General features: G+C 39.5%; 1 protein-coding gene across 1 annotated transcript; it reads right to left on the bottom strand.

Annotated features, from left to right (window-relative positions):
- Positions 20,350-65,845, bottom strand: LOC109835167 (60S acidic ribosomal protein P0-3-like). Its single transcript, XM_020403155.1, has 8 exons — positions 65,803-65,845; positions 65,337-65,695; positions 65,172-65,266; positions 21,788-21,845; positions 20,895-21,019; positions 20,763-20,807; positions 20,587-20,668; positions 20,350-20,415 (listed from the first exon to the last, which is right to left on the bottom strand). Exons 1-8 carry the CDS (start codon positions 65,843-65,845, stop codon positions 20,350-20,352), a joined length of 873 nt encoding a protein of 290 aa, XP_020258744.1.

Here is a 72,089-nt window from a genome sequence, read left to right as displayed (position 1 = left end):
TGCCTTAGTATTCATTTCATATATCCTATATGGTATTTTGATATGGGGAGCATTCCCTATTTCTATTATTATTGTTATACTCACCATGCTTATAGGTAGGGGGAGCTTTCGCTCTCTTTATTCTTTTGTTTTCCTCTTTTTGATGTTTTCAAGGGGGAGAAATATTTTGAGTGTGTATATTTTCTTATTTTTTATGCATGATAATCATAATTTATATATTCATTTTGTATCATGCATATCTTTTTTTGGAAATTGTTTGTCATCATAAAAAAGGAGGACATTATTGGTATTTTTGTTTTGATGATGTTTAATAAACAATTTACTATTAATATTGTTTATCTAGTGTTTATTTATTTTTTTATATTTATTGTAGACAAACAATAAGTTGGAGGTTGGATGGATTATGCCACAACGATCATATCAAATAGAGGTTAGCGGAAATATCGCTATGAAGCAATGCAATTTAAGTTAAAGATCTAAGATCAAGCTTCATCCATAAATTTACCAAGCCGAGCTCATTGAAGACCGTTATCTAGCTTGGGTATATAGTTTATAGTGTTTATAGTATAGGTTTATACTTGTGTGTTAGTACTTTAAGCTCAATCATATACACATACATTTTATTAGTTTCTATGTATATATATATATATATATATATATATATATATACACAAACATTTTAGTTTTTGGTTTTCATATTTATATAAATATGAAATTACACATTTTATATTTATTGTTTTGTTTTGGTTTAGCTTATAGATATGAAACAATAGTTATATTCATATACACTTTCACATGTTTCATATTCTATTGCTTTTGGAAAAACAAATGTGTTTTGTATAATATATACATTTTTATGAAAATAATATACTCTTATTTATGGACTTAACAATCACTATATACATCTTTTATTAAGTCTATAAAATTATTTTATAAAGTTTCAAAATATCGTTTAATCAAAACATCAAATTTCAAGTATGTTCATTTTCATGTTTTGGATTATTTTAAAAAATGATGAGATTTATCAAATGGGAAGTGCTTTTTGAAAATCAGTTTTTTTAACGTGTTCATTTTCATGTTTACAATCATTTCCCAAAGTTTTATATTTTTCTGAATTTATTTGCTATTTCTAAAGTCATGTTAAAAATCAGCATTTCTGTTTTAAACTTGAGTATCTGAAATATCCGTCCGCGGTAGACCGGAGTAATCGTGATGGTCGACCACCAAACGTCCAGAGACTTTGCTCTGTTTTTCAGCCTTTCGTGGTCGACCGGCAACGACGCTGTGGTCGACCGTCGATATTACCGTTGCACAGTAACGACTAGTTTCCAGTTTTGTTTTCTTATGGGTTTTTGGTCATTTTCTTTGGGGTTTTGCTGTTGTATTGTGATGTTATAAATACCCCTCAGCATTTATCTCTCCCACCAACCAAGAGAAAAGTTTTAAAGAGTTTTACAAAGTTTGTTTAAGGGTTCTAAAAGTTAGTTTAAGAGTTTGTTTGTGAAGAGATTTTCACAAGAGCTTGAGGAGATCATCTTTTGGTGTTTGAGCATTCAACTCTTCTCCCTCTCTCTCTTGTCACCATAGAGAAGTTTTTCTAAACTCATTCTAGCTATTTATTGTTTTGATTATAATTTCCATAAGCTAGATTTATATTGAGTTTAGATTTGTTTTATTTATTAAATCTCATTGTTACTCACACACACTTGAGCTTTTAGTATTTTTATACATTGTATTATTAGGGTTGTGAGAGTTGTAACAATTGAGTGTGAGCCTACATAGATTTTTCATCCATTGTAGAGAACAAATTTTTTGTATTTTTGCTTAATTTGTGAGATCACTTTGTAATACACTTGTACACCGATAGGAGTGTGTGGTGAGAGACGGGATCATCCCAAGAGGAGTGGGGTAGGTGGTAATGCCTAGAGGTAAGTTGTAATTCATAACACTTGAGGGAGACAAGGGCTATAGATCAACACTTAGAGGGTGTAGAGTATGATTGCAAGAGTGTGAGATTGTAAAGTTTTCAGTGAATTAGAAAACCGAGTGTGAGGTGTAAACGTTATTCGGGTGAGCGTAGAAAACCTGTTGTGATAGTAGAGATCTCCTCGAGGTGAGGAGCGGAGACGTATGTGTTCGCGGTGAAAATTGCCTTCATTGAATTCATTGTTATCTCAAGTAATTGCTTTTTGGTTACAAAAGATCCGGTCTTTTTTAGATCCGGTTACAACGAAATCAAAGAAAAAGAAAAAGATTACAACTTTCCTTTCGAACGAATCACGAACTCCTGTTTTGCGGTCGCTCGCTTGTGTGGGTTCTTTGCCAACGCCGGGGTTAATCCGTGGACCACCGCGCGTTCTAGATCCGGTCGGATCTACACGATTTGACGGGTATTATTTTGCGAAGGAAATAATAGCCGGGGGGGATTAATTCACCAAGGAAATAATCGCCCTTAGTTCTCGGGATCAAAGGCCAAGCTTTAATCCAGAGTATAATCTCGTGTAGATCTCAGATCTGATCTTTCTCTCTCTCGAACTCCTGCCTTTTATGACGTGGATGCTCGCCGAGAACCAGATCTGAATGTTCAAGTCCTCAAGTCTTCAAAACTCCAAGCTCAATTCTCAATTCGGCAGAGTTTCGGCTCTCAAAGTTCCAACCTTTGAAAATGAAAATCCGATTCCTGATTTGGCAGTAAATCCACTTCTGAGTTCGAGTCCGAAACTGATCTTGATTCGATCGTGATTCGTCCGAGTCCGCTCTTGTTTGAATGACTCGTTGATTCCCCGAACTGTTGGCTTGATCCCACGCGCGAATGGATGTATTCCGTTGTTTGCATGCGATTCGTTAACCTCGTCGCCTCGTTGGTTCGTCGGTTTGTGCTGAGTTGTGCTAAGGGATCTATAAGCAATTTTATACGCCTACAGATACCCCCTCCAAAATATTTCAGCCTCGTTCTTTTATAGAAGAGTCTGGAATACTTTGGATATGATTGTCCCCTCCTTCGGGGTATTTGGAGTGGCTTCTATTCTTAATTCCTTCAATCCTTCAGGCTATCCGGTGCTTTGTCGAATATCTGTAAGGTTTTTGGTGCTGCATTTATTGTCTGACCGTTGTCGGAATTTCGAATTTGAAGTCGATTCCTGATTTTATGATCTTTAGCTCATGTTTGTTGGTTCAACATAGAACCGACTCTCGAATGTTGGCGTTGAGTCTTTATTTGTGATGCGTTGTCCGGCGTAGTGTTGTTGAGTTATCCTTAAGAACATTTAAAAAAATATATTCTCCAGGAACTTCTCAACCAAAAATAGGGAACAGTTTATACTCATATACCTTATTGGAGTAATTTCTGTGCCCGAATGAGCTGAACCGGCCTGATAATGAGCTGAACCGGCTTGATAATGAGTTGAACCGGCTTGATAATGAGCCCAAAAAGGCAGTAATTAGGCTCAAAAAATATTCTGATTCTTCCGAATATGTGGGAGAGGCAAGAATAAACCAAGGACTGAACCCTCGGTCGATTTGAAGTTGTTTCGATGCTCGATCCAGCTTCAATTTGAATTCTGGTTCAAACCAGGTCTGGTCCGGTTCAACTTGGTCTGGTCCGGTTCAACTAGGCTTGGTTCAACATTATAAAAAGGGGTTCTTTTTTCTTCTTCCTCCTCTAGGGCCCCCCCCCCCCCACTTACCTCTTTTTCGCTTTTCTCTTCCCTCGAGCATCTTTTCTCCCTCAAAACTTCATAGTTGCATCAGATCTAGTCTTCCTTTGGATCTTTGACTGAAGAATCCCTCAAAAATCTTTATATAGAAATTCCTCTCAGGCCCCTCGAGCACGTGGTCTGAGCCTCTTTCAAGATTTAATTTTTGTCGGATCTTCGAGCTTTCCTTCGGGTAAATCCTCCACAATTTTAGCATATTTCATGCTTAATTCAATTTATGAATTTGTGGGATCGCATGCGAGGGTTAGGATTAAGATTTGGCACCTCGAGCTCACCTTTCAGGGGGGGAGAATTGCAAAAAAGAGGAACTTTTTCCTGGATCTGATCCCTTAATTTATTTTGCAGGTCTCTATGTCTCGTATTGTGAGAGGTCAATCCTCTACCGCGTCGGCTGATGGCGTGCCTCCCTCTTATGCTGGTGAGCTATTTTTGGAAATTTACAAATTAGTCTATTTTTTCTTAGAAATTTACAAATTGGTCCTTTTTATCCCCATTTTGTTCTCCTTGGTGAGGCAATCGGGAAGAGCCTTGATTCTCCTTGGTGAGGATCGACGCTTTAAAGATGGGTTTTGCTTGGTCAAAACCATATCTCATAATAAATAAAGGGGCGTTTTGTCGCTGCATTGTGCCTTATAAGGCAGGGATATATTGTCGATATACCCTATCTTATAAACGCACAATGTGGCCAAAGATATGTTTTTGATATATCCTATCTTATAAGTGCATAATGTGGCCAAATCGTCTCACCCTTTATAAGGCAGTGAGTCTATCTTATCCATTCGTAGGATGAGTTCAACTTCCTTTTATAATTGAGACTAACAAATGTTTAACTGTTTGTTTCCAGTGGGATATCCTTCTGGAGCGTTCTCATCTCACGCAGTGTACGGGCGTCGCGGCGAGTATTATTCGACTTCTGACGATTTTTCCCCTATTCCAGTTACTCCTCAGTTTGCTTCGGGCACGTCGAGAGAGGTTGCCCAAGTGGTGAAGGAAGGTGGACATCGAGCTCTTCGACAGTTGATTACAGATGCGCCTTTCGTGAAGGACGCCAGTTCTATTCAGCCTCTCAAGAAGACCGACTTTTTATTTGGCGACTCTGCCAAAGATCCGGATGCAGTGTTTATTGACGCCGAGCAGTGGCTTCATAAAACTGGCGGTGGTTTCATATATTTGCCGAAGATTCCTCGGCATCATTCGTTGACTGAGCTCAGGCGTCAGGCTGTGACACGGGAGATGTCGTGGCGCTTGACGGAGGAGCATGAGAGCGTTCACTGCGGCTACATCACTCATCAGGCAGCTCCTGGTTCGAGCAGGAGTCATATCACTGGATTGCATCCTGGAGTATTGGGGTTAGATGCACCGCCACGTAACGAGCTTCTTGCCGCTGCTTCTACTTTGAAGAATCGCCTCGCTGCTTTAGGACGGGAGATGCCTGCGACACGTCACAGATTTTATGGTTGGGTCCATTCTTTGGACAAGCTTTGGTGGACTCGCATGACGAAGTACGTCTTGAGCCGATGGAGCGAGGAGTTGCACGCTTGTGGTCTGTATGCAGCCGTTCGTGCCACCATGTATGGTTTGCCTGTTAGCGCGAAGCATTTCTTCGCTTTGTGCGAGCTCTATAACCCGGATTCGAACACTTTTCTGACCCGGCAAGGGGAGTTGGGCTTGGCCCTCCATGAGATGCACAGGATTTCTGGTTAGCCCATGGGATAGATGCTATATCAGGAATATTTTCCCTCCAACCAAGAATTAAGTCAGCTGAAGGATCGCATGCCCGACCGCTACGAGACTTTATGGGACCTCACATGTCACTATCATATCGCTTTGGCGCAGTCTGAGCCTTTAGCGAAGAGGCCTAAATCCCATGTGAGCTAGCGAAGAGGACTAAGTCATACGTGAGTCTGAAGCAGTTTGCATGTTATTTGTTCAGAAATCTAGAGAGCAATTCTGGCGAGGCTATTTGTGAGTTGGCACCACTCATTCCTTCAGGGGTTAATAGTTTACTGAAGAAGATTGACTCCCATTCCTATACCATTAGCAGTCCTGAGAGTGGCTTTTCTGCAGGGACCAAATTTAAATCATTCTTGTGGCATGCGACCGCGCCGATTCGACCGATGACCCTTCTCGCTGGTTACCTCGCTATCTGGTTAAAGAAATGTGTGGTCCCATATCAGTCCAGTGATATCTTGCCATTGGAGGTGCTCTACCCAGCGGTTCAGCTTGTTGCTTCTTCCGGTGATGGTGGCTAACATTCATCGAGGGCTTCGACAGATTTCTAGTGCTTTTACACGGAAGGAAAGTGAATCACCGGCTCAGATTCCTACTATTAAGGTGGAGCTTCCGTACACTTATTTGATGGCTTGGTTCGTCCTTCATCGTTCTGATATGATATCGGTACCGAATGCCACAGACCCCTCCGTTCCCCTGTTACAGTTGCTTGAGAACGGCAAGTGGGAGGGGCGAGGATTCCCTAACATCAGACAGCAGCTATAGGTCCACAAGTGTTGGGCATTTTCCACTTGCTTTCCGTAGTTCTCCGGCCGATACGGCGAGTGTCTGATTGATGAGGAAAAGCCGAGGAAGGTATCGAACTCATTTAGACGTCGGCTGCTTTAACTGGCTGGTGAACATCAGGCCGGGTTATCTGACTTTCCGGGTGAGGAATCAGTGTTTCATAGAGCCATACCTACCCTGCCGGTTCGCTCGCCAGTTTGGCTATGATCAGCTTTATGTCGGGAATCCACGACAGCAGCTTCGGACCCACGGCGGTTTGGTGGACGGTCTTCGTGCATGGTTGTGGACCGTGACGGGATGTACTGGTGCTAAGTTCAGTCTCCCGAGTACTGAGCGGCAGTTGAACCTCACATTCTTAAGCTGCAAGTGGTTGTTAGCGACTAATAAAACTGTCCACGTGAAGCCGATTGCAGAGCTAGAGGCTGAGGAGGCTTCTCAGGCTGATTCTCGTATGATTTGGGAAAATGCTCGGTCACAAAGGGTACGGCACAAGACTCGTCGGATTGACGAAAAGGGAAAGAAGATCTTTAATTCTGCTGATGAGGCTTCAGGTGGAGATTTTGAAGATCACGAGGACTGTCTTGAACGAGGTCAATTTCTTACTTTTTCCTTTTATCTTCCAGAATTATTAAACCTAACAATGGTTTGATGTTTCAAGGACCACAGCTGACCAAGATGAAGAATTCTGTCCTTCTTCCCAGACGAGACCTTCGATTGTTGCTCCTGCCGCTAGGCGGAAGAGATTAGCCCGCAAGCCGCGTGCAGTTTCGGGAGGTAACATCTACCCTATAGACCAACCTCTTGATCATTCAGAACTTTGACTCATGCTTTTCCATCTCTATATAGGAGAGCATGGGGAGAGAGAGATGAGTCCTGATCCTGTTTTTCATGATTTTACGTCTTTTGGTGAGCCCGACTCACCGCACCAGGTAGAAAGGCCTGCAGAAGCTGGTGACATTAGGGAGACCGTCAATGTAGGACCCGGTTCGATGAATCCAGGTACATCTACCATTAACAATACACAAAGGAGTTGAATGATTTGGAATTTGTGCATTCCCTAATTGTCTCTATGCTTCTTGCTCTTTTAGATAATTTGCAGGAGGCAAACGTGGATCTTGGGAATAGAGAGGCTGACGCACCTATAAGAGGTAACTCATTTCTATTGGTTGTAGTCTCTTTATTCTTCTTTCGTACTTATATTCTCTTGTGTCAGATTTCTCGACTGATGATTTTGACGAGGAAGGCTTGCTTGTGGACACTCCTATGCTCCACTTTATGTATGGCTCTCCTCAAATTGATGACCAGTTGTCTGGAGATGTATTTCCTGAGTCTACGCTCCCTAAGAATCCCGAGGATGGTTTTTCCGAAGGTACGTAGCTCTTCTCAAGTTAATTATAGGATTAGCCAATTTCTGACTACTGCAACTATAATGTGATGCATTTGAAAATTCTATTTTGTATTTGACAGGAGCTTTTGTCGAGACTGATCCTGTTGAGCCGGCTGTGGGACCAACTACACCAGTTGATACACCCCCAGCCGTTACACCTCCACCACCCCTAGTGACTCAAGGGGAAGAAGGTATAGATTGGGCAACTGAGAAATGTCATTTATTTCCTCTTTTAAGGCTTTTGACGGTCTTTTTTGCGTAGGGCTTTCTTCTCGGCTTCATGTCCTTGTGAGGGAGTTATTATCAGACGATGACCCTGAGAAGATCATCATTTGCATAGAAGTCCGCTCTTTCTTCTCCTTCGTGAATGCTATGATTGGCAAGCTCTTCCACGGCGGATTTTTCCTTCATCAGTTTAAACCTTTCCTGGATTCTAAGATAAATTCGATAAGGGATGCAGGATACCCGGATCTGGCGAAGGCTATCGTTGATGATCTTGATTGCCTAGAGCATAAGCTTCGGATGTTTCGCGAGCTCCGGGATGCAGGTGCCACTTCATTCATTGCTGCCGAGTTTGATACTCGCTTACAGACATGGCGCGATACTCGGATTTTTGCTGAGCTTGAGATTCAGGTGCAACGAGATCGAGTGGACCGAGTTGAGGCCCACCTTGCTGCTAGATCATCTTCACTCACTGAGCTTGACTCTTCTATTACCTCTTGTGAGACCCAGATAGACCAGCTCCGAAGAGAGCTCCGTGAGAAAGAGGAGACTTTGAGTATTCTTCAGATGACGAAGATACAGGATCAGCAAGCCCACACTGCTTTATCTGAGGAGTTGAAATCTTTGAAGCAGAAGCTGACCGAGACGGAGGAGGTTGCTGCGAAGACTTTAGCCACCAACGAGGAGTCCATCAGAGCTGAGCTGAGGCAAGCTTATGATGAGAAGCTGTCTAAGCTTAATGATTGACCATAATTCTTTTAGGATTTTTGGCAAACCCTCAGCCATCAACGGATTTGATTAGCCTTTACTGACTACCGTTTGAGTCGGGCTAGCATGCGAATTATCTAAATCCGTTCCGCATATAACGTTGTGCTAAGAGAGTAAATTCTCTGAGACTTTGTGCTATGATATTGAATACATAGACTTCGCCATTGTTACGGGAATAGGCTACCCGGCGACACGTGTTAGGTGTTGACTCTAGGATTTTTGGCTAACCCCCAGCCTTTAACGGATTTGATTAGCCTTTACCGACTACCGTTTGAGTCGGGCTAGCATGCGGATTGTCTAGATCCGTTCCGCATGTAACGTTGTGCTGAGAGAGTGAATTCTCTCAGGCTTTGCTGCTACGACTTCGAATACGTAGACTTCACCATTGTTATGGGAATAGGCTACCCAGCAACGTGTATTAGACGCTGACTTATCCCTATTTAGGCTTCGGGATAAAATACCCCAGAATCGAACTCTGGTGTCTTTTTTTTCACGGAAGACTAAACGGCATATCCTTTCTTAGGATTCAGGACGAAATTCCCCATGCGTGTAAGGCATGGATTCTGGTGTTATTAATAACAACCTGCCACAATGTTGAATATGCGGACAGGTGTTCTTTTTAATGGTTAAGAACTAACCGGCAGCGCGGGTTAGACGAAGACTTATCCCTACTTAGGTTTCGGGATAGAATACCCCAGAATCGAACTCTGGTGTCTTTTTGTACGGAAAAATACTAAACCGGCAGCGCGTGTTAGGCGCAGACTTATCCCTGCTTAGGATTCGGGATAAACTTCCTAGGATGAATCCTATATTGACAAATTTTGGAAAAGATCGGTACGGGAAAGGAAGAATTTTATATTCTATTTCCCGGTCTTCTTTTAGGGTGAAGGCGAACCCAACAGACAAGGAAGGAAGAATTTTATATTCTATTCCCTGATTCTGGAAAGGAAGAATTTTATATTCTATTTCCAGCGAAGAAGAAACTAGAAGTGGGGTGTCCACTCCGAGAATCTGGGAAGATGAGTTTTTTGTTTATCGAAATGAAATTTCAACTTCGGTTATAACCATGAGAAGGCTTAACCAAAGAGAAAAGAATGGAGTTCTTTCGTTTATCGAAAGGGGACTCCGAAATAAAAGTGGACTTCTTGTTCATGGAAAGAGTCAAGAGAGCCAGAAAGATATTTTTTTGGTGGACTCACTGTCAATAGAAATTGATCGGTGAGGGATTTTGGTGGTGAAAAAGATTTTGGGTTATCCTCTAGAATATTAAGTGTAATATTCTTCAAGGAACTTCCCGGTAAATGAGTTATTCTGAATGTACTAGGCGTAGTACTTTTTCAGGAACTTCCCATTTATTGGCATTAATTGCCTGGCGCCCTCTTGAGTAATCAGGCGATATGCGCCGTTTGAGTAGACTGTGTCTATCACAAACGGTCCTTCCCACTTGGGTTCGAATTTACCTTTCTTCTTGGAGTTGAGAATTATCGGTCGGCGAACAGCGAGGACCAGATCTTCTTCCTTGAAGCTTCTCTGTCGGACTCTTTTGTTAAAAGCCCTAGATATTCTGGCTTGATAGAACTCAATGTGTTGTTGAGCTTCCAAGCGCTTTTCATCCAACCTCTCGAGTTCTTCGAGACGTTTTTGATGGTGTTCTTCTGTCGTCATCTCGGTTGCGAGAGCGATCCGAAGGGATGGGATTTGAATCTCCAACGGTAGCACAGCTTCACATCCGTATACCAACGAATACGGGGTGGCCCCTGTAGGTGTGCGTATGGTGGTGCGATAAGCCCAAAGTGCTTCACCGAGTTTATCTATATGACATGATGTTTGATGAAATTAATGACGTTGTTTGTCTTTACTTCTCTAAGCGGAATTGCTTCAGCCCACTTTGAAAAGTAATCCGTGATGGCGAGGATGAATCGATCACCTTTGACTGAAGGGGGGAAAATAGGACCGACAATGTCCATACCCCATGTCTCGAACGGCCAAGACGTGGTTGACGTGTGTAAACGCTCTGGTGGTTGGTGCATATAATTTGCATGTGTTTGACAAGCATGACACTCTCGGGCGTATTCGATTGCGTCACGAACCATTGTTGGCCAAAAATATCCCATTCTCCTGATGCGATCATACAGTTTGGGACCAGGCTGATGCGCACCACATTCTCCTTCGTGTGCTTCCTTAAGAACTTCATTTGCTTCTCTGTTCGAAAGACATCGGAGTAAAAGACCATCGTACCCTCTACGGTATAATGTATGGGTCTCGGTATTATAGAAGAATCTTGGTGCTCTTCGGCGGATTGATTCTCTTTCTTTTACATCCTCTGGCAAAATACCATACTGTATGTAGTCAATGATGGGAAAACGCCAATCTCGGGACTCAGACCCAATTTGAGTTGAATTCACCTCCTTGGCGTTTATGTTTCCATCGTCTTCCTCTTCAATATCCATATCGTATATGGGTATGCAGAGCTGATGCGTCCTTACTGTGACTAACAGCTCAGTTTCAGGAGGCTGCGCAAGTGATACTGCTAGTGCTGCCAGTGCATCCGCATAAGCGTTCTGGAGATGGGGGATGTATTCAATATAGAATTCTTCAAAAGAATCTGCCATTTTAATGGCCTCCTGGTGGTACGGGATCAGGGCTTGGTTCCTGACTTCATACTCTCCACGGACTTGGTTGACTATCAATTGAGAATCCCCAAAAGCTTCGAGATATTCGACCCCCAGCTCCTTGGCGAAACTGAGTCCCATAAGAAGCGCGTTGTACTCGGCTACGTTATTGGAGCACGGACTAGTCAATGAATAAGCTCGAGGCATCACATGCTTCCCCGGGGAGATTAGGACAACCCCAACCCCGGAGGAAACTGTAGAACCTCCCGGGGTTATTACCCTATTAACTGCCCTCGAAGCACCATCGAAATATAATTGCCATACTTATTGGTGCGACGTAGTATTAACCTCGTGGGTTTCGTCCGGCAAGTCATCATATACTTCTGCCGTATCTGTGGTCGGATTTGCCAAGTGCAAATCGTATTGGGACAAGAGAAGGCCCCTTTCCCCTAACCGCCAATTCATAGAGGCCGGTTGCATCATAAATACCCGTACTGGGTTAACATTGGAAATGACGTAAATCGTCTGTCCAACCAAGTAATGCCGCATTTTTTGCATATCGAATACCAATGCGAGGCACTCTTTCTCGATCATCGGATATCGAGACTCGGCGCCTATCAAGGTCCGACTTAGGTAATAAACTGCCTGTTCGTGACCGTTATCGTCGTCTTGTGCCAGTAAAGCACTTATCGAGTGGTTCATCGCCTCGATGTAAATCAAGATTGGTTTACCCGATTTCGGTGATGTAAATCAAGAACGGTTTACCCGATTTCGGTGCAACGAGAACAGGAGGATTCGCCAGATACATTTTGATATCTTCGAATGCTTTTTGGCAGGCGTCGTCCCAGATGAATGACACCCCTTTCTTGTTTAGTTTAGAAAATGGTTGGCACTTCCCAGAAAGATTTGAGATGAAACGCCGGATATAAGCTAAACGCCCTTGCAATCCTCTGAGCTCTCTTAGATTTCTAGGAGGTTGCAGTTCATGTATCGCCTTCACCTTATCAGGATCGATATGTATACCCTTAGTGGTGACGACGAACCCAAGAAATTTTCCGCTGGACATTCCAAGAAATGATTTAGTGGGGTTCATCTTCAACTGATGACTCCTCATGAGATCGAACATTGTCTTCAAATCCTTGATGTGATCTTCCTTGTTGCGGCTTTTCACAACCAAATCATCAACGTAACATTCGACTGTTTTCCTGAGATGTTCTTGGAAAATCTTAGTCATCGCTCGCTGGTATGTGGCACCGGCATTCTTCAGGCCGAAAGGCATCACCGTATAGCAGAAAACGCCGAGGGGTGTTCTAAACGCCGTATGCTTCTCATCCTCTGGATGCATCTTGATCTGGTTATATCCCGAAAATCCATCCATGAAGGACATCCTCTCAAATCCACATGTATTGTCGATAATGACATCCGTGATCGGGAGAGGGAAATCGTCTTTCGGACATGCTTCATTCAGGTTCCTGAAGTCGATGCAAATCCTGATTTTGCCATTCTTCTTCATGACGGGAACGATGTTGGCTAACCAGTCTGGATGTTGTTCCTCTCGGATAAATCCTGATTCGATCAACTTCTTAACCTCTGCCTCAATGGCTTCCATAATCTGCGGACGAAACCGTCTTTGCTGTTGCTTGACAGGTTTGGCATCCGGCTTGATATCGAGGCGGTGCATTGCGACATTGGGGTCGAGCCCTGGCATGTCTTCATAATTCCATGCGAAGACGTCGATATATTCCCTGATGAGAGCAATCAATTCCTCCTTCTCATCTGGGGGAAGACTGTCGCTGATGAATATAGGCTTTGGGTTAGCTTCATCACCCATGTTAATCTGGACTATTTTATCTTCAGTGGGTGGTTCTCTTTGCTCGAACCTATCGCCATACTGCATATTCAGATGGTGAACCCACGGGTCTTCCCATGTTGGCATTTGATCGTCGTCTTCCATGGTGGATGGATCAGCTGTAGTCATGTTCGCCATTAGGGTTTTGAAAACTTCTCCCAGACTTGTATCGGAGTCCCACTCTGAAGCATCGGGGAATACGGGGACCTCGATCGAAGTATAGACCTTCTCCGAGTGTGAAATCATATCCCTGCTTTTCCATGAGCTTGCGCGCTTCCGGGCTATACTTAGATAAATGCCGACCAGGTTTGTCATCATCTTCATCTTCGCTTAAGAAATAGTCTGGTAATGGGGAGATTTTTCCTTTACCGTATATCACTTCTTTTGCGCCTTTTATTTTGTTCGTGACGACCATGGTTGTTCCGAAAGAATGCTGGAGGCGTTCCTTTGTTATATAGGATGATCGAAGCGGCATATACAAATCAGGATTATCATACAATTCTTTTATCACATCATCAAGAGACAGGGAGTACTCTAAATCGTTATTTATTTCATTATTGGCAAGTTGTCAGTTACAACTGCCCTCTGACGTTTGGTTATTTATTTCATTATTGGCAAGTTGCCAGTTACAACTGCCCTCTGACGTTTGTTCATCGTCAAGGTTGATTACAAAGGGTACAATGTCGTTTAAAACATAACCTCCATTGTAATCAAATCCGGCTTCGGTATCAGCTTCTTCTCCGCTGTCCGTGCCATGGGCCGATGATTCAGTATCGGATTCGTTACCATAAAGGAGGGAATCAGTGAAATAATTCTCATACCCTTTGAATGGTTGCTTATCCGCGACCACCGTCCTAACCTTATTATCAGTGTCGACATACTTTAAACACTGATGGAGTGTGGAGGGAATTATAACATTACTATGGATCCAAGGCCGACCCAATAGTAAGTTATATGAAGTTTCAGCATCGATCACATAACATGTGACTTCTGTCTTCAAATCTCCCATTTGACACTTTACCCGGATCTTACCCAAGGGTCTTGACCCGCTAGTGTTGAATCCATAGATAACAGTGCCCGTGGATCCACTTGGATTCGGTTGACTTTGCTGGAGCCGATGTACCCGATGAAGTATAGCGGTCGATCGTGGTTCGAATTTTTCATCTGCATGTCCTCTTTTGTGAAAGTAATGCAAGGAAGGTTTTTAGTCGCTATGTTGCACTATTGACTCAGCGGTTCTGGCTGTTCAGGCACCGGCTTGATTTGAGTCAGAAACACCTCTGAATTGGCCAAAGCTTCTTGCAAGGCCTCCCTGGTTTCCTTGGACAACCGCAGCAACTTATACAGCGTTATCCGTGCTGGAATATTGGCTAATTGAGCCATTATATCGAAGACTTGCGGAGTTTTCGAGCTTTCCGGTTTGTCTCTTCCAATCAGGCGACTGAAACGAGACTGCTTCGGATTCTGCACCTCCTGGGGATTCTTCTCTTTCGGTTTATTCACCGACTGTCGTCGAGCCTCTTCGTCCGGTGTAGGACTTGTAATCACCCCCATCTCCGTGAGAGTTTTGGCTGGTCCCCGTTTATTCACCCCCTGCTCACTAGGTGGTGGATAATTGTAGTGATACTCATTTCCGCTTCGGGTCGCAAAAACTTCTTGTTCTTCTTCGGAGAGCGGGAAAGTAGGAGCTTCATCTCTATCCTCCTCGAAGATTGCGGAAGTAGCATTGCAGGACTTGCCTTTGCCATTTCTTCTCGAGGAAGTCGCCCACTGTTCGTCTTCAATGAGATCAGGATGAACCCATAGGATTTCGCCGTTTGGGGCTGTGTGTGGCACAAGTCCTTTTTGGCGCTGTCCATGTGGGTCATCGTTCACTGTCTTCATCCCTACTTTGGTGATGCGTTCCGGTTTGAACCATGTTGTGGGCACCGATCCAAAGATGATTGAAACCGCGTTTGCTCCAACATTCTTGGACGGCTTCGGGGTTATGACACCTATATCAATTAGCGCCTGGATCTTGTCCTTGAGGTGGTAGCACGACTTGGTAGGGTGATGGACCGCTCTATGGTATGCGCAATACTTCAGATCCGTCACTTTGTTAGCCCCTTCTTGATCCACAATCGCCGGGAGCTGGATTTTGTTATTCTCCAACAGGTACATAAAGATACCGGGAACTTCGTCATCCTTGAAGGAGTACACTTTGGGAAATCTTGGCTCTGAAGACTTCTGCTTCTGAGGCCGTTGTTGCCATTGTGACTACGATTGTTGTGGCGCTCGTTGCTGCTGCTGCTGTTGCTGAGGTTGCAATTGAAAGGTTTGATTAGCATCAACTGCCTTAGCATGTGCCTTATCTTTCCCCCGTGGGACGAAATTCTGTGCTGGAGCATTTGTCGCCTGCTGGCCTCTCTCCGCCTTCTTTCTTCTGAGGAATCGCTCGGCTTGCTCTCCTTGGACCTTCAGATCCTTCCATGTCTTAGACGGTGCTGTCCCCATTGCTTCCAACACGTCCAGTGCAAGGTTGTTGTGGCAAGTCTGGAGGATGAATTCCTCGGTGATCGGGTCCCGACAGTTCATCGCCTTGTTCCGGAACCTCTTGACGAAGGTGTCAACCAATTCCCCGTCTTTCTGTTTCTCATCAAGCAACGACCTGATGGATATCTCTGTGTCGTCGTTGAAGAAGTTGGCGAGGAATTTGGTCTCTATGTCGTCCCAGCTATTTATGCTTCCTGGCTTGAGGCGGCGATACCAATCGAAAGCGGCTCCACGAAGAGTGCCAACGAAGGACCGTACCATCAGAGGCTCATTACCAGAGATAACCCCCAGGTGTGATTTGAAGTAAATCAAATGTTGAGTGGGGGAACCCATCCCATTAAACGGCGTGAAGTTAATTAAGTTGAACTTCGCCGGATATGGGATTGATTCCCACTCTCTTGGGTATGGACAAGGAATGCCTGTTTTCTTCATCTCTTGAGCGGAAATCAACGTATTGATTTTGCTCTCGAGATTTTTAATCTTCAAGTTTTCACCTGTTTTCGCTAGCATTCTCATTACCACCCCCTGCATTGACGGGAGGATTATTGGTATTATGCGTCTCATTCACATTTGTGTCCTCATCTTCTAGATTAACCGGGTTACGACGACTTGGCTCACCTTGCTGGTTCGTCAATGCTTGGATTTGTTGGTCATGCATTTCTCTCATGTTTTGCATGGCCATCTGCATTTCGAACCTGAAGGTTTCTTATTGCTTAGCTAAGGTGTCTTCAAGCATTTTGGCCACTTGCTCCGCACTTATCATAAGTGTCTCGCGGGGTTGTCCCTCGCTGGATACCGTATTATCTGATGCAACCGCGGAGCCAGCATAAGATTCTTCATCTTCTGAAGGGAGTCTTGTCCGAACCCTACCATAAGTTGCTCGCTTGATGGTTCCGGACTGCAGACGGGTCATCCGCTGGGGTACTTCCGGAATCAACTCGGGATTGTCCTGTGTCGATGTCCCTTTGCTGGTCATATTCGTGGTGACCCTCGGAAATTCTTCATCTTCAACCACCGTTCTTCTTCGTCGGAAACGCCTAGGCCTTGGTTTTGGCGTTTCGGTACTAAGTCTTTCGAAAACCGAAACTCTTTCGGGGACCGCCTTGATGCAATCGCACTCAGACAATACTGCCCGAATGAGTTTGGAACAGGGGCATTGAGTTTCCTGTTCTCGGGGACTCCTCTTCCTGGTTTTACTCGTACCCCCAACACGATAGTACAATTCGTCTGCTTGACCTATCGTGTGTTGGCATGACTTCTCAGGTATAACATTATCGTCATCAGACGGTAATGTTTCCTTCTGAGGGTGAACTGCCTTCTTTGGGCTTTCGAAAGTCACGCGCCTCGAAGCATGCCTTTTTGGGCGTGAGTTCTCGGCGGGCTCCTGGACTTCAATGCGCAAGTTGGTGCGCATGACTGCCCTGGTCTCTTTGTCATGTTGGAGGTGGCGGCGACCCCCAGCATGTTGTGTCGTCCGGGGCTTCTTCATCGGGCCTAAACGATCTTGAACAGGAGCTTTGCCTCTCTCGTCGGGAATCGGACCGAGGCGCTCCAAGACTGACTTTTTCCTTCGGGATGATTCTGCATGATCTCCCGGAGAAACTATTGGGATTACCGGCGACTTTGGTTGATTCACCGGAGGTTGAACTTTGGCTGGAGGCTGTTTCGGCCTCCACACTTGGCGGGTTGATGGCGGCTTCTTGGCCACTCTTTCTTTCTTCAATTTCGTCGGCGGCTTAGAGGAGCCGCCATTCTTCAATTGTTGAGGCTGTTTGCCTCTCCTGTTCTTCAGATCCGCGTTGTAGCGGACCCCGTCTGTAGACTCCATTGCCTTAGCGAGTTGCCGCGCAAGGCGTTGACGTTGCCTCTAGCGGGCTCTCTTCGAGAGAGTCACAATGCCTTCAACCGTAGAGGCGTCGGCGAGAACAGGTTTGACCTCGTTGGAGGTCGGTGGAACTTCACCCGATGTGACTTTGGCATCAGCTGGGGTGAGAGCTTCGTTGGCGTTCTGAACTTCTTCAAACCAACGAGCTTTTCTCCTGGAGGAGAACTTCTTGGACTTGCGGGGGGAGGTAGATCCAGACGAGGATGAAAGGTACTCCTCGAACTTGGCCTGGTCGAATTCATACTCGACCTCCTCCTCGACCGGGATTGAGATCCGCGGCTGCGACGTGACGATCTCGGCAGCGAGATCGGTGGCTCCCACTGTGGTCGCCAGATTGTTCACGGTGAAAATTGCCTTCATTGAATTCATTGTTATCTCAAGTAATTGCTTTTTGGTTACAAAAGATCTGGTCTTTTTTAGATCCGGTTACAACGAAATCAAAGAAAAAGAAAAAGATTACAACTTTCCTTTCGAACGAATCACGAGCTCCTGTTTTGCGGTCGTTCGCTTGTGTGGGTTCTTTGCCGACGCCGGGGTTAATCTGTGGACCACCGCGCGATCTAGATCCGGTAGGATCTACACGATTTGATGGGTATTATTTCGCGAAGGAAATAATAGCCGGGGGGGATTAATTCACCAAGGAAATAATCGCCCTTAGTTCTCGGGATCAAAGGCCAAGCTTTGATCCGGAGTATGATCTCGTGTAGATCTCAGATCTGATCTTTCTCTCTCTCGAACTCCTACCTTTTGTGACGTGGATGCTCGCCGAGAACCAGATCTGAATGTTCAAGTCCTCAAGTCTTCAAAACTCCAAGCTCAATTCTCAATTCGGCAGAGTTTCGGCTCTCAAAGTTCCAACCTTTGAAAATGAACCAAGGGGGGCCTATTTATAGGCTCTCTGAACTGGGCCCGCGCACAGAACTGGGCCGGCCACCTATAGGTGGCCAGCTCTGGGCCGAGCCACCCATAGGCGTGGTTTTCCGTCGTTTTCCGTCTTCGGTTCAGTCCGTGATCTGGTTCTGTGGTTGATTTATCCGACTTGAATCGTTGACCTGATTTGGCAGTAAATCCGATTCCTGATTTGGCAGTAAATCCACTTCTGAGTTCGAGTCCGAAACTGATCTTGATTCGATCGTGATTCGTCCGAGTCTACCCTTGGATGGATGACTCGTTGACTCCTCAACCCGTTAGCTTGATTCCGTACGCGAGTGGATCTATTCCGTTGTTTGCGTGCGATTCGTTAACCTCGTCGCCTCGTTGGTTCGTCGGTTTGTGCTGAGCTGTGCTAAGGGATCTATAAGCAATTTTATACGCCTACAGTAGGTCGTGGGGACCAAACTCCGTGATCATATCACTTATTTGAGTTTGCATTCGCGCTCTTATTTTTGTGTTCATCTTATATCATCTTTGTCAATTGCTCATTGTTTATATTTCCACTATATTGTTTATATTTTATTTCACCCTTGTGTTAGTTTCATATCCTTGCATATGTCTCTTGTTGTATCTCATTGCTAGGATATATTTGTTAATAAGTTTTTAATTGGTATTTAAATCAGATTAGCTAAGCATAAACCCTATTCCCCCCCCCCTCTAGGGTTCTTTCCTAGTGGCATTAGGGTCTAACAAACTTGTCAGGTGTTATAAGTCGACTTAAAAACATGCACAGACACTGTTCATGCTAAAAAACTGATGTGCCTTTAAAATAGCAAATAAATTCTAAAAATTATAAAACTTTGGGAAATATTTATAAACATGATAATAAAGATGTTAAAAAATGAATTTTTGAATTTATGCTTCCCATTTGTAAAATATCATCGTTTCGCAAAACTTGGTCAAAACATGAAAACATGAAACACTACAAGAAATTACATCTTTAACGAAGGGATTTCCCTTCGTTAAAGAGCTGAAAACCTTCGTTATTGTATGCTAACGACGGGGAAAAAATCCCTTCGTCACCCGTTGTTGAAGCCCTCTTCACTAAAGGGTCACGAAGGGATATACTACCCGTCGTTATAGAGTCTATAACGACGGAACATATTACCATCGTTAATATTTACGACGGTAATTATCACCGTCGTTACCATCAGTGACGGGATTTTTTCCCGTCATTACCATCAGTGACGGGATATTTTCCCGTCATTATCATTAGTTATGGGGATATTTTCCCGTCGTTGAAGACTAATTAATGACGGTTGGATACCGTCGTAAAAGTCCTCATAATGGGTAATTAGTAACCCATCAACGACGGTGCTTTCCCTTCGTTGATGAACAAAATACGGTTTATAAAACCGTCATTGTAGACTACAAATTTCTAATATACATTAATAATATTTTTTCCATTCATAGGCAACTATCATATTATTCTCAACCTGACACTAAGATTCACAACACAAATATATTAAAAATACCCAATAATGAATAAAAAGGAAAATAAAATTCTATTCATTAATAACATCAATAAATAAAATTCCACCATCCTCAAATATTCAATACTAATAACAAGAGTTAATATCCTAATTGTTCTAAAGAAAAATACATGAAACTATCTACAACAAATTAAAATACAAGTTTGGGGAAGACACATTCTTTCATCTCTCATCATCGTCAAAAGAAGACTCGAGCTACCCCCTCTCCTAATCTTGCATGAATAGCCTGAAACTTTTAAAAAAATCACATAATTAAAAAAATATCAACTAAACAAATATTATCTTAATTATTAAGTAAAAATCATATTTTTTAGTGCAAGTAGTCAATCATAAAAAAGCTTTTCCAATCAGGACATTGCTTTACAAAATGTACAAAATGGGAGATGAACCTTCGAAAACTTCTTGTCTTTTCTAGATTCAAGAGACGGGGGAGCATTATTCAAGGTCATGAGAAAGACCTGCAAAATAATTTTTTTCAGAGAAGGCATCACTGAAAACATGCTGCATAACAGAAAGTAACATTCTTGCATAGCTTTCCAGATATTCATATTTTAGGTGAAAATCAATGAACCAAAGTCATTAGCTAATTGTACCAAAATCCTCTTGCCTTTTGGAACTAAGTTCAAATGCAAATGGAAAACACAAGGAAGAAAACTCAGATTACTATAATACCTTTATAGGCGGTCGAGAGGAAAAAGGAGCATGCCCATGAGCAAGCTCCAATGTCGTAATTCCAAAAGACCAGATATCCACCCTGCAGTTTGTTACGAAATATTCTGTGAGATCTGGGATCTACAAAATGAACTAAACTAAACAAGATAAACAACGAAAGAAGTCACAAAACCTACTTGAAATCATAACCATATCGTTGCTCCATCACTTCAGGTGCCATCCTAGAAAAAGAAGATTAAAAAAATCAGATGTCACTATCTGCAAAACTAGTAATATGTAACCATGCTAAAAATTTTCAAAGGACGCACCAGCAAGGAGTTCCAACTAAGGTATTCCATGTACGCTGCCTATCACCCGAATCAAAAAGGCAAGCGGAAACACCAAAATCTCCGAGCTTCACTCCTCCATGTGTATCAACTAAGATATTACCAGCCTACAAAATATATTAAAGTTAGAAAGCTGTCTGCATCATTAATAAGGTAAAATGGAATTAAAACCTAAGATGATGAAATACAGTCAGAGTCAGCATAAGACGATCTAGAGGAAAGGAAGTAAGAATACCAATTTTCTTACTTTTAGTACAAGACTCATTCTAGGTCTCAAGCAAATAGCAATTGGAATAAAATGATTCCAGCTAAAAGAAGTAATCGCTTCAAGGGTATTACATGATAATCAATAAAAGAGCACTAATAGAATATGATGAGAGAAGTGGATATGAAATTAAGACAAATTATATAATATATATGTTTGAGAATCAGGGTTTTGGTGCCAAAAAATGTATTATAGTAGAACACAAAATCCATCAAAGAAACAAGCACATGTTACTCTGCCTAGAACCACAGATGTGACATTTCAAGTGGAACAAATTCATACAAATCATCATTAAAACTTGAACATGTTTTACTGCTTGACAACCAGTTAGAGACACCCTAATGAATGGCAATTTATAATACTAGCTTCATGGCTTCAAAAAATAAAGGATGAGCATAGGTTATTAATTTGTCAAATAATTTTGTGCCTAAACACAGCAAATATAAACAATATCACAGACATGTATAAATACAGACAATTATGTTCACACTTACATTTTCTCTTGTCCTTAGGCTTCCTCCCGAAACTGTTTTTATTCTGCCAAGCAACCCTCCATCAGAATAAGCCATTAGAATCAAAATTCACATGAAGATGCAAAATGATCAATTACCTTTGCATTGTTGAGCCTCGGTAGCAGCTCCTTATCAATGCGATTGTCTTCTGGTGCCCTACACAAAGCTCAAGATACACTATAAGTTCTAAAACAAACTAAAAGAAATTAATCTAATGAAGATGACTGCAATATGCGACAAGAAAGTACTTTTTGCTCACAACTTTTTTTGCTAGCTTCCTGTGTGGTTTAAACTTAATAGAAATATTTGAATAACATAGTTTAGTGTAATGATATGTTGATTTAATTTTAAAATTTTTATATAACCAATATATTTAATGTAATTATGCATTTTAGAAGCTTTATAACAATATTTATTTGATAATATTTATATAGATATTTCCACCGTATATCAAGAAAGATTTTTGACATCGATATTTACGGTCAAGAAAAAAACAGAAACAAAACTGCAACCACAAAGAAGTAAATATCTTCATTGCTAATTACCATCAGATAACTTGTCCAATTAAAGATAATTGCAAAGTGAAAATTATGTCAAGTAATGAACACAGACTATTTTACTATCTACAAAAATGCAAATTCTAAGAAGAATAAACCTCTTGATATTGGGAAAACAGCTAAGAGATTTACAAAGTAGAATGCTAAAATAGTAATTAGGTGAATAACAAATACAATTTGCATGCAAAAATTTTATGAGGTCTGGTTATAAATGGAGAGTAAATTTACAGACCAAACTTTTTAAATACAGTTGAAAAGATCCATACAAAGTTAATTTATTAGACAGCAGAGTCTTAAATCTGTCACTCATGAACATATTAACTTAAAGAGATATTTCTATGTATATAACGCAACAAGTCTCGAAGCAAAGGGGGGAGAAATGTTTCATAATTTTGTCACTTAAGCACCAAATCCTCATTGGTGATTTAACTAATGAATTTACATTCCTGAGTTAATTTTCTTACTTCTTTCTACTTTAAAACAGAGTGCTTCTAATTTCTTCTCCCCCTAAAGCAACCACTGACTAGAAGACCTTTTTATATCGTCGTCCATTTTGGTGGTTAGGACCTGATAATTGTTCTGTATAAACTAGTTTTTTTAACCATTCAATCAAAAAAGGATGTGAGCCCTTCCCAAGTCTTGCTTAATTAAACTCAAGGAAAAATGAATTTATAGGAGACAGTAAACCATGCAAATCACATATATTATTCTAGCTAATAGACTATTCAAACTTGAAAAAAAAAGCATAATTACATTGCACAAATCCTGGTCGTTTAGCACTTGCATTATAAAAGTCACCCCTTTATTCAATGGAAACTTCTAAACAATCCACAAACTATAAAAGTCAAAGAAAATATCACAAATATCAACCTTTTATGATGCCCAGATTACTTCTATTTAACTATGAAGATGACTGCAATATTTCTATTTAACTATGTTATCACCTGCTAACTATATCTTTCAATTCTCCTTCGAAGTCTCATCAAGCATCTTATGTACTACTAATTTCAGCAGCAAACGGATGTAAAATAGCAGAATCACAAGGACGAACTGAGAGGATAAGGAGAACCATTGAACTGAGCTTAGAAACAAGGTGGCTTTTGGAATCAAATGCATAAGCAGAATACATCTGAAAATACCCCAATTAGGGTTAGGGTTTTGAGGTAGAGGACTTACAAGTCAGGCGTCAAGCGAAAATGAGGAGCAGGAGAGGCAGCGAGGTCTGATTTGGGGAGGAAGAACTACGATTTTTTAGGGGCACTCGGCGGCAAACTGCAGGGTCGACGACGGTGGCGAACTGTAAGGCTCGATAACGACAGAGACCTCTAACGACGGCGGCGACCTCCGACGGTAGCGGCGAGTTCAGAGTTGGTTGGTGGTGGGGGGGGAGATGAATTGAAGGTGCACGGGCGATTGGGGTTTTTTGATGAGAGAGAGAGAGAACGAGGTTTTGGGTGGATTGCGTTGGTTTTTTCTTTTGATTTTCACGAAAATAATTAGGGGGGCGTTGGTTTTTTCTTTTGATTTTCACGAAAATAATTGGGGGCGGGGAGTTCCCTCTGTTGTGTGTATATGCAAAAACAAATTGTTAGGCTAATTTCAGTCCTATTATGGTTAGGAGTGTCATCAATTAAGATAATAGATCCCCTTCATATTTAAAGAGACCCAATAACGACGGTATTAGGATCAAATTAATGAAGGGACTTGAAATCCGTTATCACATCTCACGTCATTCTTTTAATATTTGTAATCACTCGACGAAGGATTTAAAACCCGTCGTTATTATATACACATTAATGACGGTCAACTGGTCCCTTTACCAATTTTGGTCGTTAAATACCGGATTTCTTGTAGTGAAACACTTGTTTTTGATAATTTAAATTAAACAATATTTTGACACATTATAAAATATTTTTATAGACTTGATAAAAGATGTAAAATATTGTTATGAAGTTTACAAACTAAAAATTCAATATTATGCAAAAATAAAGTTTTGCACAATATATGCATTTGACAAAATGATAAATATGAAACATATAAATGTGTATTTATTTCATATCTATATTACTAAAATTTATCCATATAAAAACAAACATGTATGTATATAAACATAAATATATTTGTTTGTAAAAACGTTGTTTGTGTATAAAACCTAAAACCAAAAAGTGTACATATATATAGATAGAAACTAATAAAAATTGTGTATATCATATTGAGCTTAGAGTATTAAACACACATAATACAAAATCTAAACTATTTACCAAAGCAATCTTGATCTTCAATGAGCTTGTCTTGGTAAACATGTGGATGAAGCTTGAACTTGGATCTTGTCTTTAATTGCAATGCTTCACTCCGATATTCAATCCAACCTCTGATTCATTGTTTGTCTAGAATGAATAAGAAAACACAAACACTAGACAAACAATATTAGTCGTAAATTGTTTGTTAAAACATCATCAAAACAAAAGGCCAACATTACCTTGTCTATGACACCTCTTATGTTTTAGATAAATTTCCAAAATCTATAAGTTCTCTTAAATTAGTCCTTTTATATTAAAAGCAATTAAATTAGTATTAGGTCAACTACATTCCATTAATCTTGCATACTTTGTCCTCAAATTTTATATACATTTCTCTCAAAACATTTCTCTTTGCCTCCTTCTCTACTGGCTATTTGTTGAAATGTCTTTAATACAATTCATTGCAGATATCAGACGTAGCTATTTAGAATGTACGAGAAAAACTACCAAAATCAATTTAGTTAATTATTGTAATTCACATCTTTTTACCTCGGAGGGAATTATTTATTAGAATCTATAAACTTGAATAAATTATTTAAAATATAAAAGATTTGGGGACTTACTTGACAACATGTGTATTTTTAGGGGAGTTTATTTAGGATTATTTATATCTTGATCTCCTATTGTTTGTTGTATTTGTTAGCTATGTTATTAAAAAAAGGAAATTTTGCCTTTGTGAATAGTCCCACATTGGAAAATGAAATAAATAGTTTGTGGTTTATAATGGTTCTCCTCTTATTGGGCTTTGAATAGTGTTTTGGATTTTGTATTATTTGGGCTTTGCCTAACACACACACACGCGCGCACGCCACGCCACGACGCGTGCCACGCCACGCCGCACACGCATGTTTTTGTTTTCTCTGGCTTTATTTTGCACATTTTTCACGTGTGTAACTACTGCGGGTTTATTGCGTAACGGTTAATATTATGGTGAATTTTACCGAACTTATTGCTGGATTTTATAATGGCTCTCTAAAACCCTATATAAGAAGCCGTTCTCATTCTTGAAATACACACAACAAGTCTCTTCTTTCTCGTCTCTCCTCTGATTTCAAAAGCGATTTTCGTCTATATTTTGGTGATATTTTCGGGCAACCTTCTTCATCTGAGCAGAAGCTCTGTACTCTCTTTCGAGTTTAGAAGTCGGTCGATTACGGGGGGTTTTGTAGTTAGTGGAGAGAGAATCATCGGCGCTAGGACGATAGGCATGTCCTTAATCTTCTAAGGTAATGTTTACACGACTGCTCTCAATCAAGCCAGACTTTCTGATTCTGTTTTACATTCAGATTTATTTGTTAATTTGCATGCTATAACTTAATAATATTTGATTTATATCAAACAATCTAGAAGATTAATAGTTTATAGCTCTTGTTTTTAATTTGAAATAAAGTTATTGTTTACCCGAAAAAACAGTTTCTGTTCATTAAAAAACAGAATGACTGTTCATTAAAATAAGTTTTTCTTGTTCATTAAAATTTTTACTGTTCATCAAAAAATAATAAATTTTTATTGTTTATCCAAATTTATAATTGTAGTAATTAGTTGTTAATTATTGCTTAAATAATTATAGTTAATTGTCTTATTCATAATTAATTGTTAACTTGTTATAAATATTTTCCAAAATAAAATTACTTGATTTTATGTTAGGAAATTAATTCAAAGAAAAAAGTATATATATATATATATATATATATATATATATATATATANATCACTCAACAAAGGCCCCTTGATTTAACACCAAAGCCCAAAGCCAAAAGCAAAAGAATGAAGCCCATGAAGCCAAATAATTTCTTTTAATATTTAATGAAGCATTGAAGCCCAAAATGTCAAGAAAATATCCAAAAGTCCAAGCCCAAAATCCCAAGAAAAATAAATATACCATCAAGGAACAAATGAAAAATGTTTTGTGAAAAAAGAAACAAATCATGCAATCTGGATATCTTGGTAATGTTTGGTATTTTGTCCATATCTCTCTCGTATCAACTCGGAATTGGCTGAATAAACATTCTCTAGAAAGCTAAGAACGAGATCTATAACTTTTGTATTTATGACATCTCTGAAATCGGAACATATCATGGACAAATATTCGTATAATAAAGCACGATCTGAATTTCTGTGCTGAAGAAGTAATTATGGGAAGAATTTGAAGGTTAATAAAGAATATAGCTCAAGATCTCTTCTTTCAGTAAAAAAACCATTGAATTAATGAAGAAAACAAGCAAAATGCCCAAGAATTCAAGCCCAAAAGCTCAAAGGCTAAAAATGATTCCTTAGGGCTTAAGTCTTCATCCAAGGACTCTCATTCATTGTTGTTTACTATAAATAGGGGTAGAGAGTAAGGGGTTGAGGGTGTAAAAATTTTTGTAACTCCATTTGGAGAGGATGGCTACTCTTAATTGAGAAGACTTTCCAAAATTATAACTTTTGTTGTAATTAATAATAATAATTTTTTCACCACTTTAAATTTTTCTCTTCTTCTCTTTGTTGGATGATGAAGATGAGCATGAAGATGGAGATTAATTTGAATGTTTGTTTTTCTTATTTCTCTTTTATTGCTTATTAGTTTAGATTTATTTTCATGTTTATAGTTAGATTTTATTTTCTTGTTAAATAGCCAAGAGGCTAGAACCCTCTTTCCTTAGATTTATTTCATGCTTATAGATTAGATTTATTTCATGCTTATAGAGTAGATTTATTTTTTTGTATTTAATTCTTATAATTTATTTTGTAGTTTAGATTTTATAATTTATTTTGTAGTTAGATTTTAATTTCTTGTACTATTCACCTTGAGGGTAGAACCCTCTTGGGTTTAGTTTTTTTTATTTGTTTATTTTCATTTTATTTGATTCGCCTTTAGGCTAGAACCCTCTAGGGAATCACTATTTTCTAAGAAGTGGGTTCAATTTTAGATTACTCATATCTATAATTGAATCCACCATCTTTAATTTCTTGCATTTTCTTTTATTCTTGAATTTTATTTCTTTTTATTCTTGATTTTTATTTGTTTCTTGATTTTTCCTTCTTGCCTTATTGATCACATTCATTCTTTATCACATCCACTCTCACTTACATTTTGCACCTATTTACACACCATTTTTACTCTCTCAATCTCTTCACAATCACATTCACTCATCACTCCTAATTGTCACGCACACAACATAAGAACCGATTTTATATTTTCTCTTACAAAACACCTTCCTCGTGGGATCGATATCTTTATACTATAACTTGGCACGGTTGTACACTTGCAACATTTTTGGTACATGTTTATGCCGCATCAAGTTTTTGGCGCCGTTGCCAGGGAGGGTGCTTAAATAGGTTTTAATTATTTTGGTTCTTTAACTTGTGTGTTTATTGTGAAGGAAACTCTTGGAGCTTGAAGATCACGGATTAGAGAACTAGGATTTAAAAATTTGCTTTCGGGTAAGTCTTCTTTCTAGCGTTTTTAATTCCACTCTTTTTAGTTAGCTTCACAATTAGAGACAATTAGGGTTTTAAAAAAAGATTTTATTTTTGTTGACCATAATAAAATCCATCTTTCACTTTGACATTTACTAACAAGATAATAAATTCAAATAATTTCCCCCTTCTCATTTGTTTTATTGTTAACCCTAATTAAAAAAAGATTTTTTCTTTTCCATCCTTTTTAGTTACTTTTAATTCATAGGGTTGTATTTCATATTGTTAGTAGGAATTCACCAAGTGATTTAAGCATCTTGATTTGGCACACACTTAAAAAATATTTTTAAGGGCAAAACCCCATAATCAAGATAAGGTGAGGGATTTCATCACCCTTTCCTTAGCTCAAAAATCACTAATTCCTCACTACACTACCCAAGCCTAATAAAACTCATTAGACGTTGGCCCTAAGGACTCAAGCTCAATAAGGAACATGAAATCCTGAAGTGAACCGGTTTAAGTTTTCTCAGATTAGTTGGTGTCTAAGGCAAGGTTTAGGGGTTGTGTAAAGCACTCCGTAAGGAAAGAGATACTTAATTGATCTTTGATTACCCTCTAGTACTATTCATACCTGGCTAACTACCTGGGTAAAACTTTAATCTTTTCACTATAGGAGTTTTTGGTTAGGAGCTGGTCTAGTTGAGTTAGGCTAACCCTAGAATTAGAGTGATTGAAAAGTGATTGCTTTGATTTGTTTTAGTTAGGATTTTTCTTCTCATAAAAAAAACTAATTTTCTTTATTGAAAAGTGATTGCTTTGATTTGTTTTAGTTAGGATTTTTCTTCTCATAAAAAAAACTAATTTTCTTTCTTTCTTTAAAAAAAATTATAAAAATAAGTTGTTTTGGTGTATGCAAACTTGGGTTAGGGATAATTCTCATCGTTTAATCCGTGTTGAACCAATCCAAGAAATGACAAGTCAACCCGTTCTTCAGGATATGTGTTCCCCCACCAGAAATGCAATTCCATCTTGCAAAAGGCTCCCCGAAGCAAATGGAGAAAATTTTGAGCTTAGACCGCATTACATAAACATGCTTCCCAAATTCCTTGGAAATGAAACCGAAGATGCATATATTTTTATTTTGGAATTTGAGGAAGTGTGTATTATGATTAAAATGAGAGAATTAACCGAAGATGCGATTAAGCTTAGATTTATTCCATTTGCTCTTAAGGACAAAGCTAAAAAATGGTTGGATGAATTTGTCACCGTTTTTCTTAAGAAAATTTTCCCTATTCACAAAACGGTAAAGCTAAGGAACATCATTCAAAACTTTAAAATTATCCCGGGAGAGCCATTTTGGAAATATTTCGACCGATTCAAAGATCTTTTAATCCAATGTCCTCATCATGTTCTAGAAAAATGGCGATTGTGCCAAGTCATATATGAAGGATTGGACTATTCTTCAAAAACATCTTTAGAATCGATGTGTCAGGGAGATTTTATGAGAAAAAACACAGATGAAGTGTAAGACCCCGTTGATTTTGATAATTCATACATGTGGATATTAGTGAAACGCAATATCCAATATGTGAAAAATATCTTCATGGCATGGTTGTGCATGAAATCTAGCATTTTTGAGCTTATGAGAATGTATATATGCATTAGTTATGAGGTTGAGTTTGCAAATTTGCAAATCATAAGCATCAGAGTCGAAGAACTCAGTTTTCAGCTCATGAGTCGACCCATGACTGTCATGAGTCGACTCATGATATCATCTCCCTTTGTCATAAGCCTCTGCTGAGTCGACTCATAATCTTATGAGTCGACCCATGAGTCATGAGTCGACTCACGACTGAGCATGAGTCGACTCATCAAGGGTTTTCTGGTTTTTTCTGGGTCGGGTTTGTTTGGGTTTCGGGTCGGGTTTTAACTGTTTATATATATGCTCCTCTACCCAAAAACACTTCATTTTCATCAGTTCTCCCCAGAAACCCTAGTCCCCCTCTCTCCTCTCTCAAACCCTAGGTATTCTTGGTGATTTTGGGACGTTTTAAAGGATTTTTCAGCAGTTTCTTTTGGATTTCAGCGAAGGGAATCGTTCTTCATCACATCTGAGGTGAGTAACATCTCGCCCAATCTCTCTCCCATGCTTTTATGAATTTATTAATGTTTTTCATGAGTTTTATTGAGCCTAAGACATATTTTCAAATATAAAACGATGTTCTTATTAGTGTAAATGCTAAAGATCGTATGTTTTAGATTTTTACCACCAACAAGTTTTTGATGAAAACCCAGATCTGGGAATTTATTTAAAGAAATGAAAATATGAGTTTTATTTTGATTAAATGCTCTTTTTCATGTTTAGGGGTTAAATGTTAGGTTTAACATGCAAGTAATAATTTCTCATGCTATGTATGAATTCTTTCACTGCCTCAAAGTTTAGAATTGATAGTTAGGGAGGCGTAGATTAGTATAGTGGAAGTATGGATCGAGATGGACGAGTTGTAGTTGTGATATATGCAGATTTCAGCCCGTAAGTCGACTCACGACTCATCACGAGTCGACTCATCAGGTTGAGTCGACCCATGGCTGTCATGAGTCGACTCACGAAGTCTAGTTGTGTTGCCTTTTTATTTCTGCTGAGTCGACTCGTCAGTATATGAATCGACCCATAAGTCATGAGTCGACTCATAACTAACCATGAGTCGATTCACGAAGTCATTTCTTGTTATCATATGTTTTCTGCTGAGTCGACTCGTAACAGATCATGAGTCGACCCATGAGACATGAGTTGACTCATAACTGAGCACGAGTCGACTCATCGAAGTCTTTCTTGTCTTATTTGTGTTTCTGTTAAATCACCTGCTGTGTATATATATATATATATAGACTGTGTTCATATGTTCGAGGGCACTATTTATCATTCTTGAATATGAGAAGTTGCCTTGTTTATCGGGTATTAAATTGTAGTGGTTATATTTTCATTCATTTAGTCCTCGTGTTGGACATTCGTCTTACCCAGTCCTCGTGTTGGACATGCATTACTGATTAGTCCTCGTGTTGGACATTCTTTTCATTTAGTCCTCGTGTTGGACATCCACTTTACTTAGTCCTAGTGTTGGACATTCGTCTTACCCAGTCCTCGTGTTGGACATGCATTACTGATTAGTCCTCGTGTTGGACATTCTTTTCATTTAGTCCTCGTGTTGGACATCCACTTTACTTAGTCCTCGTGTTGGACATTCATTTCACCCAGTCTTCGTATTGGACATGCATTTCTGTTTAGTCCTCGTGTTGGACACTCTTTCCATTTAGTCCTCGTGCTGGACATTCATATGATATATATACAGTCTACGTGTTGGACACTTAATCGTTTTCAGACATGACACTTATTGTGGCCATGACATGATTACACTTATCGGTAGAGATGGGTTTGTATTCGTTTCCTTTATTGTTTCTTGTATTAGATCTCGGGTTTAGTATTTAGGGATTTACAATTTGAGATACAAGGTATATACATGAGGGTTTCCTTGTTTGGATTATTTCGCTCGACGTACCTATGCTCGTGTTGTAATTTCCTAAGTGCCAAAACCCATTGTTGTTAGGATAAATGATTTATATTATTATGTATTAACTATATTTTCATATACAACGAGCCCTATCCCTTGGGGTTGGTTGTGATGTTGCTCGCTAGCGCTTTGACGCTCGTTGTCCCTCCCCCTTTCAGGTAACGAGCCAGGAGCCCAGAGAGTCGCAGGTTAATGGCGATGTACTTTAGCTCAGACGTCTATTTAGTTATATTTTCTTTTGAACTCCACTGTAGATTTTTTTTTTTGTGTAGCCATGTGAGAGTTTTATTCTAGAAGTTGTAAAGGCTATGTGCCTTATTTCCTCTTGTCAGACATTTTGTACTTGAGACTTGTTGAGAACTCCAGTTCATTTATTTCAGACATTTACTTGTATTCTAGTATATTAGATGATGAAATATTAATTTGATCTCTATTATTTCATCAGTTGACTCTTGTATAATCTATTACTTGCTTTGTACTACACCTGTTGTTAATTCCACTGGAGAGATAGTAATTGTGATGGTGAAACATGTTATTGCACGGTGTGGTGCATGGCAGGTTTGACATTTCTGGTTTCACCTCGGACTGCAGCCTTGTATGAACCCAGGGGCGTCACATATGGTATTAGAGCTCTAGTTCCAGTATCCTTAGGATCATCCTGTATCGAGTCATGGAGCTAGGTTAGAGTTTCTTAAGATTCATGTGTAGAGTCCGCTAAGGATTTCCTAGTATGAGTGAGGACGATATATGCGTATATCTCAAAATTTGGAGAAATTTTTTTTTTATGACAACTATTTTTTCTTAAAGTATATGTGTGAATACTATGTGATGTGAAAATCATATTGTGATGAACTATGTATGTACGTCTACTTTGACTCATGAACCTTATTTTTCTTATGATCAGAGAGATGGCAGGACGTGGGAGACCCCGTACTCGAAGGGCCGTTCAGGCAGAGCCCCGGCAGGCCCCACCTGAGCCACATCAGATGCTACCTGAGCCGCAGCAGGCTCCCCAGTACCTTATTGATCTTATGGCTCCCTTAGTCGCTAGGATAACAGCCATCGAGGAGCTTGTGGCGAATCATATTGCACCACCACCATCAGTAGCTGAAACCGCCATTTCTCAAGAAAATGGGACGCCTAAGTTTCAGAAGAACAAGGAAGGGCACCCCGGAGATAAGGGTAAGAATAAGAGACCTTGGTCTGGAGCTCAGTAGCAGCAGAGCCCTCATAAGAAGGGATCCCAACAGGATCAGAAAGAACAGCAGTAGCAACAGCGCAAGTTCCGGGGAACTTGTTTTAACTGTCGTAAGGTCGGACATAAGGCATTAGAGTGTTGCAGTGCACCAACAAGAACTCAGAAGGGAAATGGTCCGAATCAGCAGTAGCAGAAGACTAAGGGGTAGGTTCTAGCAGTTCAGAAGGTTCCCCAGGGACAGATTGTCCCATATTCTCCAGCACCAGCGGCAGAGCAGTCTTCATTCATCGGCAGAGCATATGCAGTAGTTCCGCATGATAATGGAGCAAGCAGATCAGTTGTGGAGAGTACGTCCCTCATAAATCCTTTTCCCGCCTGTATTCGTTTCGATTCGGGAGTTTCGTGTTCTTTCACTTCATACGCTTTTATGACTAGACTCCAAATCGTAGCTCAGCCTCTAGACATTACATTATTGGTTTTCCATCCCTTTAGGTGGGGTATCGCTTCTGGAGAGCGTTTGTAGGATGTGTATTATTAGTCTAGGTGAGTCAGAGCTTGTCATAGATTTGATAGTGTTGCATGTGTCTGAGTTCGATGTCATTCTTGGTATGGATTGGTTGTCGTCCTACCATATTAGTATCGACTGTTTTGCGAAGATAGTCAGATTGCGAGCGTCCGATGGGTCCGAGATGATTGTGACCACTTCTCAGGGCAATCGCTTTGCGGAGTCATTTCTGGTGTTCATCGACGAGGTGATGCTGCGGGATCAGAGTTCTGACTTGTTAGAGACTCAAGTTGTCTCGGATTATCAGGATGTCTTTCAGGACATACCTGAGTTACCTCCTGTGAGAGAGGTTGAGTTTTGTATTGAGTTGCAGCCGGGCACAGCCCCGATATCCCGTGCACCCTATCGTATGACACCAGCTAAGATGAGAGAGCTTCAGACCCAGTTGGACGAGTTGTTAGCTCAGGGTTTTATTCGTCGGAGTCATTCTCCGTGGGGCGTGCCGGTCCTCTTCGTGAAGAAGAAGGACGGCAGCATGAGATTGTGTGTTGATTATAGATAGTTGAACAGGTCACTATCCAGATTTAATAGGATTTATGACCTGTTCGATCAGCTGCACGGAGCGCAACATTTCTCGAAGATTAATCTTCGTTTTGGATTTATTATGGTTGCGAGTTCGAGAGATGGATTTTCCCAACGTCGTGTCTTCCTGATTCGATATGAATCTTTTGAGTTTCTGGTCACACAATTTGGGTTGACCAATGCACCCGCTGTATTCGCGTATTTTATGAACTGGGTTTTCCGTCCCTTTATGGATCAGTTCGTGATAGTTTTATTGATGATATTCATATTTATTCGAGATCGGAGGCAGATCACGAGCGGCATCTACGGTTATCTTTGAAGACTCTACAGGAGCGTCAGTTATATGACAAGTTCAGCAAGTATGAATTTTGGTTTTCAGAAGTTAGATTTCTAGGCCATGTCACCAGCAGAGAAGGCATACCAGTGGATCCGGCTAAAGTTGTAGCAGTTCTTGATTGGGAGCCGCCAACGACGGAGATAGGGATTCGTAGCTTTTCGGGTTTGGCCGGCTATTATTGGAAGCTTATCCAGGATATTCGTCATCTACACAGATGCATCATTGGCAGGATTAGGAGGTGTCCTTATGCAGACTTAGAGAGTAGTAGCTTATATTTCACGGTAGTTGAGAGTGCATGAGCAGAACTATCCCACTCATGACTTGGAGCTAGCAGCAGTGGTATTTGCACTGAAGTCATGGAGGCACTACTTGTATGGAGTGCAGTTCGAGCTATTCACAGACCACCAGAGTCTGAAATATCTTTTCTCTCAGAAGGAACTCAACTAGAGGCAGCGGAGGTGGAGTGCGTTTATCAAGGACTACGAGTTTGCGATTCAGTATCACCCGGGGAAGGCGAACGTCGTAGCGGATGCTTTGAGTAGGAAGCGTCGACATCAGATTGCGGCTTTGAGGTGCTCATTGCACCGAGACCTTCTCGCTCTTAGCCAGTTTGATTTTAGACCTGAGTTTGGTGGCACTAGTGTATTTTTGGGAGCTATATCAGTGGAACCAACTTGGAGCGGCAGAGTTGTTAGAGCTCAGTTAGAGGATTCTTGGATTCAAATCCGTAAGGAGGAGATTTCCAAAGAGCCTAAGGCCGATTGGACCATTGGAGCAGATAGAGGTCTACGGATGAAGGGTAGATTGATTATGCCAGCCAGTGCAGAGCTGAAGAGGGAGTTGTTTGATGAGGCACACCGTACTCGATACACAGTACATCCAGGGACCACAAATATGTACAAGGACCTGAAGAGGCACTTTTGGTAGAGTGGTATGCGCAGGGAGATTTCAGAGTATGTGGCAAAGTGTTTTACCTGCCAGCAGGTAAAGGCGGAGCACCAGAGACCAGCAGGTACACTTCAGACGTTACCTATCCCAGAATGAAAGTGGGCAGACATTTCTATGGACTTTATTGTAGGGTTGCCCAAGTCGAAGAAGGGGAACGATTCAATTTGGGTCATTGTGGACCGGTTGACGAAGTCAGCACATTTTATCCCAGCAAGAACTACTTATACAGCTGAGGCGTATGCGAGGATCTTCATTCGGGAGATAGTTCGATTGCACGGGATTTCGGATACGATTGTGTCGGACCGAGGATCGGTTTTCACCTCACATTTTTAGAGGAGTTTTCAGGACTCTTTTAGCAGCAAGCTGTCTTATAGCAGTGTATTCCACCCATAGACAGATGGTCAGACGGAGAGGGTGAACCAAGTGTTGGAGGACATATTGCGAGTATGTGTCATTGATTTCCAAGGTAGCTGGGAGGATCATATCCCACTGATAGAGTTCGCTTATAACAACAGTTATCAAGCGACTATCGGTATGACTCCGTATGAGGCACTGTACGGGAGACCCTGTAGATCACCAATATGTTGGGCAGAGCCGAGGATAGTTTGATGCTTGGACCAGAACTTGTGAGGCAAACTACCGAGAAGGTAGCGTTGATCAGGGAGCGAATTCTAGCCGCTCAGAGTCGGCAGAAGAGTTATGCAGATAAGAGGCGAAGACCCCTCGAGTTTCAGGTTGGGGATTTGGTTATGCTGAAGGTATCGCTTATGAAAGGCGTACAGCGATTCGGGAGGCGAGGGAAGCTTGCGCCGAGATACGTTGGACCCTATCAGATTTTTGGAGAGCATTGGAGCTGCGTCATACAGACTAGACCTTCCAGCACCGATGTCTAGTATGCACAATGTATTTCATGTTTTTATGCTTAGGAAGCACTTTTATGATGTAGAGCAATAGCGAATGATGAACGCACTGAAGATGTAGCTGTATAATGGTTTGGCCACGATTGAAATCCAAGTTTGAGAGGTTTCTTGGGAGTGCGAGGAGGACATGTGACGCTACTACCCACACTTGTTTGAGCAAGTAAATTAATTAAATTTATTTATGATGAGAATTCTTACTTGTATATATATATATATATATATTGATACTTATATTTAACACTAGAATGAGGGTATTTTCACTTAATTCTTAATCTTACGGAACACATGGTATATACATGGGGGGTTCCTTGTTTGGATTTTTCATCCGACGTACTAGTTCCATTTGATTAAGGGTTGAGTGGGAATATAGTCATCCTGGATTGCTAGTTCCGTTAGATTAGGGGTTAGGTAAGAATATTATCATTTTAGATCGTTAAGTATGAATATCGCTATATGCTTAACTAGTGTTTAGTATTGCGAAATGTGTATGTGTGTGGGTTGGATTAGACCCTTGTCATGCTTTTCAAGTATCTTTAAGAGTTAGATATGATTTCCTGAATTTCGAGGACGAAATTCTTTTAAGGGGGGAAGAATGTAAGACCCCGTTGATTTTGATAATTCATATATGTGGATATTAGTGAAACATAATATTCAATATGTGATTAATATCTTCATGGCATGGTTGTGCATGAAATCTAGCATTTTTGAGCTTATGAGAATGTATATATGCATTAGTTATGAAGTTGAGTTTTCAAATTTGCAATTCATAAGCATCAGAGTCGAAGAACTCAGTTTTCAGCTCATGAGTTGACCCATGACTGTCATGAGTCGACTCATGATATCATCTCCCTTTGTCATAAGCCTCTGCTGAGTCGACTCATAATCTTATGAGTCGACCCATGAGTCATGAGTCGACTCACGACTGAGCTTGAGTCGACTCATCGAGGGTTTTCTGGTTTTTCTGGGTCGGGTTTGTTTGGGTTTCGGGTCGGGTTTTAACTGTTTATATATATGCTCCTCTATCCGAAAACACTTCATTTCATCAGTTCTCCCCAGAAACCCTAGTCCCCCTCTCTCCTCTCTCAAACCCTAGGTGTTCTTGGTGATTTTGGGACGTTTCAAAGGATTTTTCAGCAGTTTCTTTTGGATTTCAGCGAAGGGAATCGTTCTTCATCACATCTGAGGCGAGTAACATCTCGCCCAATCTCTCTCCCATGCTTTTATGAATTTATAAACATTTTTCATGAGTTTTATTGAGCCTAAGACATATTTTCAAATATAAAACGATGTTCTTATTAGTGTAAATGCTAAAGATCGTATGTTTTAGATTTTCAAACTCCCACCAACAAGTTTTTGATGAAAACCCAGATCTGGGAATTTATTTAAAGAAATGAAAATATGAGTTTTATTTTGATTAAATGCTCTTTTTCATGTTTAGGGGTTAAATGTTAGGTTTAACATGCAAGTAATCATTTCTCATGCTATGTATGAATTCTTTCACTGCCTCATAGTTTAGAATTGATAGTTAGGGAGGCGTAGATCAGTATAGTGGAGGTATGGATCGAGATGGACGAGTTGTAGTTGTGATATATGCAGATTTCAGCCCGTAAGTCGACTCACGACTCATCACGAGTCGACTCATCAGGTTGAGTTGACCCATGACTGTCATGAGTCGACTCACGAAGTCTAGTTGTGTTGCCTTTTTACTTCTGCTGAGTCGACTCGTCAGTATACGAGTCGACCCATAAGTCATGAGTCGACTCATAACTAACCATGAGTCGACTCACGAAGTCATTTCCTGTTATCATATGTTTTCTGCTGAGTCGACTCGTAACAGATCATGAGTCGACCCATGAGACATGAGTTGACTCATAACTGAGCACGAGTCGACTCATCGAAGTCTTTCTTGTCTTATTTGTGTTTCTGTTAAATCACCTGCTGTGTATATATATATATAGACTGCGTTCATATGTTCGAGGGTACTGTTTATCATTCTTGAATATGAGAATTTGCCTTGTTTATCGGGTATTAAATTGTAGTGTTTATATTTTCATTCATTTAGTCCTCGTGTTGGACATCCTTTTCATTTAGTCCTCGTGTTGGACATCCACTTTACTTAGTCCTCGTGTTGGACATTCATCTTACCCAGACCTCGTGTTGGACATGCATTACTGATTAGTCCTCGTGTTGGACATTCTTTTCATTTAGTCCTCGTGTTGGACATCCACTTTACTTAGTCCTCGTGTTGGACATTCATCTCACCCAGTCCTCGTGTTGGACATGCATTACTGATTAGTCCTCGTGTTGGACATTCTTTTCATTTAGTCCTCGTGTTGGACATCCACTTTACTTAGTCCTCGTGTTGGACATTCATCTCACCCAGTCCTCGTAAAGGTATATACATGAGGGTTTCTTTGTTTGGATTATTTCGCTCGACGTACCTATGCTCGTGTTGTAATTTCCTAAGTGCCAAAACCCATTGTTGTTAGGATAAATGATTTATATTATTATGTATTAACTGTATTTTCATATACAACGAGCCCTATCCCTTGGGGTTGGTTGTGATGTTGCTCGCTAGCGCTTTGACGCTCGTTGTCCCTCCCCCTTTTAGGTAACGAGCCAGGAGCCCGGAGAGTCGCAGGTTGATGGCGATGTACTTTAGCTCAGTCGTCTATTTAGTTATATTTTCTTTTGAACTCCACTGTAGATTTTTTTTTGTGTAGCCATGTGAGAGTTTTATTCTAGAAGTTGTAAAGGCTGTGTGCCTTATTTCCTCTTGTCAGACATTTTGTACTTGAGACTTGTTGAGAACTCCAGTTCATTTATTTCAGACATTTACTTGTATTCCAGTATATTAGATGATGAAATATTAATTTGATCTCTATTATTTCATCAGTTGACTCTTGTATAATATATTACTTGCTTTGTACTACACCTGTTGTTGATTCCACTAGAGAGATAGTAATTGTGATGGTAAAACATGTTATTGCACGGTGTGGTGCATGGCAGGTTTGACATTTCTGGTTTCACCTCGGACTGCAGCCTTGTGTGAACCCAGGGGCGTCACATGAAGCTTGGGAATTTCTAGAGAGTTTATCCGAGAAAACAATGCAGTGGGAACACTATGATGATATGGTTTCATCAGTCCTCAATTCTAAGTCTAGTGGTCCTTTCTTGGAGTCAAACATTGCTTTTGAAGCGAAGATGGCGATGATTCTGTGGAGGTTAGAAGCTTTAGAAGTTAAAGAACGAGCTCCAGCTCAAATCAATCATGTTTTTGCCCAAGGATGTCATAATTGTCAGTCTCCTACCCACGTTTCAGAGGAATGCCCTCTCCTAGGAAATAATCAGCCATTAGGACAGATGAACGTTGTATTCCAGCGTCCTAGAAATGATCCATTTTCTCCAACCTACAATCCAGGTTGGAGAAATCATCCCAACTTTGTATGGAATCAAGGAAATTCTCCCGGAACTCAAAACTTCACTCCCGCTTCAATCCAATAATTTCCTAGGGGAAACACAGTTCCTTTCAATCCATAATTTCAACAACCCAATCTGCCGTATCAAACTCAGTCTCCTCTTCATCAAACTGTAATTCAGACTCCTCACAATCCAGATCAGGATAAACGTCTCAATGTCTTGGAAAGGGGTTTAGAAACTCACAATCCAGATCAGGATAAACGTCTCAATGTCTTGGAAAGGGGTTTAGAAACCATAATTAAGGCCTCCACTCAAACCACGAATATGTTGACTCAAACATCTAGCACGCTGAATTCCTTCATGCAATCAACCGGACAAATGCTCAACTCCAACAATCAAGCTATAGCTAGATTAGAATCCCAACTTGGTCAACTAGCTAGTGCCGTGAGTGAAAGAGAAAAAGAAAAATTTCCGAGTCAACCCGTGGTCAACCCTAAGGACACAGGATGCAGTTCATACTATGAAGCTCAAGTGAATGCAATCCATTCACTTCGGTCAGGTAGACAGGTCGATAATTAAGTGAGAACACTCCCCCAAGTCAAACTTTTGATCCAGTACAAATTCCTTCTCCTTCTCCTTCTGATGAATATATTCAACAATCACCCTCCTCGGATGACCAAGAACCTGAACCGGAACCTGAGCCTGCTTTTGATAGGTTTAGACCAGTTGCTCCTTTTCCAGATAGACTCAGGCTTCGGAAACACTCCCCTCAAGAGGAGAAGATCCTAGAAACATTCAAGCAGGTTAAGGTCAATATTCCTCTCTTAGATGTAATTGAACAAATTCCATCTTATGCTAATTTTTAAAAAGAATTATGCACTAAGAAGAGGAGAATAAATGTTCCAAAGAAAGTTTTTTTAGCCGCCAATATCAGTGAAATGCTATCAAATCCCATACCTTTGAAACGTAAAGATCCAGGTTCCCCCATCATTTTATGTATCATTGGTAATACTCACATTGATAAAGCGTTTTTAGACTTAGGGGCCAGTGTCAATTTGCTTCCATATTTAGTCTACCAGCAATTAGGTCTAGGTGTACTGAACCCAACCAAATGCACCTTACAGTTGGCTGATAGATCTGTTAAGGTCCCTATGGGTGAGTTAGAGGATGTTCTCATTAAGGTTAGAGATTTTATTTTTTCCAGTAGATTTTATAGTCTTAGAAACACAGTCTGTTTCTAATCCCAAAGGACAGACACCTGTCATCTTAGGACGACCTTTCTTAGCCACTTCTAATGCTCTCATCAACTGTAGAACTGGTCAAATGAAGCTGTTCTTTGGGAATTTGACTGCTGATCTCAACATTTTTAATCCAGGGGACCAGTAAAATAATCAACCTCTAGAAATAAATTACATTCAGGAAAGATCAGAAGAAGAAGAAGAAGAAGAAAAAGAAAAAGAGTCTGATTTAAGTTTTGAGGAAATTTTTGATGAAGAGTTAGAGTTTTTAGAAGAAGCAGATCAGGTCCTTGAGAATAATGAAACTGTATTAAACATTTGCTACTTTGAATTAAATTTTGAAGAACTCTTTCTTGATGAACTAAGATTCTTAGAGAATAATCAACAACCAAATTTTTAGAACTCTACAGAAGAATTGGTTGTTAGAAAACAAAACTTCACAGTATAAGAGTCTGAGTTCATTAAGAAATACAAAATACATGACACCAATAATGTCTACCTTACTTTGTTGCAAGAATTATTGAACATCCCGAAATGCTTAGAATTTCACATTATTGATTATATCATTCTGAATTTATTTAAAATCGGGGGAAGAATTTTCAACAATAAGGTAGGATTCAATGTAGAATACGAGCTCTTCGTGTTGAACACTTCATTCTAGATTATTTGTTTTGTTTATTTCAGAATAATAAAAATAATTTATTCTTCTCTCGTTCGAGAGTTTCTTATTCAGTTGAAAAAAAGAGAAAAAAAAGAAAAAAAAAGAAAAGAATAAAAAAAAGAGAAAGAAGAATAAATTTTTGATTTCATCCTCCTCAGACCAAAGGTAATTGCAGATTTTTATCAGCTGATCAAATGTAAGTACTTCCCTTCTTATCTACTTTACTTTGTGCATCATAGAGTTTGCATTGAGGACAATGCAAAATTTAGGTGTGGGGGTGGGAATTAGTTATTTTTTTTCTCTTTATTTTACATTTTGCATTTTTGTCATTTTTTTCCTTTTCCTTAAAAAATTATAAAAATATCGTCACTTGCCAAATTGATAGAGTTATGTAATAATTGATTTATTTGATAAATTTTAAAAAATCTCTAGTTTGTTATTTACTCAAGTTTACCTTTTATGATAACTCTAAATAAATTTCTTAAGAAATAATTTTCAAAGTAGTATACTTTACTTAAGCCTTAACTTGGAAAAATAATGGAATGTATGCATGCTTAGCTTAAAGTTAAAAATAATTTTTCAAAGTGTCTTGACTTACATATTTTTCAGAATATATATACATATACATTAAAAAAAATATTTACAAAAGAAGAGTGCGAAAAATGGGCACCAAAAGAAAAAAAAACTCTTAAATTCAAGGTGATTCCATCTTATAAAGCCTAAGTTGACCGAGTAATTAATCCCAATGAGTATTTCCATACTTAATGACCTAAGCCCAATTGGGTTGGGATCCATTGGCCCAAAACTCGTTAAATGGTCGCTTAGAAAGCCCGTTAAAGTAGAAAAAAATCACCAAGGAAGAAAGAGTTAAAAAAAACTAATAAATGTTTTATATATATAGGTATATTTGTATATATGGTCTTGGAAAATATTTTAGATCAAGCAACTTGAATATTATTTTAAACAAAGAGTTAGCATGTTCTTTTCAAAACTTTTAAATTAAATTTCGAAGTTTGGCTTGGTTTTGTATTGCTACAATAAGAAGATTTTCTAGGAAATATACCTTAGAGTTATATATAAAAATATTTTCTTGAGTAATAACTAGCTTCAATTATCAAGTAAATTTAGTTATTTAGTAAATTCTTTAATTTGGCAAGTTGACCGAATTTTGTAGGTATATTCACTGCAAACCCTCACGAGACTACAACTCGTCCACTAGGGTAACCTAGGGGTTTAAAGGCTTGTTGTATGCGCTAAATACAACCGTGATTCCTGCGAAAGTGAGTTAGATTTTATTTTATTTTATTTTCTTTGCTAGAGGACTAGCAAAAGTTTAGGTGTAGGAGTATTTGATAATCATATTTTATTACAATTTTATACCCTTATTATCTATTTGATATGAATAAATATACCATTAATAATTGTTTTTATCTTTAATTGTAGGTTAATGAAGAATAAATCTCAAACTCTTATCACTCAACAAAGGCCCCTTGATTTAACACCAAAGCCCAAAGCCAAAAGCAAAAGAATGAAAAACTCTTATCACTCAACAAAGGCCCCTTGATTTAACACCAAAGCCCAAAGCCAAAAGCAAAAGAATGAAGCCCATGAAGCGGCCCCTTGATTTAACACCAAAGCCCAAAGCCAAAAGCAAAAGAATGAAGCCCATGAAGCCAAATAATTTTTTTCAATATTTAATGAAGCATTAAAGCCCAAAATGTCAAGAAAATATCCAAAAGTCTAAGCCCAAAAGCCCAAGAAAAATAAATATACCATCAAGGAACAAATGAAGAAGTTTTGTGAAAAAAGAAACAAATCATGCAATCTGGATATCTTGGTAATGTTTGGGATTTTGGCCATATCTCTCTCGTATCAACTCGGAATTGGGTGAATAAATATTCTCTGGAAAGCTAAGAACGAGATCTATAACTTTTATATTTATGACATCTCTAAAATCGGAACATATCATGGACAAATATTCATACAAAGAAGCATGATCTGAATTTCTGTGCTGGAGAAGTAATTATGGGAAGAATTTGAAGGTTAATAAAGAATAAAGCTCAAGATCTCTTCTTTCAGCAAAAGCCCATTGAATTAATGAAGAAAACAAGCAAAATGCCTAAGAATTCAAGCCCAAAAGCTCAAAGGCTAAAAATAATTCCTTAGGACTTAAGTCTTCATCCAAAGGCTCTCATTCATTGTTGTTTACTATAAATAGGAGTAGAGAGTGAGGGTTGAGGGTGTAAAAGTTTTTGTAACTCCATTTGGAGAGAAGAGCTACTCTTAATTGAGAAAGCCTTCTAAAATTATAACTTTTGTTGCAATTAATAATAATAATTTTTTCACCACTTTAAATTTTTCTCTTCTTCTCTTTGTTGGATGATGAAGATGAAGATGAAGATGAAGATGGAGATTAATTTGAAGGTTTGTTTTTCTTATTTCTCTTTTATTGCTTATTAGTTTTCATGCTTATAGTTAGATTTTATTTTCTTGTTAAATAACCACGAGGCTAGAACCCTCTTGCCTTAGATTTATTTCATGCTTATAGATTAGATTTATTTCATGCTTATAGAGTAGATTTATTTTTTTGCATTTAATTCTTGTAATTTATTTTGTAGTTTAGATTTTATAATTTATTTTGTAGTTAGATTTTAATTTCTTGCACTATTCACCTTGAGGCTAGAACCCTCTTGGGTTTAGTTTTTCTTTTTGTTTATTTTTATTTTGTTTGATTCGTCTTTAGGCTAGAACCCTCTAGGGAATCACTATTTTCTAAGAAGTGAGTTCAATTTTAGATTACTCATATCTATAATTGAATCCACCATCTTTAATTTCTTGCATTTTCTTTTATTCTTGAATTTTATTTCTTTTCATTCTTGATTTTTATTTGTTTCTTGATTTTTCCTTCTTGCCTTATTAATCACATTCATTCTTTATCACGTCAACTCTTACTTACATTTTGCGCCAATTACACACCATTTTCACTCTCTCAATCTCTTCACAATTACATTCACTCATCACTCCTAATTGTCACGCACACAACATAAGAACCGATTTTATATTTTCTCCTACAAAACACCTTCCTCGTGGGATCGATATCTTAAATACTATAACTTGACACGGTTGTGCACTTGCAACCTTTTTGGTACATGTTTATGCCGCATCAAGTTTTTGGCGCCGTTGCCGGGGAAGGTGCTTAAGTAGGTTTTAATTATTTTGGTTCTTTAACTTGTGTGTTTATTGTGAAAGAACTACTTGGAGATTAAAGATCAAGAATTGGAGATTGAGGAATTAGATATTCGCTTGTGGTAAGTCTTCTTCCTTATATTTTCAATTCCACACCTTTAGTTAGTTTCTCACAATTAGTGACAATTAGGATCTTAAAAAAAAAAGATTTTATTTCCGTTGACCATAATAAAATTCACCCTCCACTTTGACATTTACTAACAAGATAATAAATTCAAACAAATCCCCCCTTCTCATTTGTTTGATTGTTAACCCTAATTAAAAAAAAAAGATTTTTCTTTTCCATCCTTTTTAGTTGCTTTTAATTCATAGGGTTGCATTTCATATAGTGTAGGAATTCACCAAGTGATTTGAGCATCTTGATTTGACACACACTTAAAAATATTTTTAAGGGCAAAACCCCATAATCAAGATAAGGTGAGGGATTTCATCACCCTTTCCTTAGCCCAAAAATCACTAATTCCTCACTACACCACCCAAGCCTAATAAAACTCATTAGACGTTGGCCCCTAAGGATTCGAGCTCAATAAGGAACAAGAAATCCTTAAGTGAACCGGTTTAAGTTTTCTCAGATTAGTTGGTGTCTAAGGCAAGAATTCTTGATTAGATTGTTCTGCTCTGTTCATCTTGCATCTTATCCTTTAAAGTCATAATTTCCCAAGTAACTAGTCCAGTGGTATTGACAAAACTCTTTCATCCCGATCAGATTCAAAAATACCTAGACTAGTTAACTTAAATCGGACATATGGCTAATCCTAATCATTCCAAGAGTGTCAAACCTGAGAAATTCACCAGTGTTAATTATAAACAGTGGGCTATTAAAAGTACCCTAGAGGGGGGTAAATAAGGTATTTGCTAATCTAATCCGATACTAATGTCAATTAAAAACTTATTAACAAATTATCCTAGCAAGTATGATATTCAACAAGATATATGCAAGGATATGTAATAAAGGGCAAATAAACATGGAATGATATAAACAAGATAGTAGACAAATGAGCAATGCAAACACAAGAAAATGATCACGGAGTTTGGTCTTTCCGACCTACGTCTCTGCTCCCCACTCCCGGGGAAAATCCACTATCACAAATGGGTTTTCAACGTTCACTCAAAAATATTTACACCTCACAATTTGGTTTTCTACACTCACCGATAAACGTTTATAACTCACACTTGTAACTACACAGATACCACCTCAAGTGTCGGTCTCTCACTTGTTACCTTCCTCAAGTGTTCAAAATTACCACCTCTCTCTAGGTTTTACTACTGACCCCACTCCTCTTGGAACCTACCACATCTCTCACCTCTACACTCCTCTTGGTGTACTTGTGTAATACAAAGTGATTCTCAAAATAAAGGCTCAAATACAATTGTTTGTTCTCTACAATAGATGAGAACTTAATGTAAGCTCACACTCTAAGTAACACTTATCACAACCCAAATTATACAATGTGTAAAATAATAGAAGCTCAATAGGTTGTGTGTAAACAAAGAGTATAATGAAAATCAAACTCAAGTTAATCTAGCAAATAAGTATATGAGAATCAAAATGAAAATAAGCTAGATTAAAAAGTTAGAAAATTTTCTCTAAACAAAGATGGATGAAGAATTGAGGTTGAACTACTCAAAGATGAAATTGAAATCCTCCTCTTTGTGAAACTCTCTTCACATAAATGAACACACCAAAACTTTTCTTTAAAACCCTTAAACAAACTTTGCAAACTAGTATTAAACACTTCTTAGGTGGTTGGAGTTTTTAATGCAATGGGGTATATATAGGGTAGAAGAACCCACCCCAAAAAATCAGCAAAAACCCATAAAAACATTAAAAAAACACAAAATCTGGAAACTAGCCGTTATTGTGCAACGACTATATTATGAGTCGACTTATGACAGGCATGAGTCGACTCATGTGTGCATGAGTCGACTCATAGGTTTATCAGTCGACTCAGCAGATAAAACTGCTAATTGTGAAACAATTCATGAGTCGACTCATAAGTTTATCAGTCGACTCATCAGATAAAATTGCTAACTATGCAATAGTTCATGAGTCAACTCACAAGTTTATCAGTCGACTCATCAGATAAAATTGCTAACTGTACAATAGTTCTTGAGTCGACTCAACATTTTAGTGAGTCAACTCAAAACATGCACAGAGCCTGTTTTGTGCAGAAAAACTGATTTTCAAACACCTTTAAAAAATAGCAAATAAATTCTAAAAAATATAAAACTTTAGAAAATGATTGTAAACATGATAATAAACATGTTACAAAAAATATTTTTGGAATTGCACCTCCAAAATAAAAAATCTCTTCATTTTGTAAAAAGGTCCAAAACATGAAAACTAAATAAGACATGTTTTGGACAAAATGTTTTAAACAAACTTTCAAAACTTTGTAAAGTGATTCTATAGGCTTGATAAAAGATATAAACTATAGTTATTAAGTCTATAAACCAAAAACATAATATTTTTTAAAATACAATAGAATATGAAATATATGAATATGTATATAAATGTATATTTGTTTCATATCTATATAACTAAACTAAAATAACTTATCCACATGAAAACAAACATATATGTATACAAACATAAATTTATTTGTTTGTAAAAAACTTTGTTTGTGGATAAAATGCAAAACGGATAAACTCATAAAAATGTGTGTGTGTGTGTGTGTGTGTGTGTGTGTGTGTGTGTGTGTGTGATATTGAGCTTTAAAGTATCTACACACAAGTATAAAACCTAAACTAATTATACTCAAGCAATTAGTCTTTAATAAGCTCTTCTTGGTAAACTTTACGGATGAAGCTTGATCTTGAATTGACTTAAATTGTATTGCTTCACTCTACTATTTCCACCAACCTCCATTTGATATGATCGTTATGGCGCAATCCATCCAACCTCCAACCTCCTTTTGATATTATCGTGAAATCACAATGTTAGGAATTGTTTTTAATCATCAAAACAAAATTAGAGAAATAAGCTCATAAATATGAGACCTAACACTAATCATATGAGGTACTGGCTCACTAACCTAGGTCTCCTATCTGCCATAGACACTCTCGAGTCTTCATCTAGTGGATCTCAACTCTCCAACTCTCCAACTCTCCAACTCTCCTGTTTATGGTCCTCAACTTGAACCTACTCCTTCCACTTTTGGTTCTGGTGCTAGCTCCTTTTCTAGCTCTATGAAACCAGAAGAAATCAACTATGATTGTTGTCATAGAATTCTTAGTGCACTTGCGGACAACCTTTATGACATATATTATGAGTTCAAAAGTGCTAAAGACTTATGGAATGCTTTTGAAGCAGAATATGGCTATGATGATGCCGGGATTCTGCGTTTCACCTCCTCTTCCTTCAATAAGTTCATAATGATTGATGACAACCCCATAAATGAGAAAACAAAAACTTGAATCCTTTATATCAAAGAACAAAATTCATGAATTCCAAGATTTCCTTCGTCATCTTCTATCAAAAGGAAACAACTTTACTGATGACTATAAAGTTTCATGTCTGATTGACAAACTCCCTCCATTCTGGTCTAGATTTGTTGGAGACCTCTTATATAAGCAATTAGATCTAACATTAACTGAAGCTCCCAAGGCTATTCGCGTTGAAGACCAGCATAGGTAAAATTCTAAACCCAAGTCTGAAATAAAAGCTAAAGTGAACTTGGTAGAGGATAAGCCTAAATCTAGGAATTTCAAACCGAAAGGGAAGAAATTCAAGAAAAACCAGCAGCCCTTCAACAAATCTTCCTCCAAACCAAATCCTAACTCTTCCAGCCATAAGTCTGATGGAAAGTTCTACTGTGTCTATAGTAGAACCAACCACCTGGCTCCTAACTGTTTCTATCGGAAGAAGGAACCGACTAAACCTACTCCTAAAGGAAATGAACCTAATAAAGTAAACATGATTGAAGAAAATCCAACTTCCTTCAGGTTAGCCTCTTCATCCTATCTTGTAAATTCTCTTACTTCTTCCACTGATTGATACTTGGATTTCAGAGCTAATATTAATGTTTGCAATGATCGCTCTTCGGTTTCTACTTATCACGAATCATGTGGAGGAAACATAAGCTTAGAAGATGACTCTACCAAACAAATAATGGGAAGTGGATGCATAGTGCTCACCATGACCTCTGGGAAAGCTCTGAATCTGCAAAGCGTTCATGTGACGCCCATAGGTTTACACAAAGCTACAGTCCAAGGTAAATCCAATGATGTCAAACCTATAATGAACCAACACCGTCCAACAACACGTTTCATCATCACAATTACTATCTCTCTAGTGGAATCAAACAACATGTGTATGTACAAAACAGGCAAATGAAGATAATAATGTACTGAATATGATAAATAAAGAAAGATGTCTCAATGATGATATCATGTCCTAACTGAATAAAATAAAATACAACTGATAATGGACCAAATGTGAAATATCCCTATATACAGAGTCAAATAAAATACTACTAAGGCACTCATCATTTACAAAATAAAACACAAGCTCTAAATGTCTGAATAATGAACACTAACTACTGTGGAGAATGAAATAAACTACTAATATAATATAAGATAGAAGCTAATGGGCATCTCCATCAACCTGCGACTATCCGTGAGCCTTACTGGCTACCTAAAAAGTGGGGAAACAACAAGCGTCAAAACGCTAGTGAGATCATCTCCACCGCTCCCAGGGGGAAGGGGTAGGAGTATATAAAAAAATATAAGTTAGTACATATAAATATAAAAATCATCTATCATGAACTAAGCACAAATTAATATTTAGAGACCCATAACATGAGAATGGGTATGTCAAGCGAAATAATCCAAATAAGAAAACCCTCATATATATACCTTGTATCTCAAATTATAGATAACTAAATATCAATATCGAACTAAGAATAAATAATCTAAATAGAATTAATAATTAGAAACTCACAACACGAAACTAGTACGTCGAGTGAAATAATCCAAACAAAGAAACCCTCATATATGTACCATATGTCTCAAATTGTGAATTGCTAATTATCAATTCCAAACTAGGAATAAAGGAAAGCAACAAATAAAATAAATACTACAACCCCAAACTGTTAGGTCTCATGTTATGAGCCTATATCTTCTAATCTTATTTTGATGATTACAAACAATTCCTAATATTTGTTATGAGCCTATATCTTCTAATCTTATTTTGATGATTACAAACAATTCCTAATATTGTTTGTCTAGTGTTTATGTTTTCTAATCTTATTTTGATGATTACAAACAATTCCTAATATTGTTTGTCTAGTGTTTATGTTTTCTTATTAGATATTCTAGACAAACAATATATTGGAGGATGAATGGAATTAAGCATTCACAATCACATCAAATGGAGGTTGGCGGAAATAGTGGAGTGAAGCTATGCATTCAAATCAAGATCCAAGTTCAAGCTTCATTCACATGTTTACCAAGACAAGCTACAATGAAGATCTATCAAGCTTGGGTAAATTAGTTTAAGGCTTATATAATGTTTGTTAATTCTATAAGCTCAAACACACGCACACACACACACACACATATTTGTGATTTTCTCAAAACATAGGTACTTTTATGCAAATTCTATGTTAATATGTTTTGGACTATATATACATCATAAACATCTTTTGTTATATCCATATAAACATTCCATAAGTTTTCAAAACTTGTTTTGAGTCAAAAAATCAAAAATCACATGTTTTATTAAACATGTATTTTAGTGTTTTTGAATATTTCTGAGATTTCACAAATGGTAAGAGCAAATTGAAAAATTCCTTTTCCAACATGTTCATATTCATGTTTATAAATATTTCTCAAAGTTTTACATTTTTTGAAATTTATTTACTATTTTTTAAGACTCTTCAAAGTTGTTTTTTACTATTCAAAACAGGTCGATACCACGTTATCAGTCGACTGATGAATGTGTTCAGTCGACTGAAAAAAATACCTGGAATAATCAAAAGTTTCTGTTTCATTTTGGTCGACTGACCAGTCGACTGATGATCCATCAGTCGACTGATAAATGGCGTCAGTCGACTGATGAGCTAGAAAATGCCTATAACGGTCAGCTCATCAATCGACTGGTCAGTCGACTGACGGCCCAACGACTAGTTTTTCAAGCCTTTTGTTTTTTTGTCTTTTTACTGGATTTGTTTAGGTTGTGTGCCTTAGTTTTTCTATATAAACTCATATTGTTCTCATCAGAATCAAGTTTTGAAGATGGTTTTAAAGAGGAGTTTAAAGTGTTTTAAAGTTTGTTTAAGTTTCTAAGTTTGAGTTTACAAAGAGGAGGCTTCCATTTTCAATTGAGGAATTTATCCTCAATCTTCTTCAACCTCTTTGTGTTTATAGAGAAGTTTTTCTAACTCTCTTCTCTAGTAATTTTATTATTGATTTTTATATTCTTATTATTGCTAATTTGCTAATTGAGTTAGATTTTATTTATACTCATTTTATCACACACACCCTATTTGAGCTTGTAGCATTTCATACATCATATATTAGATTGTGGGATTATGATTTGTGAGATTGAGCTTACATTGAGTTCTCACCTATTGTAGAGAACATTTTATTATAATTGAGCCTAATTGTGAGTTGCACATTGTATTACACTTGGACACCGAGAGAAGTGTGTGGTGAGAGACGAGGTCGGTTCTAAGAGGAGTGTGGTCGGTAGTAAAGCCTAGTGAGAGGTGGTAATTCTAAACTCTTGGGGAAGGTGGCACGGGCTAGGCCAACACTTAGAGGGTGTGAAGTGTAATTGCAAGTGTGTAAGTTGTAAAGTTTTCGGTGAACTAGAAAACCGTATTGTGAGGTGTAAATATTATTCGGGTGAACGTAGAAAACCCGGTTGTGATAGTGGAGATCTCCTCGAGGTGAGGAGCGGAGACGTATGTCGTGAGGACCGAACTCTGTGATCATATATTGTGTTTGCGTTTGTCTTTGGTGCACTATCTGATACGGGTGTATCTTCTCTTCGGGAGCTTAGCGATCCTCATGGGAGCTTGAGGATAGATGATTCTCATGGTATCTTGAGAATAGAGTAGAGGAGTCGTGGAAGAGGCCATTGGAAGCAACGAAGTCGAAGGATTCGTCAAAACTGCAGGACGTGCACGGACCCCAACTGTGTCTCGGGACTGAGATCGGTCGACCGATGGTGGCACTGCGGTCGACCGGAGAACCCTGTAATCGATTTTCCAGATTTCGTCGTTCTGACCGGTCGACCGACTTGGGCACTGCGGTCGACCGCGTCGCGGATCCGGGCCTGGGTCTGTTTCCTGCTCCAGTTGGGATTTCTGTTTAGTATAAATAGAAACACGACTTTTCTAGGGTTTAGAACTCAGTTTGTAATCAGAAAAGAGATCAGGGAGGTTGTTCTTTGATCTAGAGAGATTGTGAGAGAGAGATTTGTAAAATCCAATTGATTCTCATAATCTAGAGAAGGTATTTTCCTTCGCCCTAATTCAACTCTTGTGTTCTTCTGTCGTTTTCTCTTTACCCACTCTTGATAATTCCGCGATCAAGAGTGCTCGCACGGCAACTCGTATCAAGTTGGTATCAGAGCCCCTAGATCCTATGAAGGGGGAACCTGTGTATGGTCCTTACTCGCTCACAGTACAAGAAGCTTGGCGAGATCCTTATTTCTTTGGAAGGAGTCCAGAAATTAAGGAGGGAGAAGATGACTGAAGCAGATAATTCAGCGAGACTTGATGCCATGGAGAGACAGATTGAGACGATCGGGACGACTCTTACCCAACTCGTGGGTCTAATCAACGGAGGTGACAAAAAGGAGGAATCTTCTTCGAAGGGCAAGAAGAAACTCGTCGAATCCGACGAGGAACACGAGGAATCTGATTCAGAGGGGGAGACTGAGATTGTCAAGACTGCTGGACATCAAAGGGGTAAGAACAATTACCAAAATCTGAAGATTGACTTCAAGGTTGAGATTCCTGTTTATGATGGGAGTATCAACGTGGAGAAGCTTGATGATTGGATTGAACGTATGGAGATGTACTTCACTCTCTACGGATATTCGTCCAAGGAGAAGATAGTGTTCGCGACATTGAAGCTTTCCGGGCACGCTTTGACTTGGTGGAAATCCTATTGCAAACAGGAGAAGAAAGCGGCGTCGTGGAACAAGTTCAAGGAGCTACTACGAAAACAGTTCTATCCAGTGGGGTTCCTTGGGGAGCGTTGGTACAAGTGGTATGGCTTACGCCAGAAGTTTAATCAGACCGTTCAAGAGTACACGACGGAGTTCCAGCAATAGGCGATGGTCCTAAACATCGCAACGTCCGAGTACCCCATCTTCATGAAGTACATGGCGGGTCTGAATGATTACATCCGGAAGGAGATGAAGCTGTTTTCAGTAGAAACCATCGCAGAGGCGAGTGTGAAGGCCATTGCCATTGAGGGCCGGCAGAACACTGCAAGCAGACAGGGCATGTGGCCGATCGTTGCTGGGATAAGTATCCTCATCTGAAGCCAAAAGGATTGAAGAAGAAGGAGGAGAAGAAGGCGTACGTGATAGCACAGGGTCCGAAGGAGGTTCCCGGGATGACCGAACCCAATAGCAGTCTCAACCTTATGGCGGGGAAGCAGGCTACCAAGGAAGATGACGACCCGAGGGAGCAGCTCTTTGTTCTGAAATTGCAGGTCAAGACCAGCTTAGTGGATGCTATTGTAGATCCAGGGAGTCAGAAAAATCTGATATCTGAGGCATTAGTACAGAAGCTGGGATTGAAGATGGTGAAGCATCCGAAGCCCTATCCATTAGGGTGGATTCAGAAGGAGGCGGGATTGAGTGTGGTGAACCAGTGTTCATTCAGATTTGCACTCCATGAGTCGTATATTGACGATGTCACATGTGACGTGGTTCCGTTGGATGTTTGCCAAGTTATTTTGGGCAATCCTTATTTGTGGGATAGATACGCAGTATATGATCGGCGAGCCCAAAAGTACACGTTCAACAAGGATGGCGAGCAATTCATTTTTCGTTCAGCATCTCTCCCACAGGAGACGAGCTTGGTGACAGTGACTCAGGCTAAGAGGTTGGTGAACGTGGGCAGGAAGTTCGTTTTATTGTTCATTCGGCCGTATGAAGAGCAGCTGAGTAGGATGTGCTTGTCTACCTTGAGCAAGCGCCAGGAGGGAGATCTTGACAGGTTGAAGGTCAAGTATGCGGACTTGTTTTCGGAGATCACGGGACTACCACCACGTCGAGGTGTAGAGCATGAGATTATGTTGACCGGGGAGAGTTCCTTACCTAACATAGGCCTATACCGCACATCAGTACTAGAGTCCGAGGAGATCAAGAAGCAAGTTCAGGAGCTCTTGGAGACAGGAGTGATTGTGCCAAGTTGTTCGCCTTGTGGGTCACCAGTGTTGTTGGTGCCCAAAAAGGATGGAGGTTGGCGCATGTGCGTAGATTATCGGGCACTCAACAAGATTACCATCAAGAATCGCTACCCATTACCGCGGATCGATGATCTTATGGACCAGTTGGAGGGAGCGAGGTTTTTCACGAAGCTAGATTTGAAGTATGGTTACCATCAAGTGAGGATTCGGGAGGAAGACACTTGTAAGACTGCGTTCAAGACCAAGCAAGGCTTGTTCGAGTGGTTGGTGATGCCGTTTGGATTGTGCAATGCTCCGGCTACCTTTATGAGGCTTATGAATGATTTGTTGCGACCCTTTATAGAGGATTTTGTGATAGTTTACCTTGATGATATCTTGGTGTACAGCAGGACTTGGGAGGAGCATCTCGTTCATGTTGAGAAGGTATTTGAAGTGTTGCAGGACGGACAGCTGAAGCTCAACGGGAAAAAGTGCGAGTTCGGGAAGGACGAGTTGGTGTATCTCGGCTTCATCGTAGGGAAGGGCCAGCGGAGGATAGATCCAGGCAAGGTGGAGGTGATCACAAAGTGGCCGACGCCGAAGACAGTGACTGAGGTGAGGAGCTTCATGGGGGCTTGCCAGTATTTGCGCAAGTTCATTCGACATTTTTTGGCTTATGCGGCACCGTTACATAGCCTCACAAAGGCTAAAGTTCAGTTTGAGTGGGGAAGGACGCATGAGGAGGCTTTTCAGTTGCTAAAAAGGAAGATCTCGGAGGCACCGGTGTTGGCATTGCCGAATTTGCAGCGGACTTTCGAGGTAGAGACCGACGCGTCTAATTATGCGATGGGCGCGGTGTTGATTCAGGATGGGAAACCGGTGGAATACTATTCTGAGAAGTTTTCGGGTGCTGTTGCGAACTACCCAACCTACGACAAGGAGTTCTATGCACTATATCAAGCAATTAAGCATTGGAGGGTGTACTTGTTAGGGAAGGAGGTGGTCGTGCATTCGGATCACAAGCCGTTGGAGTTCTTACATGCCCAGACAAAGCTACAGCAGGCACGGCACATGAAGTGGATGTCTTATTTGATGGCTTTCAACATCATTATTAGGTACAAGAAGGGGGCGACGAACAAGTTGGCCGATATGTTATCTCGCCCACCGATAAGGTCTTTGTTGGAAGGGGGCGACAAACAAGTTGGCCGATATGTTATCTCGTCCGCCGATAAGGTCTTTATTGGTGGCGACGCGTATTCAGCCCTTGGTTCCTTTTGAGTATGTTCAGTTGTATGCATCCAGTAGAGACTTCGGTAGTGTGTTTGAGCAGGCGAAGGCTGGTCGAAGGGGGGAGTATGCACTTGGAGATGATGGCTTATTGTATCGTGGGACATCACTATGCATTCCGGAGGATGGTGATAGGTTGCAGTGGATTCGGGAAGCACATACCTCGCGTGTGCAAGGGCATTTTGGCATTCAGAAAACGCTTCTCAATCTACGGCGACATGTGTTTTGGCCACGGATGCTTGATGATGTGACCAAGTATGTTGGGGGGTGTAAATTATGCTGTATTTCGAAGCCTTCTAACAGGAAGAGGGGATTGTACCTACCATTACCGGTTCCTTCTAGGCCGTGGGAGAGCATTTCTATGGATTTTCTAGGAGGGTTGCCGACTACGAAGCGTGGGCATGACTATTTGTACGTTGTGGTGGACCGGTTCAGCAAGATGGTGATATTGATTCCTTGTAAGAAGACCGTGACGGGAGCGGGTGCAGCACAATTGTTCTTTGAGCATGTGTGGAAGCACTTTGGGTTACCGAATTCGATTATTTCGGATCGGGATAGCCGTTTTCTCGGACATTTTTGGGATTCTTTATGGAGTTTAATGGACACTAAATTGAAGAAGAGCACGGCCTTTCATCCACAAACAGACGGACAAACGGAGGTAGTCAACCGGACTATGGTGCACATGTTGCGTGGGTATAATTCCACGCATCCTAAGACTTGGGATGAGAGTTTACCATATTTGCAGTTTGCTTTCAATCGGACGATTCATGGATCTTCCGGAAAGTCACCATTTGAGACTTGTTATGGGTTTTTACCGCCGAGCCCGTTCGATCTTGTGTTTTCAAGTGAAGCCACGGTGGACGGCAAGGAGGGGAGTGAAAGACAACGAGCTCAGCGATTTCTCGAGAAGATTGCAAACATTCATGCCACGGTTGAAGCTCAATTGAAGAAATCACAAGCTAAGTACAAGGCGAAGCATGATCAACATCGGGTTCCTTGTAACTTTGGTAAAGGCGATATGGTATGGCTAAAATTGGGTAAGGAGAGGCTCAAAGGAGAAGGGAAGAAGTTGAAGCCTATTCGTTATGGTCCATTTCGGATTATCGATCAGATTGGCGACAACGCTTTTCGTTTAGATTTGCCACCTTACTTAGGCATGTATTCGGTGATCAATGCCGAGTACTTGAAGTTGTTTGAACCTCCGTTATTGGATGATGAAGGTGATGAAAAGTTGATCTTACCGCATGTTGAGGACTTGTGGTTTGATAGAGAGGAGCCACTGAAGGAAGATTGCATTTTGGAACAGAAGACGACCACGACGAGGCAGGGAACGAAGAAGTCGTTTCTCATTGGACGTCAAGGTCAGGTCCCTAGCAAGGCCAAGTGGTTCAACAGAGAAGGAGGGGCTCGCGAGTTCCCTCAGCTGAAGTTCTAACTTGAATGGGACTTCAAGTTCCTAAAGGGGGGACCCATGATACGGGTGTATCTTCTCTTCGGGAGCTTAGCGATCCTCATGGGAGCTTGAGGATAGATGATTCTCATGGTATCTTGAGAATAGAGTAGAGGAGTCGTGGAAGAGGCCATTGGAAGCAACGAAGTCGAAGGATTCGTCAAAACTGTAGGAATTACAGTTGGGCTCTGGCCGGTCAACCGGCTTGGTCGCGGCGGGCGACCGCTTAGTGCACAGACCCAGACTATGTCTCGGGACTGAGAGCGGTCGACCGAAGGTGGCGCTGCGGTCGACCGGAAAACCCTGTAATCGATTTCCCAGATTTTGACGTTCTGACCGGTCGACCGCCTTGGGCACTGCGGTCGACCGTGTAGCGGTTACGGGCCTGGGTCTGTTTCCTGCTCCAGTTGGGATTTCTGTTTAGTATAAATAGAAACACGACTTTTCTAGGGTTTAGAACTCAGTTTGTAATCAGAAAAGAGATCAGGGAAGTTGTTCTTTGATCTAGAGAGATTGTGAGAGAGAGATTTGTAAAAATCCAATTGATTCTCATAATCTAGAGAAGGTATTTTCCTTCGCCCTAATTCAACTCTTGTGTTCTTCTGTCGTTTTCTTCTTTACCCACTCTTGATAATTCCGCGATCAAGAGTGCTCGCACGGCAACTCGTATCACTATCACTTGTGTTTATTTACTCGTGTTCATATATCCTTGCATATATCAAATTGAATATCAAGATTGTTAGGATATATATGTTAATTAATTTTAATCGACATTAATATCTAATAAGATTAGCAATAACCCTATTCACCCCCCCCCTCTAGGGTACTTTCACAAACCTCAACCATAATAAGTCATGTCAAAATCTTGGACTACCCTCGGGTAGTTGGCGTAGTCATATGGAAAAACTATCTGATACAATTATCTCACGTAGAACAAACCATGTATGCCAATCTTAGTGTAATACCCTACTCTAGGGTAACAATATGGAAACATGAATGCAAATTGTATGAATCTCTACATGAAATAACGATATTATTATAAGGCCATCACAATATCCTGTGTTCCCAACTTACTCAGTCGCTCTGCGAAGATAGGTAAATCACCCTATTCCGGAATGATGCATAACAGATGATCGCCCGCCAAAGTATAGGCATACTAGCCTACCCCGGGGCCTACGATCACCCTAGAGTGTGGTCCATCCGTGGTCTCATAGCGGTATCCTAACCAATTCTAAGTGTAGTCCATCCGCAGTCTCATTGTGGTATCCCGACTAACCCACTAAGCATCCATAACTATCATGAAATGCAATATGCATGTCAAATTCTAACATGATTAACACAACATATATACGTACCTCAACGGCTCGTGCAAACGTAACTCAAACGTGTGTCCCCGTTTCCACGCACGTGTCTCGATGTGCAGACTCAAACTATCGTGTTTATGATCATCTCATGTATTAAATAAATCAACAAAACAACACATCATAACTCAATCGATCGAAGTAACTCTTCGATTGATTGATCAAACGTGTAAAACATGCACATGTGAAACTGGGCTGGTCGGTCAACCGGTGCCTCAACGTCGGTCGACCGGCCAAAGGCAGAACTTCAGTTTCTGCAAGATTGATTCGGGTGTTAAGGGTTTGCTTCTATCTTATAAAATTGATATATTTCAGATAACACAAATATAAAATCTTGTTTAATGTAATTAGGGTTCACTTTGCTACATGAAACATAATTATTATATCTAGTCAAATATAAAATCTTGTTTAATGTAATTAGGGTTCACTTTGCTACATGAAACATAATTATTATATCTAGTTGAATAATTACAACCCTAACATGTTCTTAGGGTTCACTTTGCTACATGAAACATAATTATTATATCTAGTTGAATAATTACAACCCTAACATGTTCGTGTTTGTCAAAATTATCATCAAAACCATTAAAATCTCAACAAAACTCATATTCAATTGCTTTCAGATCCTAAAATACATCAGAGAATTCGTTTATCATTTTTTAAAACAAAAAGATCGGATCTTTATATCATATACTTTAAAAAACTATCTGTGTACACAAACCAGGGTTTTAGGCTCAAGAAAACCAATTAAAAAAATCATTAAAACCAGTTTAAAAATGAGTGTAGGAGTGGAATAGATGAAACTTGCCTGAAATCTTTGCTAAAAAGATTCAAAAGTGCAAACAAACCATTCTCCCTTGCCACACGTTGATGATCTCGCCCTCGTGTCGGTATTTTGATTCACAAAGCTCTCAAAACTCACAAGAATATAATTCTAGAATTTTTGAGGGGAGAGGGTGGATGCTAGGGTTCAAAAATATGATATAAAAAAAGAATTTTTGTGAAAAATACAGGTATCTATAGACGTAAATCCGAAACAAACCCGTTTGACCCGAACCAGGAAACCTAGTCTGAATAGGAAATGATCTTTGGTATTTTAGCTGTAACTTTCTCTTTCCACCTTAGAATGAGGTGATTTAAGATGCGTTGGAAATATATTAAAGATACCTATAAGTTTTATCTTTTGAGTTTTTCCAGATTCGAACTGTATCGGTGTGTAATACACGTATACTCTTAACTAATCGTTTTTCAGATTTGAATTGCATCGGTGTATAATGCATATATACTCTTAATTGGTCTCAAATCAATTACTATCATGCTTCATCATCATTTATTGATATTATCATAATAAAACTCATTTATCACTATTAATCACATTATTTTCAAATTTTACGGGGTTTTACAGTTCATCATGTTCCTTCTTTTCGTCGGAACCTTATTAGTGGATCTATTCTCCTTAGAGCTGACTATAGGATTATAAAAGAATCCAACAAATTTATGATTACAAAGAATAATATATTCATATGAAATTGTTTTACTTGTAATGATATTTTCAAGCTCAATGTAATCAATTACAGTTCTAATAAAATTTCTGAGTCTTCTGACGCACAAATTGTTGAGTCTTGTGATGTTTGGCATGGACGACTTGGACATGCCAATTTTTAAACCTTGCAGAGAATGAGTAAACTAAATCTTATTCCTAAATCTTCTCATGATTCCTCATCTAAGTGTGAGATTTGTGTTCAAGAGAAACACACTAAAAAACCCTTCAAGTCTATAACTAGAAACTCTGAACCCCTTGAATTAATTCATAGTGATGTGTGTGACTCGAACTGAGTTCTCACCCGAAGGGGTAGGAGATATTTTATAACTTTAATAGACGATCACTCTAGATATTGTTACATCTATCTTCTCAAAACTAAAGATGAAGTTTTAGATAAGTTTAGGGTGTATAAAGCTGAATCTGAGAATCAACTTGATAAAAAGATCAAGACTCTAACGCCTCGTTTGGTACGCGGGAATAAAGTCAAGTGAGAATGGAAAGAAGGTAGGAATGGAATGAAATAGATGTGAGAATGGAATGCACAGTCTCATTCTAATATTTCGACGCGTTTAGATAATGAAACGAGAATGACAATCTTATTCTTATTCTCACGTTTGGTATTATTTGTTCACAAGTGAGAATAAAATTTAGTTTTCTAATAATGCCCTTACCAAAACACAAAATTTTAAAAAAATTAAAAATATTTTAAAAATGACTAAATAAATTTTTTTTAGAAAATAAGTTTTATAGAAATGATATTTTTTCCTTAGAGAAATAAATTTTCATGTAATAGTTATAGTTTAGTGCACCGTTTCGGCAACAATTTCAGACTTTTGGCTTACAAATTGATAAATAATTTTCATAGAAATTATTTTTAATTATAAATAATTATAATTTCACTTTTCTAGCTTCTAGTACTACGTGTCTATTATTTGTACGAGTAGCTAATATTACTAACTTCATTGTGCATTAGTGAAGAGAAGAATGCCTTATAAGAGATATTTCATATAATTGGGCACTCTTCATAACATTCCATGATAAAAGAAATTTTGAGATTTCATTTTCAGGGGGAAAGTTAAAGGGAAAAAAGTGTAATTTATCATCCATATGTCAAAATTAATATAAACGATAGTATCTATAGTTTAAAATTTTATATGCATAAACTATCACATTTGACAAATTATTAGAAATATCCAAATTCTAACCAAAATATCCATAAAATAGTACGAACAAAATAATTGGACAACCATCAAAGTATCAAAATATTAAGTTTTGAAATTGTAAAATGATAAACTAGTTTGTCACTCCAAAGTATATCTAGTTTATTAAAAGATATTGGAACTAAGGCAAGGTCCGTGTTAATATTTAGGAATGAATGAACAATATCAGAGATTTATTAAAAAATAATATCACAATATATTTGAACTATGGCAAGGTCACTGATATAAATTTACTTAGGAACGATGTTTGTATATTGGAACTTGGGCAAGTTATATTCATGCTTATATTTATTTATATATTTGTACTAGTAGCTTAAGATAAGTTAATTTTTTATAAAAATAATTTTCATATGGGAATTTATATCTATTTGTATCTTTTAAGGAGGGTATAATTGGAATTTATTTGATTATTTTTATTCCCACTTAAGTGGGAATATTAATTTCTTGTTAAATGATTGGGAATGACAATTCTCACATAAAATGAGAATTGATAAGAAGTAAGAATTTTAATTCTAACATCTAAAAATACATCGTGTTTGGTACGCGGGAAAAAAGAGTTAGAATTGCATTCCATTCTCACTCATTCCCGGGTACCAAACGAGCTCTAAGATCTGATCGGGGGGGAGATGGGGGGAGTATACCTCAAATGATATGACTGAATATTGCTAAGAATATGGTATTATTTATGAGGTAACTGCTCCCTATACACTACAGTCTAACGGGGTAGCTGAATGAAAGAACAGAACCCTTATGGACATGGTAAACTGTATGTTACTCAGTTCAGGAGCACTTGAAAATCTTTGGGGTGAAGCTCTTCTTTCTGCTTGCTTCATTCTTAATAGGATTCCTCACAAATCTTCTGATATAACTCCTTATGTATATTGGAAGGGGAGAACTCCTAGTCTGAACTTCTTCCGGGTTTGGGGTTGCTTGGCTAAGTTAGCTATTCCCGAACCTAAGAAGAGAAAAATTAGTTCTAAGACTGTAGATGCTGCTTTTATTGGATATGTACTAGATAGCAATATTAATAGATTTCTAGTCATTAACTCTGAAATCAGTGACATATCCAACAATACTATCATTGAAGTAAGAGATGCAGTCTACTTTGAAAACAGCTTTTATTTCAAATCCAAAATCTCAGAAAATCCTAGTTCATCTCGTCCTTTTGATCTACCATCTTCCAGTTCTTCTCAACCTTTAGATATTGACCCTCGAAGAAGTAAAAGAGGTAGAATTCAAAAGGATTTTGGAGAAGACTTCTTTACTTTTCTTGTTGAAGACGATCCAAACTCTTTTTAAGGAAGCAATGGATTCACCTAAATCGCCTTTCTAAAAAGAAACCATTGATAATGAGATAAAATCTATCATAGAAAGTCATACTTGGATACTCACTGACTTACCTCCAGGTTGTAAACCTATTGGTTATAAGTGGATATTCAAAAAGAAACTTAGAGCTGATGGTTCCATTGATAAATATAAAGCTAGATTAGTAGCTAAAGGCTATACTCAGCAAAAGGACATCGATTACTTTGATACCTATTCTCCTGTAGCCAGAACCTCAACTATCCGAATATTATTAACCTTTCCTGCTATTCATAAGCTGATCATACATCATATGGATGTCAAAACTGCTTTTCTGAATGGTGATTTAGATAAAGAATTCTATATGTATCAACCTGAATGCTTCATTGCCAAATGACAGGAAAATAAAGTCTGCAAACTTGTTAAATCTCTGTATGGTCTTAAACAAGCTCCTAAACAATAGCATCAGAAATTTAACAGAGTCATTGCATAATATGGCTTCACTGTGAATAAACACGATAAATGTGTTTATTCTAAAGTGATAAATAATGACTATGTCATCCTTTGTCTCTATGTTGATGATATCCTTATTTTTAGAACAACTCTTGAATTAATCTTAAAAGTTAAGGATTATCACTCCAAGAACTTTGGCATGAAAGACTTAGGTCTTGCCGACATGATACTTGGAATGAAAATCACTAGAGACACTAGAGGAATATCCTTGAGACTTTCTCATAGTATTGAGAAAATGCTGATCAAATTTAATTTTTATGACTCTAAACTTGTTTCCACACCTTATAACTCTTTTATATCTTTGAAGAAGAATGAAGGTGGACCTGTCTCCCACCTGAAGTATTCTCAGCTGATTGGATCTTTTTTATACATATCCAACTGGACTAGACCCGATATAGCTTATGCTATAGGGAGACTGAGCCGGTATACCAACAACCCTAGCAAAGATCATTGGTCTACCTTAGAGAGGGTATTTAAATACTTAAAAAAACACAGTTGACTATTGCTTGACTTACACTAGATACCCTGATGCTATAGAAGGGTATAGTGACGCTAACTGGGTCATGGATTCTAACAGTGTAAAGTCTACGTCTGGATATGTATTCCTTTTTGGTGATGATGTTGTATCCTAGAAATCCTGTAAGCAAATAGTAGTTGCTAGGAGCACCATAAAATCTGAACTGATTGATCTTGATACCACTTGCACTGAAGCAGAATGGTTAAAAGATCTACTTTCTGAACTTCTTTTGGTCCCTAAAGCCTCTCCTCCAATTTCCATTCACTCTGATTCTAGATCTACCACAGAGCTTCTAAAGCAAGTGCATGTTAATAAAAAACTAAATAGACATATTCAAATAAGATATAAATCTGTACAACACCTACTAGATAAAGTTGTGATATTATACTTTGTAAAGTCTGAGAAGAATCTTGCTAGCCCTTTGATTAAAAGTTTATCCACGAGTGTGGTTCTGGATTCATCGAGAGAGATATATTTATATATCATTATGGTAAGGTCACTGACAGTGGTAACCCAGCCTTTATTTGGAGACTTAGTCCCAATGTAGGTTCAATGTGGTAGAAATAAGTTGGACTAGTGACACTCGTGTGGAGTATCGACCTAGATATATTTATATATCATTATGGTAGCATCTGCTACTTTCCCTTCTCTATGGTGACGATGCTCTTATGATACAGCTGGTTAGGCTGAGTTTTACTCTTAATAAGTCTAACTTGTATATTGCGGAGGGTATGATATCCGGTTGTAGTATTGTTTGTTGGAAAATTTGTAGTAAATAAAAAAATGAAAGAAATTTGATTTGTATTCTCTCGATTTCAATTACAATTGAATTTCCCAATTACAAAAGAGAGGAGAATGATCTGAATTCTCCCCTTTGTTTAATTCTGGGTTCTTCACGGTAGCGATAGAGTGCTTCCTTCGAATACTCGCGTCGAATTTGCTCTCTATTGATGATATGAATGTCTCAATTCACTGGAACAACTGACTTGTGTGGTCGAACTGATCAAGAACTCTTGATGAGTTTTGTAACTCAGGACGAGTGACAAACTCTGGTGGAAAAGAGTTGTTTGAACTGAAATAATTCGGTTGAGAATCCAAATATCAAATATCTGGTAATCTTTTGTTGCTAAAGATTGTTGCTTCCAAATTTTCTCCTCTCCGGAATCCGATCTCCAAATTTGATCCCGAACTCTATTGAGTTTTCTAATATTTATAGGGGTATTAAGGGTGTAACTTCCCCCATAATCCGCGCCTATATGAGGGTTTAGTCACCCTATTAATCGGGTATAATAACCCACTTAAACCACTCACCAGATCATGGGTGAACAGCAGTTTTCTCGAAACCATATGGATCGCGTTTGAACGAGTCAGCGTCTTGCATTCTGGGTATGATCATGCGTCTAAACGTAGTATCTTGAGTCGCGTTTGCAGCGATATGGAGCTATGTTTGCAGCAGATGTAGAGCTGTATTTGTAGCGGATGAAGCTGCGGATGCAGCGGCTGTAGAGCTGCGTTTGCAGCGGATGAAGCTGCAGATGTAGCAGCTGTAGAGCTGCGTTTGTAGCGATATGGAGCTGCGGATGTAGTGATTGTGTTGACTTTGGAAATTACTTGTGTTTCAACTGCAAGGATGAATTCTGCATCTTGGTTTGAAGAAATCATTGCCTTGTAATCTCTTCTTGATCCATAGGAGAATCCTCTGATTGTAGCTTCCCTTTGTTAACAAGAAAGTCATCTGATTGTAACCTCCTTAGTCAAAACTATCAGTTGAAGTCTGATAGGGGTGAACTATCTATTGTGATTTTTAGACAGCCTACAGAACCCCCTCCAAAGTTTTCGAAAGTTCATGGTTGACTGGGACGAATTTTCGGAATACTTTGGATCCTAAAATATTGTTACTTGATTTTTCACTCTGTCTGATTCGAAGATGTCACGGACTTAGTTGTCGGAATATAGTGATTCGACTTCCTTAGACCAGATGAGATAACTTTTGTGACTTGATGACAATAAACTTAGTTAAACAAGCTAAAGCTCCAGTCATTGCTGACGAACCAAACAAGAGCGATGATAGCAACGATTTTGTCTGGGTCTTTAAGATACTCCACTCGATCGAATTTCGTTTGGGTTCTTGAGATACTCCACTCGACCTGCGATGAGGTGTATTCAGTTGTCCAGAAAATTCTTGTAGGAATTAATGAACATGTGAGGCGCAGTTACAAGAGTTAGGTAAGAGAGAGCTAAGGACAGTGAAGCAACCATAGACACACCAGCTACAAACTTATCAACGAGGTCATCCTCAGTGAGGTTGAACACCTCTAGGCTAAAGACAAATCTGTTGTCATAGACAGAGAGAACCACAAGCCTGTATGAGAAAGGCTTTATCCCAAGTTTGGCCAGGAGGGCAGCCTCAGAGGAACCCACTTTATCTCCTTTCTTGATCAGCTCAACTGGGGTAATGATTTTAACAATATCATCATTACTCTTGGTTGGAATGTTAAGTCCTTTGAAAGGGTTAGTTGTGTAATCAGACTGAGGTCGATCACCAAAACGCAAGGCTAAATCATGCGTTTGACCGTCTGAATGCGAGGATGCGTTTAGAAGTTGAAATCCCTTATTTGAAAACGCGAAAATCGCTTTTTAGGTGGGATTTTTGCCTAAAATCCCGTACTGATTTGACAACTACAACTGTATATAAATGGACCACTAAAGTCAAATCTAGTAGTCATTCGACTTTTTTCTTTCTTGCTCTTCTGTCGACCACTTAACAGGGTTCCTGTTCATCTTCTCCAGCGCTTCAACGAAGGAAAAATTTGTTCTTAAATCCTTCGTCAACTATTCTATATCTTCTTCGCCATGATTAGAATGGCTCCTAAGAAGAAAATTGCTTCTAAATCGAAGATCGCCCAAACTCAGGGTGCTCCTTCGGCTAAAACCTCCGAGGATTTTCAAACCGTCACGTCATCGTCTCCGACTTCCTCAATTAACGGTAAGTTTAGGCAGTCGTAAGTTGTTTTGACAGATTCCTTATCCTCAATCTTTGATTGGTGGTTTGCATTCCACCATTAGAACACAGAGATAATCCTTAGTGTTTCTCGGTTTTAGAACGCATGGTTAGCTCCGTCGTTCATGATATTTCAATGCAGGTTCAGACCCTACGTTTCGAATTTTAAATGCGGGTTGAAACCCTGTATTTAGCATTCTATATGCGGGCATGGACTCTACGTTTAGGAATTTAGACGCGGGTCTGGTCTTTGCATTTAGGAATTTGGACGTAGGTCTGGACCTTGCGTTTAAAATTTTGGACGCGGATCCGGACCTTGCCTTCTTGAGTTAGACTCCTTCGTTTAACTGACTGATTTTCTTTTTCATTTGTAGTGTGCTACTCCAACGAGCTTCTATCTTTCAATCATTACTTCGGTCATGCGGGAGGTGCGGAGAAGAATACCATTTTCAGCTTTCACTTAGAGTATCTAATATTCCAGGACACCAACAAAGAGTGGGCGAAATTCATCACTCAAGCTTTCCCCGAGACTCTCAGGTCCTTGGTTACAGATGCTAAATTTAAAACCGCAGAACGTGAGATTTTAAAGAAACCATCCTTCCTTTTCGAGGATTCTGTTAAAATGGACCCAAAGCGGATGTCTGAGGGAAACTACAAATGGCTGAGGACTGTCAACAACCGTCGCCTTTTCCTTCCCAACTTAGAGCGAATGTGGCTGATTTCTTATTATCAGTGCGCTTCTATCCCACGATCAATGAATTGGGAACTCGTTCAAGACCAAGGAGGTGTTGCTACTGGGCACATCACTCCTCGGGGCACTCATCCGGCTGGTTTTAATCATTTTGTGACCTTGAAGCTAGGTTTATTCAAAAAGAAACATCCTGTCAGTGAACCTGCTAAGCTGGCGGAGGTCTTCATTAGAAAATTTATCTCTATCAAGGGAGAGTTCCCCGCTCAAGATTTCAGGGCTCCAACATGTGTACATTTAAGTGAGACAGACTGGTGGGCCCGAATGATAAATTTTATTTTAGAGGAACGAGAAGAACCTTTGAGGATTTCAGAGTTGAGAACTCCAATAATAGCCACTCGATTTCTCCAAATTATAGCGGACTTTTTGTTATGCTAGAATTTTACAATCCTCACACTGGTACCTTTTTCACTCCTGCTGGTGAATTAGGCTTCGCTCTTCATGAGATGTTTGAAATCTCTGGATTGTCTTTTGGAGAGATGCCTTATGAGGAGTTTGTTCCTGGAAATAGGGAGTTAGAAATCCTGAAACATGATGCTCCCGAAATCTATGGCACTTACTGGGAATTGATGTGCCATTTCTAGATATGTGCACAAACTACCGGGAAAAGGGCCAGTGGTGTGAAACAAGGACAATGGGCAGAGTATCTTTTCTAAAATCTGTGGGACAAGGACGTAGAGGTGACTCGCTTAGCTACCAGCACTCTTGAGGAAATCAATGAGCGTATTAATGATGTGACCTCCAACTATACTTGCGAGGTAGAGGAAGACGTCTTTCCAGCCTTCATCACATTCGAAAGTTTCCATTATCAGGCAGAAATCCCAATCTCCGACATGGCTTTGTTCGCTAGTTTCCTTACTCTTTGGTTGAAACGTTGTGTGGTACCCACTAGGCTGGTGGATGCTATTACAATAGAAGTATTATACCCAGCTATTCTCCTAGCTCATGGACGGTCTCTAAATCTCCTTTCAGCCATGGTATGTTGCTTGTAGAGTGGTCTACGGGAACTAGCCTCTGAGTTTATCGCCGTTAAGAAATTGGACTCAGATGGGAAAACAATCATTCAAACCCCAACCCCTCGGGTGCCGATGCCATATATTTATTTGGTGTCTTGGTTTGTGTTACACTGCCCTTCGATAATGTCAACCCTTGAATCGAATGATACTTCAGCTCCTCTTGTTCAACAATTGGAGACTGCTCGATGGGTCAGTTAGTATCAGGTTAAATTCCACGAAATATTTAGGCAAGGTTATAATTACGAGATCGCTTGCAAGTTTTCTGTTTTCGAGGGTGGTGCGTATGGAGAGATCTATCAAGACACTCCGGGACGGAATTCTTTTACTACACTCAGTAGATGTGCCTTCTAGTGGCTCATAAATATTCGCCCAGGCTATCTTATTTTCCGACAAGGGAGGAAATGCTTCATCGAGCCCTATCAGCCTTATCGCTTTTCTTGGCAATTCGGCTATGATCAGATTTATGTCGGAAATCCAAACCCCACCCTTGCATACACAGGTAATGTGTATGAAGGAGCAAGAGCTTGGTATTATTTGGTGATAGGCTGTACTGGAGCAAAATTCTAACTACCACATAAGATGCCCAACGTTCGTACTTCTTTAAGCTTTTGTACATGGTACCATGTTGCTTCTTAAATTTCAGCCTACAACATGAATACTTCCTGTTTGAAGGCCATTCGCAAATGGTATGCTTCAAAGAGGAATGCCAAAAAAGTTCGTGCCAGGGGGGTTAACGAATACTTATCATATGAAGAGGCGATTATTGAAGACGAACGGCAACAATCACCAGGGGGAGTTCAGGAAGAAATCAGGATGCCTGATACCCACGAAGTGGAACTTTTGAGAATCAAGACCCGGAGTGAAAGTGCTACTAGAAAAAGAGCACTTGACCCGACTAAAGAAGCTAAGTATGATAAACGAGCTCGACGAAAGTTAGTGCTCGAGCCCCCTGCTTCTAAGTTTATGTTAGATGCTCAGAAATCATGGCACGCAGAAGAGGAAGAACGAGAGTCTACTGCTATGGGACTCTCACCTCAGCCTGGTCTCCCCACAGTTAGTCCTGCTTTAGGAGGCCCCGTTTCTTCTGCTCGTTCCCTGAATGAAGAAGAGCGTGGAAATGAATCATTTGCAGGGCGCAGAATTTGCCTCTAAAGACGTACTTCATGATACTGCCTCTACTGCTTCTCGTGTTGAAGAAGATAGACATCCGGCCTAAGATCCTACAATGATTGTTCAGCAAGACTTAGTGGCGGACAAATCTCCTTTTGCTTCTGCATTTCCGCCCATAGACGAGGAGGAGCCTATGGACTATAACGATGGTGCAAATGACACAAATGATGGTGGCGACCAAAGTGAAAGTAATGAGAACAATGATAACTTGGGTGATGACAGTGATGATCCCAGTGAGTGGGATATCCCATCACCACCTTCTTCTGACAAGGCGTCAGCCTATATTCCACTGCCTCTCACTGGTAAGTGTCATTTGTTCCGAAATATGACTCACTTTTGTTCTACATTTAAATCGTTTTCTCGTACAGATCCTATGATACATGAGGCGGCCACTATCGTTCCTCCTTCGACGTAACAGCTTGTACCACCACCAACTCAGGTGTCAGATCCACCTTGCTTGGAGCTCTCAACGGCAACTCTCCCACCGACGACTTTATTAATGATTTCTTTGGCCCCGATAGAAGTTGTAGACATGCCAAGATCATCCAAAATGGGGGAACTTATGGCTCTCCAATCGAGCCCATCTCAATTGGATGTCGACATTCCCTCTCAGGCCACTACGTCGAAATCGTCTGCTGGTCTTTTACTTGGCTCTGTATCTTCGGAAGTTTCTGTACCGTCTTCCATCGCTGCTTTGAGTCCAACGGACGTGCCAGATTTCCTCAAGATTTCTCTTGATTATTTAGAAAGTCTAACAAAGAAAGTGATTGAGGTTGTGTTGGCCGGTCGAGATACTTTTGAAACCTTCAAACCTATGCTCACAAATAGTTTGAACAACCTCAAGTTCGTGGGGGATATTCCGGTAGTTAAGCATTGATCAGAAGCCAATCTATGCTTAGAGGCACAAGTGAGGTTCTTAGAGGCCTTAGGTCGTGCCGACATCCAAGTGCAGATTGCGTCGACGCTTGAGGACATCCGGGCCGAAGAAGCTAATAAGTATGAAGCAGCTCATCAATATATAGCTGAGAAAGAAATTCAGGTGGAACATCTGCAGAAGCTGCATGCTCAAAAACAAGCTGAGCTAACACTCTCCAATACTGCTTTAGAGAATTTACGAGAGAAGATCATTGCCACTGAAGTAGAGTTGGCTAGGTTGAAGGCTCAATTCAAACGAGAAGAAGCTATTGTCACTAAGCTCAACGTCAAAAGCGCAACCTCTCTAGTAGATTATCAAACAGAAGCTAGCGCTCTTGAAGAAGCTAAAAAGGAGATTGCTGCCACGTTGTCTAGCGAGGATGAGCTTCGGAAACGGGCTGAGATGCTGGTGCGAGTTGACCATGAAGAGAAACTTTATGACACTAAGTCCCAGCTTGCCTCATTTAGTTTGATGAATTGATGAGCCTATTTTTGTGTTGTTCCTTTGGTAGAAACAACACCTATCTTCTTGTTGTTTTGTTTTCTTTTGAATAAAAGTAGTGCTGTTTTGGTTTTTCATTGTTTCTTTTGCATACCATATTCTGACATGGAGCAATGAGATACCGCTTTGATATCATAGGAGAGATTGTTTACTCTTCCTGTATGATGCCTTTGTTTTAAGTACTGGAAGAAACTTATAAATGTCATATTAACATGGTGAGTTTGTGGTCTTATCGCTTTGTCGGTGGGAATCGACAGATAAAGGTGTTGCGATCGGAGCAACTTAGAGGACTTGTCGCTCTATTGATGAGAGTCGATAAGTTGAAAGTGTTACGATCAGAGCAACTTTGAAGAAATGTTACGATCAGAGCAACTTTGAGGACCTACCACTCTATTGACGAGAGTCGATAAGTTAAAAGTGTTGCGATCGGAGCAACTTTAAAGAAGTGTTGCGATTAGAGCAACTTTGAGGACCTATCGCTCTTATTGACGAGAGTCGATAAGTTAGAAGTATTATGATCGGAGCAACTTTGAGGACCTATCACTCTATTGACGAGAGTCGATAAGTTAGAAGTGTTACGATCGGAGCAACTTTGAGGACCTATCGCTATGTTGACGAGAGTCGATAAGTTAAAAGTATTGTAATCGGAGTAACTTTGAGGACCTATCGCTCTGTTGACGAGAGTCGATAAGTTAAAAGTGTTGTGATCAGAGCAACTTTGAGGACCTATCGCTCTATTGACGAGAGTCAATAAGTTGAAAGTGTTGCATTCGGAGCAACTTTGAGGACCTATTGCTTTGTTGACAAGAGTCGATAAGTTAAAAGTGTTGTGATCGGAACAACTTTAAGGACCTATCGCTCTGTTGACGAGAGTCGATAAGTTGAAAGTGTTACAATCAGAACAACTTTGAGGACCTATCGCTCTGTTGACGAGAGTCGATAAGTTGAAAGTGTTGTGATCAGAGCAACTTTGAGGACCTATCACTCTATTGACGAGAATCGATAAATTAGAAGTGTTGCGATCGGAGCAACTTTGAGGACCTATCGCTCTTATTAACGAGAGTCGATAAGTTAGAAGTGTTGTGATCAGAGCAACTTTGAAGACCTATCGCTCTATTGACGAGAGTCGATAAGTTAGAAGTGTTGCGATCAGAGCTACTTTGAGGACATATCGCTCTGTTGATGAGAGTCGATAAGTTGAAAGTGTTGTGATCGGAGCAACTTTGAGGACCTATCGCTCTGTTGACGAGAGTCGATAAGTTAAAAGTGTTGTGATCGGAGCAACTTTAAGGACCAATCGCTTTGTTGACGAGAGTCGATAAGTTGAAAGTGTTACGATCGGAGCAACTTTAAGGACCTATCGCTCTATTGACGAAAGTCGATAAGTTAGAAGTGTTGTGATCAGAGCAACTTTGAGGACCTATCGCTCTGTTGACGAGAGTCGATAAGTTGAAAGTGTTGTGATCGGAACAACTTTGAGGACCTATCGCTCTGCTGACGAGAGTCGATAAGTTGAAAGTGTTATGATCGGAGCAACTTTGAGGACCTATCGCTCTGTTAACGATAGTCGATAAGTTGAAAGTGTTGCAATCGGAGCAACTTTGAGGACCTATCGCTC

This window comes from Asparagus officinalis, chromosome 3, assembly GCF_001876935.1.
Source record: "Asparagus officinalis chromosome 3, Aspof.V1, whole genome shotgun sequence".
In the NCBI taxonomy this organism is placed as follows: Eukaryota; Viridiplantae; Streptophyta; class Magnoliopsida; order Asparagales; family Asparagaceae; genus Asparagus; species Asparagus officinalis.
This window is presented reverse-complemented; position numbering and strand designations above follow the sequence as displayed.

What these genes read in the sequence shown, in the direction of transcription:
- LOC109835167 (XM_020403155.1), bottom strand. Translation starts at nt 65,845, where the DNA reads ATGACTACTAGATTTGACTTTAGTGGTCCATTTATATACAGTT. An exon ending in CGAGGCTCAACAATGCAAAG is followed by an intron (nt 21,020 to 21,787) that starts GTAATTGATCAT and finishes TATATTTTGTAG; the next exon opens with GCTGGTAATATCTTAGTTGA. An exon ending in CGATATGGTTATGATTTCAA is followed by an intron (nt 20,669 to 20,762) that starts GTAGGTTTTGTG and finishes AACAAACTGCAG; the next exon opens with GGTGGATATCTGGTCTTTTG.